Consider the following 64,655-nt stretch of genomic DNA (forward strand, 5'->3'; position numbering starts at 1 on the left):
CATTTTTTCTACAACTCTGAGCTTCTATCAATATTTTATCAGGTGCTCATATGAGCTTGATATACCATGCTATCGTGAAATTTTATATTCATCAATGTTTAACTTCTTGTTTTCCGAATACTTATGTACGGAAGCGTATTATGAACATAGAAAAAAATAAAATTGGCAGTGAACTTTATTTTCAAAGTCGAAATTTTGACATTTCAAATCTCGAAATTTTGACTACAACTTGAAATTTTGACTTTTCAAATCCCGAAATTTTGACTTCAACTGAAATTTTGACTTTCTAAAATCTTGAAATTTCGACCTTTTTTAAAGTCGAAATTTTGACTTTTTTAAAACTCGAAATTTTGACTTCATAAAAAGTCAAAATTTCAACTTTAAACTCAAAATTTCTACTTTTTTTAAACTCGAAATTCCATCTTTAAAATCTCGAAATTTTTATTTCAAAGTTAACATTTTGACTTTTGAAATCTCGAAATTTTGACTTTTTCTAATTACTTTGAAAACTTTGTTGTTAGTATTCAAACACAGTCATTATAATTTTAGAAGGAGTAGACATTGACGCAAATTATTAAAGCGTCATCCACACATTTTTGCAATTTATATTCAGAAATTGGTTTTGTTCTTTAATTAAGATCAGTTAGTATTTAATATTGAAGAGTTTCTTTCGGAAAGAACCTGCATTTTTAAAGAACAATTTTTTTCTCCATATTCCAGGCATGTTTTAGTTTCCACGTCACTGTCATAGGATCGACAATCTGATGATATTTAGCATCACAGTTTCAAAGGCCTGTTTAGATTCCCAATAGCAAGTCACTGACTTTGCCTTGTTTAAACAATTGTAAATAAAGTAGCAAAAAATGCCATGCATATTCAGAACAACCAATGAGCTGCTCAGTTTTCTAGTTTGGAAATTTTTAATTGTTGGTTCTTTTTTCTGGAACATTGATTAAACCGTACCAGTTGCCATTCTTATGACACAACTTTTAACCCTAGTCTTTATATATTAGACTGTTGAATAAAAGTATGTCGTAATAAAGGTGTGTCGGAATAACGAGGTTGTCTTGATACACATATATCATGTATATGAAGTCCAGACTTGAAATATGTATTTGAACGAGAAACATATTTTATTTATTCTTCGGCAAAAAAAAGATTTTCTATCTAAAATAACCTCTTTAAAATGGATTAGTTTATTAAAATATGCTTGTCAAATTTATGATGTATATGGCTCTCCGCTTGTTGATATAAATGACTGTGAATGTGATAGACGCAAACGTTCAAATACTGAGGAAAATTGAAATTTTGAGTTTTAAAAAAGTCGAAATCTCGACTTTAAAATAAGTCGAAATTTCGAGTTTAAAATAAGTCGAAATTTTGAGTTTAAAATACGTTGAAATTTCGAGTTGAAAATAAGTCGAAATTTCGAGTTTAAAACAAGTCGAAATTTTGAGTTTAAAATACCTTGAAATTTCGAGTTTAGATAAGTCGAAATTTCGAGTTTAAAAAAGTCGAAATTTTTAGTTTAAAGTTGAAATTTTGACCTTTTATAAAGTCAAAATTTCAAGTTCAAGTCAAAATTTCGGGATTTGAAAAGTCAAAAATTTCAAGTTGTAGTCAAATTTTCGAGATTTGAAATGTCAAAATTTCGACTTAGAAAAAAAAGTTCACTGCCAATTTTATTTTTTCTATGTCCCTAATACGCTTCCGTACTTATGTATTGTAACCCATAATAGATTTGTATAACATTTTCAGCCCATTTTCCTAAGACTACAAATACGAGCCATTCGAATTTTTATATCAGGATTCAAGCAAGCAATGTTTATTGTGTGATTCGTTTTCAGATTCAACAATCATCATCTCCAATTCAACAACAATATGTTTTAATATTTTGTATCCATCTTAAATAAAAATTATATATAACAAACACATCTCTTGCAGAGCCGAACGGCCTCCTATCAGAGTAGTTGCAACGGCATTGCTTTCCGAAATATTTTTGAAATGCCTCCACACAATTGATAGTTCCAAATCAATGGTTGAATCAACACTGTGCATTGCATGAAGGTTGAAATGATATATGTATCCTACATCAGAATGTGACATGTTTCGCCTTTATTTACCGCAATAGTTCTTATTTTTTACCACATCATACACCATATGTAGGTTCTACATTTCATAAAGTATTTGTCGCAACTCAATTTTTTTTGCAAGCAAATATAAAGGGTTAAATCGCTGATAGAAATTATAGTAAAAGAAAACCTTTATTTCTTTTAGTAGTTAACAATTTTTCTTTCAACAATCCTTTTTTCTTTTAAAAACAAGTACATCGGAAGATACTAAGACCTTCTTGATGAATATTCGTATTTTCAACTTCACATGTGCTACACGGTCGTCTTGAAGTACAGATTTTCGGTACTGATGTTGTTTATCGCTTAATTCTTTGCTATAGTACTAGTATTCTTTTTATTTATTTGTAAATTATTGCTTTCACAGATTAGTCTGTTTTGTAATATCCATTCGAAGTGGCTCGGTACTTAAACATTCCATCATTCTGTTATTGTGCTATTGCAAATTTTTGTATTCTTGTGTTTCGTTTTGCTGATGTGCTGTGTCTATATGTCTATTTTAAGATTATAACACAATGTTTAGTGCTAAATCCCTATTCGGACACTGTTACATATTGTGACCGATAGTTTTGTTCACATATTGTCAATATAAAGGCATTATATTCACCTATCATATAATTGAGAAGTTTCCATATAAAACAAGGATTAGTTCACTACTTCTACACAAGACAATGCATGTACCAAGTCAGGAATATGAAAGTTGTTATCCATTCGTTTGCTGTGATTGATCTTTTGATTTTGCCATTTGAATATCGATTTCCCGTTTTTCCAGAATTTTACTCGTTGCTTGGTATTTTGTTATATGACTTTTAAGCTCATCTGACCTGAAAGGTCAAGTGAGGTTTTTTTTTCATCACTTGGCGTCCGTCGTCCGTAAACTTTTTCAAAAATCTTCTCCTCTGAAACTACTGGACCAAATTTAACCAAACTTATTCACAATCATCATTGGGGTATCTAGTTTTAAAAATATGTGGTGTGACCCTGCTAACCGACTAAGATGGCCGTCATTAAAAATAGAATAAAGAGGTAACATGTAGATTTTGGCTTATAACTCTGAAACCAAAGCATTTAGAGCAAATCTGACCGGGATAAAATTGTCTTTTAGGTCTAGATCTATCTGCCCTGAAATTTTCAGACAAATCGGCTAACCTGTTGTTGGGTTGCTGCCCCCAAATTAGTAATTTTTAGGAAATTTTGCAGTTGAAGAGTTGTTGCCCTTTATAGTCAATTTTTAACCATTTTGCTAAAATTTTAGTATTCTTTAAAAAAAATCTTTTCCTCTGAAACTACTGGGCCAAATTTAACCAAACTTGGCCACACTCATTATTGGGATATCAAATTTTAAAAATGTGTTTGATGACCTGGCCAACCATCCAAGTTGGCCGCCATGGCTAAAATAGTACATAGAGGTGAAATGTAGATTTTGGCTTATATCTCCGAAACTAAAGCATTTAGAGGAAATCTGACAGGGGTTACAGTTCATCAGGACAAAATGTATTTGCCCTGAAATTTCCAGACAAATCGGACAATCTGTTGTTGGATTGCTGCCCCCGAATTAGTAATTTTAAGGAAAGATTTTGGTTATTACCTTGACTATTATTATAAATAGAGATAAACTGTAAACAGCGATACTGTTCAGCAAAAATAAGATCCACCAATAAGTCAACATGTCCAAAACTGTCAATTGACCCCTGAAGGAGTTATTGGCCTTTTTTGTAAATTTTTGTAAATTTTTAGAAAAATATTTTCCACAGTAATTGCTGGGCCAAGTTCATTATAGGTACAGATAATTGTAGCAAAAAAGAATGTTCAGTAAAGTAAGATCTACAAACACATCACGATCACCAAAGCACAATTTTGTCATGAATGTATCTGTGTCCATTGTTTAATATGCACATAAACCAAGGTGAACAACACAGGCTCTTAAGAGCCTCTTATTTCTAGTTATTTTGATATAAATACCTATAAAAAAAAGTAAAATAACCAAAATACCAAACTACCAGGAAAATTCAAAAAGAAATATCCGTAACTTGAATAAAATGGAAAAATCAAAACCTCAAACATCATGCCTTGTTTATGCATCTGTATCTACCTTTGCTATGCCGAATAAGATTGTATCAGTTCTCTTTTTTAAGCTCACTTTCTTTGTGTATCTTTTTAACACTCACTCAACTAAACAAATTCAAAAAGAAAAGAAAGACTTTTATAGTATAAGCAAAAAATATAAACATGATTGTAAAAAAAGTGAAAAACATATACATGATATAGCTGTAAAATGTGTTAAAATAGATTTTTGAAGAACAATTAGTCAATCATTCCACAATCTCTACACATATTTCAAACAGCCTAAAACTATGATAACATCATACAATCATAACACTGGCGAAATTAAATGGATTCTTCTCTGTGTCTTTTTAAAGATTTATAGTCTTTATTTTTTACGATTTCTTTTGCAATGAAAATTGAAATGATGACAATAATCAGTTTCATTAAAACTTTGTAGGCTTTATTTGTACTACTTTACTTTTTTTTAACCATACATTATACATATGTACTCTAAGCGTTCGGAAAATTGTGATGACCACAATATCCCTTATATGAAACTGTAATGCAGGGTTTTTCGTCCTGTTTGTCTCTCGGTGGCTGAAATTTCCAATTTCGCCATTCCGAACTTGAATTCAATGTCAACATATCGTCTTTCCCCAGAAGGATTCGGGATTGGAACAGAAAATTCAACAAGTTTTACGCAGCCTTCATCATCAACGTAGTCTGTTTTGTCTTTATTTGTACAGTAAATAGCAATTGACACAGATTTTTGGTTACTCTCGACAGTGTGATAAACCAGTGTCACAACTTCATCTAATGGCACTTTTTTATTTATTTTCATAAAAGTTTCAAATACATCCCTACATCGATCTCCGTCTTCTCCTTTAACTCGTTTCTTTGGATTGTGCTTCAACTCGTCAAATAGCGGCCTGATACGCCTACCATATGTATGTCTTGTAAAACGCGATGTTATGAAATCTGGTTTATGACCAAATAAAACTGCTCCCTTCAGAACTGCTAAGACAGGATCTTCTGGGGAAATGATGTGCATATCGGGAAAATTCTGCCGAATGATCTCTTGAATTAATGGGGATTCTGAAAATCCACCAACTAGTAAAATTGTATTCAGATTAGTTCTTTCTAAATTTTGTAAAACATTAGAAATTTCCTTGACAATAGTCTCGCCAGCCGTTTTAAAAAATGATTTCATGATGACTGGATCAACTCTCATCTTGTGTCCTTTCAATAATATCTGCCTCTTTGGTATCTCTCCGCCATTTGCATTGTTACTTAATTCAGATTCCTGATTTATAATTCCCTCATTGTTTTTCTTTTCTCCGTCCTTCTCTAAAAAATCATGAATTGCAGTTTCAAAGTCTTTTTCCAAAAATCGCTGACAAAGTGAATTTAATTGGGACAATGGTATAATAAAGTTTATCATTTTACCATGATCTGATGTACCAGTTAGTTTTCGTTTAATAGTTTCAAAATCTCTCATTAAGTCCATGTAATCAGTAGTGTGTTCCTCTCGTAAATGTTTCATTACTTTCTTCCCAACAATACACTCAAACAAATTCAGGAATTCTTTGTCTACCATAGTACCCCCACAAGCTCCTCCTGATGCTCGAGAAAGTTCTTCCAGATAGTCGATATTGATTTTGTGATGCGCGGTTATATCAACTGTTCCACCTGAATGAAATTATCTCATAAAGTTCAAAGAATCGGAATGTTTGAATTTATTGAAAAAAATAATTCCACCTTTCGGTAAAAATATAAAATGAACAAATAAAATAATTCAATGACTAATTTTCAGTATACCTTTAAACCAAGTTTCACCTAGCAAAAAGTTATGACACGAACTATATATAAGTTCAAGTAGTTGATAATATCTTACTATGAGTGCATTTCTTTCTAACCTAAATTTTGTAAATGTTGCGTGAAGTTCGTTTTCGTTTTCGTTAAAATTAGAAACATATACATCGGAAGTTTTATCAGTGTTTGCTCACCCTGTATGAACTTAGATAATGCATTCACATGTTGTTGGTAAACGGAACTATTACACGGTTATTATCAAGTGTGGTTTCTTCAACCAACATACGTAATACATTTCAAGATTTTACACCGTTTGTTTTTGTATGAAAGTTACGATTATTACAAACAGTGTTTCGTGATATTATGCTGATACGGTTAAAGCATCCCAACTATTGCCTTGACTCAGCAAGTTATTCTTGTATATTGTTGTTATGTTTATGCGCTATGATAAGTACTAGGCTGAAGATTTCACTGCATTGTTAGTCATTTTTGTAGATTGTTCCAATGTTTTCTAATGATTTAACTAAAATTGAAGGGTGAAATTAGAAACAAATGTAGCGTTTTCCTCGGAGTTCAGTATTTTTGTGATTTTTTTTTGTACTAACAAACGATGAACAACAAACTGTAGACGCATTCTTAACGAGTGCATGATTTGTCAAAATATATGTAAACTTTGCGAACGTATTTTCAAAATATATGATCAAAACATGTGAGCTTAGCCGTTTGCATCGTTTGGGTAAGAAAGAAGTGCACTCGATATTATACTGTTTTTATCAAACGTTTGCAGGTATAGAGAAGTGTATCATACCTCCTAAATCAACCAATAAGTAATTGGTTCCATCAGCTACAAAAAATCCTTCAGGTGCCCCTGTCATTTTATCTGGTGGGAGGTGCTGACAATATATAGATGCAACCTCTGGTTCCAATGCAATGACAAGGCGGTCTTCTCTGATACCAGCCTAGGATACACATATTTTAGCAATGTTTCAGTTTTATCATTTATTAAACTTTGTTACACCTGTCTAAGTAAGAAATGTGGATTCTTTTATGGAGTACTTTTACTTTAGCAGATCCCAAAATAAGTACGGGAAACTATAGCAAAGACTAATATATAGGGATTGGTCGCGTCAAAAAGTTAAAACGAAAATAGCCCCAAAATCATCAAAATCAAGTGAAGTTTTGTTTATAAAAATTGTTGTTTTAAACAGTTTTTTAAATAAGAATTACAAAATCTAGCAGAGCTACGGATTTGTAAGTGTACAATATGTCAACGTCTTCGTTACTCAGGTAGGTATATCACGTGATAACAAATCAATTATCTGTGACCTCTTCGTCATGAATATTCATCTAATAAGGGACGTCATAGTCAACCGTAACGTAAAATCAGCTGTGTTTACAAACATTACAATGTAAATACGGAAATGCCGATCAAGTTAAAAGATTTGTTTAATATTTATTTTTTGAGAAAATGATTCAGTGGTGTTTTTCTATAGGATTGATTGTAGATTTATCTGGAGAGTTATGTAAAATGTGAAGCCATGGACATTTTGGTTTAAGAAAAAACAGTCCTTTTTCAAACGATATTTTTTTATTGGAAGTGCAGCATCAAAAATTGCAATAAAAAGGTTTCCATTAGAAACGGAGCCTGTTTACAAGGATATAATTTAAGTTTGGACAAACTATCAATTATCACTTTTCTGTATTTTCAAAATGGACCTAGAATTTGTAAAACTGTTACATGAACTTTCTATTTGTAACCAAACAATCGTAGATTGGTACACTTATTGCCGTGAGGTTTGCACAGAAATTTTGGAAATAGACAGAGACAGTGAAAATAGTAGGAGATAAAGTTATTGTTGAAATTGAGGAAAGTAAATTTGGAAAAATAAAATACCATAAAGGTTGTCGAGTAGAAGGTCAGTGGGTGTTTGGAGGTAGCGAAAGAGACAGCAAAAAAAATTGGTTGCCACGGTAGAAAATCGGACAAAAGAAACATTGCTTAAATCAATTAATTACAACATAAAATCAGAAACAACAATCATCAGCGTCTGTTGGAAGGCATATGATTGTCTAGGTTCAGAGGGATTTGAACATTTAAAAGTCAACCATTCTGTACATTTTGAAAGGTGTTTTATCAAAGAAAAACAAAGAATTGATTACGACAAAAAAAATCACTATCAGTGAACAGCGATTAAAAAACCCACAGTACTACACGAAATGACAAACGCATTAAATTCTAGTCTGGATGATTTTCAAGCTTAAATGGATAAGTGCATTATATTTATTGTTCAGTTACAATGTTAACATTCCTATTGATTTATGGTACCACAACGAAATAGTCGGGGCTGTACAGTTTCACCCCCAATGTCATGTCGTCATTCAGACATTCTGCAACGAATATATATCCGGACTTTTTGTTTTGAAATCCATGGTATATTGAACTGGGTTTTAGTCTATGAGCCTACTATTATGAGTAAATATAAAGGTTACGTTTTGGTTTGCTCTTCTTCTTATATATTTTTTTTTAATTTTGAAACCTTTAAGAGTATTTTTCTAGATGCTTCCATATATTGAGTTGACTACTATTATGAATAACAGATCGAGATTATGTTTTTTTTCCTGCACTACTATTTTTTTTTGTCGAAACAACAGGCTTAAATCAATTTGTAAAAATAACAGTTATACGGACGTTTTCCCCCAAATATTTTCACATATTGAGGTGACTTCTATGATGAGTTACTGAACCAGATGATGCTTGGATATTTATTCTCAAATTTCCCCTCTTTTAATTTCTTCAGGTGTTTAAGTCAACGGGCCTTTCGTTCCTTTCGGAAACATCTACTAGTAGTTTCATCTACTATTATATTAGACGATGTTTTGGCTTTTTTTTAGAAAAAGATTATATCTCATATCAATTGTATTTTAGATATTCTGATTCCTGGATGTTTGTTCAATAACTGTTCTGAAGTAATGCAAGGTTTCCAGCGTGTTCTCCGTTATATCATTGCAGATAAAAATTAATAAATCTGCAAAAACAATTTCAACCAAAAATTTAACGGCAAAGCCATTTAATTACTCTGATACATTTGATTAACACCAAAGATCACAAAAAGGCTTCCAATTTGTTTCGAATATAAGAATATATTTAAAATATTTCTACTTCGAATATTTTATTATTTATGTGTGAGATTATCTCATATGAACCATAAAATCAACATTTGTTACCGACATTGAAATTATTGTGATTAATTTTTATAATCTTAAGAAATACAGTCAAATAGTGGTATGGCCATCTTCGAACTTATTGGCTGCATTCATGGCAACCGTAATTTTTTCATTACTTTAATGAAATTTGGAAGTCTTTTAGAAAGATTATCACGAAAATAAACAATTTGAAACAATATATTATGTGCATTATACCCTTATATATTAATTATTGTTTTGAAAGTTTCATGGGTACTTTAAAGGCCTAACTAAAGTAATGAACTTTAATTGCATTTTAACATTTGAAGTACCTTTATCGCGCTTATTCTCATAAACTCTTTTGCATTGTCATTCCATATTGCTGGTACAGTCAAAACCCATTTGATTTCATTTGACTTGATCTTGATGTCCTGCTTGAAACACTTTTCCATCACACTTTGCTTTAACGCCTGAATAGCTAGTGCAAACACTTCAATAGCTGGGAAAGTGTTACCTCTGACATCAGTTATTTCCATGTCTTTGGATATTGTCTTCAAAACACAGAAACTGTTATTTAAAAATCCATACTCAACACAAAAAATGCGAAAATTTTCAGCCTAATTCATAACAATACAATTTACAAAAAACAAACATGTCATACTACAATCACTGAATAAAATTACTTTGGACAAGTTATATAATATTTGTGGTGCGATTAAATATGTTTGTCAATGGACAACATCTCCTCAGATGGATGAGGGGTGTAACAGCTCAATATAAAAACTAGATGTAAGAATCAGTAAATGATTAAACACAATAGATATGTAGAAAGCACATAAACAAAACCAACAAAAAAAATATAGTTAGCCCAGATTTAATCGTATTCGCACTTACTGAAAGCCAAATCAAAGCTAATAACTTCCCGTAATCAGTCTGACAAACATGTGACCTTGCACAATTTAGAAATTCCAAAGATGCAAATGATCATGATCTCGTGATAATAACCGTACTTAAAATCTGTAAAAAAAAGTCTTCTTTGGTTAACTAAGATTTAAATTTAGTCTAGACAAACATCGAATATATCCATCTTTTAATGAGAGGCATCTTTAGATATTAATAAATTTAATACATACCTCGTTGTTGTAAAGCACCATTTTGAATCTGTTAAAGAAGTAATACTTATCCGCTTCGTTTCCTAAGATTGAATCTTCATATGCATTTTCTGCATCAAAACCAAATGAATCAAATTCCTTAGTATCCTTATTGATAAGAATACATGTTGAAGTTTTTAATGACAACAGACATTTCGGACCCGCGTTCCAAACCTGATTTGCTTGAATATTCAGTTTGTCTTTTTCATATTTGGCTTTAAAAGAATATGCATATCCGGAATATGTGGTTCCAATATCAATTGCTACCACCATTAAAATGTTACAACCATCTTCGCATGTATTCATTTTTATGAATTTGTTATTCAGTACTGAAATTATAATGATTGTCATAGTATTAAATATAAATTGGATGTATTATACAGGGGATTTTTATTGTGAGTATCATAAACAATAATGGCACATAATACTAAAAGGCAATGACTTTAGATGTCAACGAAAAAATAAAGTTTTATTGACGTCGTTGCCAGCAACAATATCTCACTGTAAACTTCAATGAAGAGCAAAACTCATGCCGTATAGTTGACTATCGAAAGTTTCCAACAAATAAATTGAAATATAAATATTAAAGACACCAAGACGCGACAACCAAAAAATTACAAGCACCGGACAAGGGTAAGGTATATACAAAATTTGGCGGGATTTAACATATTTGTGAACGGACCACACTACAGTAACATAGAAATAGCCAATTTGGCATCGTGCACAATTTCCCTTCAAATTCGTTGTTTTACATAAAATGTTTCTTTCTTGAGCATGAATTAGAAAAACAAATGTACTTACCAAATAATAATTCAAATTGTTTCCTCAATCGGGTTTGTTCTAATCAAAATAACTGTTGTCCTTTTTTTTACACTTCTGGATAATGATAATGAGGTATAAACATCGTATGAATACAAATAATTGTGTGGCCAAAATATCTATCACAACCTTAGTTATACATTTTAGGCATACTTACGGAAATTGTTTATTGTTTACTTGGACTTTGTACACTTTAAAAGATAACATTTGTTATTGTTATTTAATCAGATTTTATGTTACAAATTTCAATCAGCTGATAACTATTTAGATTTGTCGACCTCTGTCATACTTATATAACAGTAGTTTTAAGGGCATACGATACAGTTTTGATCACGTATTTACATTTTGATGAAAATGTCCATATAGACTATTTTTTACCGCATCAAATCAAATATGTAACAGAAAATATCCCTTCATGTGCTACTTTTTGAGTAAAATGAGGTAGAAATTTTGTATATTCGCTCAAACCTCGGATTTGTGGCCGTATTTCCCTTTCGAAAAAGGACATAACTTTTGTTTTTAAAGATAAACACAAATTGGTTCTTGTTAGATAATTAGTAATTTCTGTATTCTAAATATTTATACATTTTTAATTCAGAAATAACTCATATTTACTAAATGTCCATGAATGCAGAAAAATAACCTAATTTTTTAGTTGTATATTTATTAAATTTAAAACAATTGCACTACTTACGTTTTCATGCAAATTGGCACAAATAATCTTCTCGTAATCAAACTAAAAGTCATTTTAAAAGAGAGGGGTCCATGAACTCGTTTTCAAATTAAATAAGTTTGAATGATAAAAATCAGCCGAAAACTGCATCTTTTCCAGATAAGTCATAGTTTTGAAGACGCGAAAATAACGATTTACGCTAGCAAAGTCATTACCTCCCCTGTAACTGTACCGTACGCCGTTAATAAAATGGTTATTGACCGACTCTTTGATAGAATTGAAAATGGAAACAGGGAGTGTGTCAAAGAGGTAGATACGAAAACTTGACCGTACCCAGAGGCTGTCCCTAAACATGAGGAAATGCATGTTTCAAAGTCCAGAATATGACATTTGTTTCCTGTCGTTTGATGTGTTTATCGTTTTTAATTTTGAAATTTTATTAGAGACTTTTTAAAGGGTTTTTAATTAATTGGCAGTTCTGTATATTTGTTATTTTACTTTTATCCCACTAGCTAATGTAGAACAAATAAAGGTACATCAATAAGAACAGTAAAACTCAGTTTAACAGAATTCCGAGTATGATGTTGTAATAGGTGACAGAAGACTTTTAGCAAAATGACAATAATTAACATAAATTAAAGACTACTTATAGTTACTGACATTCCTGGTCCAAAAATCAATTAAACGATCAAAGATTATGTCATCTTCATATTAATAAATCAGGCACCGTCCGTCCGTCTTTATTTGTTTTCGATGTCAAAGACAGTACTTGAAAGAAACAAAACGCGCTAGGTTTATAAATAAAATTGATCTAAAAATAGAAATTCTAAACAGAGTTTGAGCTAAGACCTCATGATCTTGTTCCCAGAATGGAATTCGCTTAGGAATATCTTACAATTTGACTTTGGAAGTGCGTCAACCAAATATAAGGCAACGATGTATAAATGTGAGTTTGACAAGATCAAAACCACGTCAACAGCATTCGAAGATATGAAAATTATAATCTTCTATTGAAAACATAAAAAAAGATTAAACGTCATTTCAAAATAAATCTTAACAACATTCGGCCATCAAATTATAATTTCATTTTGCCTTTATTAACAGTCAGCTCTATATTTCTTGTGTAAGTAGCAACATTACCAAAGAGATCGTAAAAGGAAAACCTAAGCCTTTCCTACGTCTTATTAACTAGTGATATGTGATCAATATGCTTGTGCAAAATAGAATCTGTAATTCAAAAACGTGAAAACCGGGGTTTGGTTTGATAGAAGCACTGACGCCTGTTTCATGATGGATAAATGATTTAGAGCAGACCTGCTTAATCTGAAGAAGTTTTGTTCCGGACAAACCACAATCATTGAATTTTGAATAATTTGAATTAACAAGAATAATCTTAATAGCGAGATTTAAAAAAGTTTTAAGTACAACTTTCTGTTTAAATTGAAACAAAAATAACTATTCATAAATTTCATGTGTCTTGAGTATTCGTTTTTGGAAGATTTTCCGTCATCGGGAACTGTCAAAGGCAAACAATTGTAGGCTAAGGTTATTTAGGTTGTTGAAGGTGAATACCTGAATATGTAACGAACGTTATGACCACAAGAAACATATCTAAATTAATTAAAGCTTATTTTACATGAGAAAGTCGGAACCTAAGGTTCTGAAAGATAATTGGTTTGACATCATATAAAGAGAAAAAATAACACACAAATACAGACTTAAAGGGAAATTCACAAGTGAAAGTCCCTGATCAAATAACAAACTCAAAAGGTAAACACATCAAACGAATATATAGCAACTTTCAGATTCCCGACTTGGTACAGGGGGTAAGAAGAATTTGTAATTAAACATGTCACTAACAAAATGCATTTCAGCTACACGTATAATTACTCTCTACATCTATACAGTAATAGAACTCAAGAAACCCCCGTTTCGATTTTAATAAATGGTAGCTGTAGTTTAAAAAGTCATGTCATTGTTTATCATTTAGTTTCTATGACAAAAACTTTTATTACAGATAGATAATGAGTGGTGCAGGTCGTTTCGTAACCTGGTCGTTTCGTAACTAGTCGATTCGTATATACTTACTAGGTCGTTTCGTAACTGAGAAGGTTTGTAACCTTATATCAATATCTGATAATGATATGAGTCGCATGTTACTTATAAAATAATGAAAAGATATATTGATGTAAAATATATCCCTATTTATTTACTAAATAATAAAAACCACGGTCTAATCTATACAGAAAACGAGAAACACGTACAATTTACATAAACAAACGACAACAACTGTACATCACCTTCCTGACTTAGGACAGGTGCAAACATTTGCAGCGGAATTAAACGTTTTAATGGTACCAAACCTTCTCCCTATATCCGGAAATAAAAGTCTAAGATCACAACATAGAAAAAACACTATGATGACCTGTATACTAGAGTCTAGATCCATGTAAGAAGAAGCATAGAGAATATTTCAAAGGTTCTGCCAGGGTAAGATAAGGACAATTTACAAAATGCAAATGTACATATATTACAATAAGTAAGTCTCCATTAAATGTAAAATGTTTTTATTGATCAAAACGCAAAATAACAAAAATAACAAACTCTGGGTAAATTCAAAGCGGAAAGTCCCTATTGCAATGACGAAATCAAAAACTTAAACACATTAAATGAATATATAACAACTGTCATATTCCTGATTTGGTATTGGCATTTGTATATGAAGGTACTGTTGGATTAAACCAAATTAAGCAAATAAAAGTTATTTACTTCAAATTGATTTCAGATAATGTCATAATCCGTTCTCTTTTGCTAAATGAAGAATTCGACACCAGTGAAAAAACGGGTTTTTTCAGTGCATATAAAAAAAACTTATGATAACATGATATTTTTCTCTTGATGTGCAATTTTTTTTACAAACAAACCACTAGAGACCATTTCATCTTTTATGACTTTTCTGCCCATTACTTTCGTTTTAGAATTATTAAACACAAAACACTCATCCTCTTAGAAACGATTGCAAGCTCCACATATTGATAGTAAGTTAGGTTTGAGACTCTTTAAGTGTGAATGTTTATCTGAACAATAAAAATTGACCTTCTAAATTTACACATAATGGATTGCTACGGATAAAAATTCCGACATTTATTGCTGTGGAAAAAAATCGTTCAAACTGTAAAGCTACCATTGCTTCCTCTTGTCCTTAATTGTGACATAACTTCTCGCCGAATTTGTATTCACACAAACAAAACGACAGCTGCGCGTCTTGAACCGAATTGCTTACGATCCATTTACAACACCCGATGTTATGTTGGATTATGTTGCACAGTTAGTTTTTATAACGTTTTTATTAACTGTTTTTTTTCTAAGTTTTTGTTTTGTTTGTAATGGAATTTTTAATTTATACTACTATGATTTTTGCCAGACCTTTTGGGTTTTCTGTCCATTTTTCATGAAGTGAATGAGATACATCGGTAAGATTCCGTAATTTTGATTTAATTGAAAACATTATTTTTTACACAAACAAAATGTTAACAAATGATGCCTCAATCTTATTGTTAGTTAACTTTAGAATTACGTATTGTTCAACAGTAATTCATCTTTTATATAAGCGTTGGATTTCATATATTTTGGCCACGAGCATCACTGAAGAGACATGTATTGTCACAATATATAACAATTACTCCGTCCTCGTTTCAAGATGGAGTTGTATCCCTTTCACCTTGTACACAGACATACTATAGGAATAAGAATATTCAAAACACAAAGTATCTACGTGGCATGCATTTAAAAAAATATAATGCAATGGATTCGTCCAGTCATTTATGTTCTTTTCTAAAACTCGTTAATGTTTCGACATCAATTGACGTGTCTTAACCTTGACTTTTTGTGTACTGTCGTTTTTGAAAACGTCAGTTATAACATGTAACATGGAAAGAACCATGGTATGGTAAATTATCTGTTTCTTTAAACAATATATCTCAAATCATCAATAAACAATTGAACGCTTTAACACTTAATAAGTTATTAAGAAAATCTGATAATTTATCTACGGAATAAACAAAATGCCTTTAGCTCAATTAAATGATTGACTTCATCGTTTCATAAAACATTGTATTTTCTTCAATACTGATACAGATAATACTGCCTTGTTTGAAATCATGCACTATATTAATTTCACAATGACACATATGACACATATGGATGACATGAACATCAAACTATAATCTATAACAAACGTGATGATTTTAACTATACAATTGGCATTTATATATCGAGCATCTCTGATGAGTCTGTTCAAGACGGACCTCGCGTTGGGCGTAAGAAAACTAATCCTAGCATCTTTGATAAGTTTGTATGATTCATTTGCATGTGGATAGTTTGAACAATTGGGCGACTCTCTACTTTGAATTTATCAATCCCCAGTTCCATGTAAAAGTTCAGATGGAACACCACTTATAAGTTTTATATTTATTTCTCAGGAGAAAATGTTTATCGTTTTCCTTTATCTTGTGTTTATGATGCGTATTAATAGAGACAACCAAACATTTGCAAGTAACAACATTTTTTTAGAAATCAAGCAATTTTAAATTCTTTTGAATTAACCTTTGTGTTACATGCAAATAATATTTTGTTAACTAAACACGAAATTTTAATAATATAACGGATCATGAGCAACTGTACTCCCAGGAGTGTTTTCCTGAACTGGGATTTGTTTGTTTATTTTTAAGATATACAATCTATTCCATATTGTTGTAGGATAAAATATAGATTTCGTTGTAGGTTCTACTGTGATTGCATGTATTGATTATATTAAATGATTTCTTCCATATTCTCATTTTATTATAAAAAAAATGACATCTGAAATCAATATAAAAAGCAATGTTCAACCTGTAAACATTGTATGTAATTTTAATATGACGTGCTTCTTTCGCTTTGTGAAAATACCCATCCTCTATAACCAATAAAATGTGTTTGCTCATGCGCATATTGACTACTGCCGAATAATAAAAAAAATTATCCAATTGGCATGCATTTAATATATTTCATTAACTGAAACCACTTCAACATTCTTAAATGATGGACATGTTGTTACTAATTCAATTATCATGATTGTAATTAGTTGCAATTCGAAATTCGACAAAACCGTTCATGATGGCTGTTCAAAAATCCTCCTTCTGAAAAATCACGGCTGTTCAAAACTCCTCCCTCTGAAAAATGACGTTGCCAGTTTTTTGCTTCTTTAGACTTGAAATAAAAAAGGGGGTCAATGGAAGAGACTCAAAACACTCAATACGTATACACATCGGACATTGAAATGACCTTAATTGTCCTAATCAAAACCAAATAATTGATGCAACCTATACTTAATTGTAGTTTTAACATGGTAAGGCATTATATTCGAGTTATTCAAGTCCTGATTTCGCTCGGGCAAAAACAATTACGAATATAATGTCTACCAATGTTAAAACTACAATTAAGTATAGGTTGCAACAATTATTTCTTAAATTTGATAGGAAATTTTCAAAGGATAAAAGTTATCTATAAACTTTTTTAATCCATTTACTTATACTGTTTTACAGATGTCTATCTTAATAAAAATGCTTGAGCAAATTATGATACTAACAAAGCAGGCAAACCAAACCTTAAACTTGCTAGCATTATGGTAACAGCTGTTAACTATTTAAATGGCATGATAACAGTGTTTCAGTAGACTCCATACATTATAATGATAGAGCTCCACTTACAACAAAATAAGAATTTAGAATAACAAAGTACTAGATTTTAAGGTTCACTTTGAATATTCAATTTCAATATAAACTGGCTAGTTTTCAAATCTCTTTGAATGAACCTATTGCGAACAATTGGCAATTAATGGCCATCACTTGGTGTAAGCTGATTATATCTCTTCTGTTATGCAATTGGTTCTAGAAAATCATGTATTCATTTTCAACAAAAGGAGCATACAAACAACAACCTATTTATTTTATTCTTTAAATGGTAATAACATGTTTTAGTAATAAACAGAATTCCATTTTCAAATTATATAGCATTTAAAAAAGTTGTTTGCCTGTGAAACATTAAAGGAATCTTTTATTTAGATCTTTACTTTTTTTAAATAATTAGACTTAATTTCATATTTATTAATAAAGAGTCGAAACGTTGTTCAACTCTAATTGTAGTATGGTGTGTTATATACTGTGACTTTGCTTATTTCTTGAGGTTGTAGTGATGGACATCCCATCAAAGGATAGCCTTGTGAAATTGTTTTTTTAATATAATAAAACCTTTTCTGGATCTGTTTTGTGATTGCCCTGCTTTGCGCTTGAATCAACATTTTTGACCGATTCTACTCAAATAATTAAATGTATTGAACTTATTTCAATTTTCACAAAATTTGTTTTAATGGCAGCCATGCATTTTTATACCTGTTTCTTGTTAGAATAGTAATAGCGATGTGCAAATAAGCTGCGTCATCTTAAAAAGATTTCATTTCCCTGTTCTTAATTATACCCCCACTTTGAAAAAGGTGGGTATACTGTTTTACCTCTTTCTGTCCTTCCTTCTATCCTTCCGTCAGTCCGTCCGTCCCATGAATATTTTTCGTCACATTTTTCTCAGGAACTGCAATACAATTATTTCTGAAAATTGGTTTCAAGGTCTCTATAAGTCAGCTTTACCATGTGATGCGATTTAGGAGTCATCACTCGATAACTTCCTGTTTACCGAACACTTGCATATTTTATACTATTTATATTATCCACTTGCGGTAAGGGTATCATCAGTGAGCAGTAGCTCGCAGTTTCACTTGTTTTTTTAACTTATTGTTTTAAATGTTTAAAAGGTACGAATGCGATTTACTATCTTTTTGAAATATTGATTGATCTACAGATTGTTGCAATTACATTTTTACTGATCTGATGTGTTTTTTATAACGGTTATTTATAAAGACACCACACCATCAGTAGAAATGCCATTCTTACTGTGGACTAATTTGTTTTCATGGATATCATTTTTTGTGATATGAAACCCAAACAATGTTTGCTGCGAATAATAATGTATCCACAGTATAAATGTATTTTTCTTACTTTTGGATTGTCTCATCATGAAGGAAATCGCTTGAATCAGACATGGAAAAAGTATCGACAACTCTATTTACATCTGACTTATGCTAAATGGTTGTAGCTGAAAGCACCTTATTTATACATTTAATTCCAGTTTTGTTTATACGAACAAAACAGCATCAGTATAAACTGTAATAACCCTTATACCTTACATCTTGAATTCTTTCTGCTGTAAACATTCATCACGAAAGGGAAAAAAGCGCATCGGATGCAAAAATTAATCAAGTGCTATTTTGGATAACACTAGTTCCGCTCTATATCTTTTAAACAAAAGACAAAAGGGCTAACTATCATACTGAAATAAAGTTTATAAATATTTTACCTTCATTGAAGCTGTTTATTTACATGAAAAGACATTTCACCCCAAACAATCGGTCCAAAAATCATTATAGAACAAAAAATTATTTTGATCAAAACACAATAAGAATAAACTAATATACAAGAGACGCATTCCCAATTTCCATTCTCAATTTAAACACATACATATTCAGATGATCCTTTAATCTAAGGACATCAACAACAGGGTTAAACTCTGGGATGATAAAGAAGAGAAACGAAGACAAATTAATAATACTGCATTTAGATTGAGAATAAAAATGAGGAAGGTGTCAAAGAGACAACAACACGACCATAAAGCAGACAACAGCATAAGGCCACCAACGGATCTTCAATGCAGAGAGAAATTCCCGCACCCGGATGAGTTCTTCAGCTGGACCCTTAACAAATATGTATACTAGTTCAGTGAAAATGGACGTCATACTAAACTCAGAATTATACACAAGAAACTAATTGTATGCAATGGGCAATGAGTGAATCATGTCAGTACTAGAAGAAATATTTGTTATAGCAATTTTGCTTCTTTCCGAATCCTAGATATTTAATTTAAGTGACGAGATCGTTAGATGTTAATTTATATTTATAAAAAAATAAAAAGTTTAAAATGATATAACTGAAATCATCATCTCTTTTCTCGTTTAGTTAAGATATTTACCTTCTCTCATTGCCGAAATATAGATGTTTTTCGATGTTTTTTATAGTCCACTTGTATTGTTGTATATCTGAGTTAATCCTTTTCAACTGATTTTTATAGTTCGTTCATATGTTGTACTGTTATACCACCACTGTCCCAGGTTAGGGGAGGGTTGGGATTCCGCTAACATGTTTAACCCGCAACATTAGATATGCATGTGCCCTGTTCAAAATCAGGAGCCTGTTATTCAGTGGTTGTCGTTTTTTTATGTGTTACATATTTGTTTTTCGTTCATTTTTTTATATAAATAAGGCCGTCAGTTTTCTTGTTTGAATTGTTGTACATTTTTATTTCGGGGTCTTTTATAGCTGACTATGTGGTATGGGCTCTGCTCATTATTGAAGGCCGTACGATGACCTATAGTTGTTAATTTCTGTGTCATTTTGGTCTCTTGTGGAGAGTTGTTTAATTGGCAATCTTACCACATCTGCTTTTTTCATATTATATTAACAAAATATTGGTAATATTTTCATAAACAAACTAATTACTTAACTGATTAATTTATAGAGCTTGGAATTTAAGTGGTAAATCTGAGTAAGATATTATAAAACAACATTGATATTTTTTAAAAGCTTCCGGATTCTTGAGATGAAAAGGATACGGTACTAGGGATATTTTTTTTTTTACTTTTGTAGTTTACTTTGTTCATGTTTTACCCTTGAACGTGCATTTTGATTTCCGTATATGATTAAACGTTATGATTTTAAGCAACCAAGTAGAAACATCTAACGGGATTAAGAATCCTTTTCTAGAAAAACTTGCCTAACGCTAAATCTGAGAATCTGAAAGTAATGGATAAAATAAGAATGGTTCAACCAATGTTGTCAGTAGGATCATCTGATGAATATCATACTTAAAAGATTATTGTATAATTAAAAGTAAAAGGTACATAAACATATGAAATAAATAAATCGAAAGTGTAGTTAGGCGAAAATAATGACACCAAAGTCGAGGATGTGGAAGACCAGCTGCCATGGATAACACTATAATAAGATATTCTACTTCTTAGCAAAACGCGACTAAAATAAATTAGTGGATCTGTACTTATTCATCCCGATATTGTGTTATTGAGCTTATGTAATTTTTAGTATAATAATCGAGATTCTGATACGATGTTGACTGCTGTACTCCTATTTTTGACATTATTACCTATTATGCCTGTTTGTTTTGTTCACACAACGTTGTCAATATAATGGAATTTGATGCGACTGTCATACAAGTGAGAAATTTAGCCAGCTATACAACCAGATTTAATTCATCATACTAATATACATGAAAATCCTGTACCAAATCAGGAATATGACAGCAGTAGTTGTTTGATGTGTTTGACCGTTTGATTTTACCATTTGATAATGGACTATCCGTTTTCAATATTCTTCGAAGTTCATTATTTTTGTGATTTTCCTTTTGGTTATAATTAAGAATTTACTGTTTTTAAATCTTTTTTTAAATATTTTGAAATGCTAAGCATTTTCTATCACGAATATATCGAGCGTGATTGATGATCAGTTGAAGGCTTAACAGGCTTCTAGCGTTCAAAATTTATCCATGTATATTTGATGAGTTTGAACGATAAACTCGAATGTGGACAGTTTTAGCAATGGGAAAATTCTCTAATTTAAATTTTCGATCCCAATTTCTATCACACAAAGTTCCGATGTGACACCAGTTATCAGTCTTATTGAGCATGAACCGTTTGTTCATCCAATTTTTCGATCAAGTTTACAAAAAAACAATTAGATTTAACACAAAAATATTTCAAAAGAATGGACAGACAAAAGTAAGGACTCTTAGGTAAAAGATGTAGCGGATCATGGTCAATTTTACTTTATAAAGTGTAAACCCGAATTTGAATCTGTTTGTCGAATTACAGATTTTATATTTTATATATAATCCTGGTGATTGTAAGGTAATTTATAGAATTTATTGGAGGTTCGTCTATGTGCTTAGCATTGATCGATTATATAAAAGGTTTTTTTCTCAACTTTTTATTTTTCAAATCCTCAAGGCTCTTTTCATGTTTAGAATGCACTTGTACTATATAAATGTAATGCAAATAGTGATCTATAAATTCTGTCTATTATAAACTGATTGATCTCTTGCTACCAACAAAAAAAGAATTTATAATATCAAAGAAACTAAACTTCAAGGTTTATTTTTAATATTCAATTTCAATACAGAAAATTTCTTTAAATGAATCTATTTGGAAACAATCAGCAGTTAACAGTCATCACTAAGTGCATGTTAAACAAACTTTACATGACAGGATATCTTTGTAAATTGATCTTTTTAAATTTTGCATAAAATTCACTATCCGGACCTATTCTGTGATTGCCTTGTATTGCTCTCGAATATGCTATTTTGACCAATACCATACAATTATTTACTGCTTTTGATTTATTTCGATTTCCTAGCTATTTGTTCCTAGACTGTTCCTGCGTTTATTTCTTTTTTTTCTAGTTATAATGACAAAAGTGTTGCACAAATACGCTTCGTCATCTTAAAAAGTGTTCATGTTGTTGAATATTGCAGAATTGTTTTTGTATTGAAAGGTATTGAATGTAATTTCTGTCTTTTGTTTTAAACTAGATTGATAAACTGAATGACTTTTCTGGTTGTACAAAATGTTTTCGCTATTGCATATTTACTAATTTTGTGCGTTTGTAAAAGCGGTTTATTAGAACGACTTGATACCACTAATAGAATATTCAGTACCTGAAAGAGTGTCCTTACAATTTGATAATCTCATATCACTTAAGTTAGAGCCTGCGACCGTGTAGAAATCTGATTGCGAACACCGTGGATACTAGTATATTTAAATTCCGATATGTGAAAAGGATCATAAAACCACATCCGAATAAACTGCAAAACGTATAAATGGAGTTAACAACTCAAATCTGCCCTTTTTAATCTGTCATTTTGCCATGATAATATACTTTTAATAAAAATTGTATCCTGCTTTCAATAATTAGGTCAGTTGGTTTTTATCATTTTACTTGTGTATATGTGTATATGTCTGTCATATACGTTGCAGAAGATATCGTCTGTCTGTTCTGTTTATACTTCGACTGAACTCAAATATCTGGTTTGTAGAAGTCTGCGTTTAATGTTGATCATACCTAAATCTTGTTGAAATCTAGGTAATTTTGACAAATTTCACTAAAATAACGAAACAAATATAATGTGTATTTCACCTGCTCTTTGTTAAAATGTACGTGCAGTTTAAATTATATTAGCACATCTAGTGAGAATGTTAAACATGTCATGTATTCTCATTAATTGTTATCATTTTATAAAAATTACCAGGAATATGTTTTTTGTCACCAACCACTAACATAAAACCTTTTGTAGATTTAACATAAAACCTTTGGTAGATTTAACATAAAATCTTAGTCGATTTTATAGAAAAACCAGTATGCGGAAATGTTTACTAACTTAAAAATGTCAAACCGATATTTTTTTCCTCATTTATATCATTGCTTGGGCTTTTCCCTTCATTTATATCTAGATTTAATTACTGTAAAAAGTAAAACCACGAAAATACTGAACTCCGAGGAAAATTCAAAACGGAAAGTCCCTAACCAAATGGCAAAATTAAAGGATAAAACACTTTTAACGAATGTATAACAACTGTCATATTCCTGACTTGGTAGAGGCATTTTCAAATGTAAGCCCGTGGGTATATCATCCGAATAAAAGTAGATTTTGAATGATTCGTCACTTACTGTTCTAGAAATTCATTTTTTACAATGATGTGAATTCTTTAAAAATAAAAAGCTATGCAATGATTAATTAAATTCCAAGTGAGCCTATATGTTTTCAGTATTAACCAAGTGAAAGGTATATTTGTACAACATTATTCCGTCGTCCTAGATTTTCCCGTTTCTATTTCTACAGTGTATATAAGACCAGTTTGGAAAAAAACTATTTTATATTAGTCGTTGGGTGTAACGAATATCCTGAGTGTCTTTTTTGTGAGGGGTTCTGTAAATACTTATAAGGACGATACATAAAATGTATCGATGTAGTAACAGTTTCTTCTGAGTACAACACACATTGTTTTAGTGCAAAGATAGATTTGTGTTTGACTAAAAAGATAATTGATATTTAGTAATCGTTAATAAATTATCATCGCAAGGAAAATGATAATACTGTTAAAACAATCTTCCGGTCTTAATGGCTCGACTATCAATTAGTGACGTAACTAGAATTAAAACATGTTTTTTGAATTGAGAAAAAAATCAAAATGTAAAATTAACAGAAAGATAGCATTTCCAAAGCTAGTTTCAGATTTTAACAAATCAAAAGTCTAACTAATTGCATTAACATGGTTACACAATTATCTGATTATAAAATGAGATAACTGACATAATCCTTATTACTGATACGTTAACCATTTAAATTAAGTCAAACTCATAGTATGTTGCAAAATTTTGGGGTTTAACACATAGCATTGATATCAAGACGGCTATCAAATTTTTGAAAGAAAGCATTTCTCTTTCTGTATCATATAACTGGTTAAAAACAGAAGTTCCAAATAATGATGCCAATCTCTCATTTAAAGGTAAAGACAATGTTTGCAATCAATTTTATTTTAAAAATCAAGCAGTTTCTTCGATTATTTGTAAATCAAATTTCGGTCTTACAAGAAATCGTTAAATTGTATACATTATCATTGATTTACCATACGTACGTACATTACGTGAAAAGTGAAATTCAAAAAACGGTTACAATCTTTAAACTAATCCGAAAGGTTCCTCATTTACAGTGTGTTGTTTTCATATCTAAAGCATTGATTGGCGACGAAAACAATTGATTTTTTTTAGCATTTTTTGAGATTTCAAAAAGTTTAGAAAAACTATATTTCAACCCATAACATGCATAAGTTACAACATGAGCATCACTTGATTAGCATATTAAATATTTTTAGACAAATTTGAAAATTCATTTAGTACTTTTTATTTTTTATCCAACTTTCCGCAAAAACAATGTTTACACGAAATTTAGTCACTTTCCGACAGGTTTACATATACATTATCAGATATGCATAAATTGCAAATGAAAGCTTTTTAAAATAGTGTATTTCATTTTGTTTTATATTAAATACTTGTTGATAAATTTTATTCCAAAGTCGTGTATCGTTTCTTTTGTTGACTAGTATATTAAGAAACTCGCGTAATTGATTTCAAATAAATAATCAACATAATTAGTTACAAAATTAAACATCAGATGTAAAGTACAACCAGAAGACTTCGATTATGTTTCAAAAATTACTTTTTTTTTAATCAAGTCTACTGCACTATAAACTGTTAACAAAACATTTATTACAGGGGTTTGACAAAGCATCCTTATAGGTTGCATTTTCTAAATATGGCTGTTTCTCAAACCACGCTTCTTTTGGGGAGATAAAGAATATTCATAGATAATCAATTTTGTTAACATACTGGTTCCCAATTATGATCTCTATGTTGCATCTCATAGAGACATTTCTTGGGAATGTAACTAGTAAATATACATGTGTATATTGTTTAGCCGTAAAAGGAGTTCATATGGGAAAATTGCGTTGCCAATTTTTACAGGAATGCAACCTTTAGGTTAGTTTGCTCGATTTGGTATTATTTTGTTGTTGTGTTGAACTGGTGATGGCCAGATTGATGATCGCTGATCACGCCATTTTGTCAAAATTAAATTTTCTTTTTTTTTTTTAAATATTTCAATGTTTAATGTTCGATATAAATTTATTTGTTCTAGAAGATATTTGCACATTAGTCTTTGATTATTCATAATGTGTCAATATATCATTAACAACCACTAGACGATTTGAACGTGTCTATTTTAGACTATGTAAATCAAAGTACTATGGTTTGTTTTAAAATGAATAGAACTAGTATTGCTGATATAATCATCTTCCAATATTCCGGTATTCAAACCTGGACTTTAAAAACTATTGACACGGAAGTGGAGTGTAGAATAGACTTTTTTTTGTAAAAATGATGCATGAAAAGCATATTTTTATATCGATTTCCGATCCAACGAACAATAGTTCTTGAGTAACCTCATCAAATAGACTCGAGGCCACGTACACATTTTCTGAACTAGATAAGTACAAACAAATGTCTCCTAGTCAGTACCGGATCTTTCATGCTGAGTGGTGATTTTTTTTTTCAGGAAACCATTTTTGTTTATTTTGTTTTTACTTTTTTCATACCGGACGGTAAAGAAATGCTTCAATACAATTACTTTGAAGAATTAATTCAGAATCAGTCTTATTTTCGTAGTTTATATGTTTTTGATCAAAACATTCAACAACATAACAAGAATGTGTCCATGGTACACGGATGCCATACTCGCACTTTAATTTTACATGTTTAGTGGACCGTGAAATTGGAGTCAAAACTTTAATTTGGAAATAAAGTTAGAAAGATCATATCATAGGGAATAAGTGTACTAAGCTTTAACTTCATCAAAAACTACCTTGACCAAAAACTTTAACCTGATGCGGGACGAACGGACTGACGAACTGACGAACGAATGGACGGACAGCCGAACGGACCCACTGTCGTAGGTGGGGCATTAAAAGCATCATTTTAGAGATTACCTTTTCGTCAATATTATTGTTACTTTGAGAAATATAATTCCACAAAATTTTCATTTTTTCTCTGGTTTTTCTTTATTTAAGTTGTAGATAATCTAACGGACAAACAATTTTGTTAAAGTCAATCAGTTATTTGTAATGGAAATATTTTACTGTTAGAATATATTTCATGTGGTCAATCTGAAAAAAAGCTTATGAAAAGACTATTAGTTATCTGAACTGACCAATTTGGATATCTCAAGTAATTTGTTTGTAAGCATACATTATTCATGAAGTAAAACTATTTTGGTAAAGTTATTGTAAACTTTATTCATTTCACTTACATCATACAAGGATACGGTGGTAGATATTCAATTTAAATATCTATATTGAAAAACTTTTACTGTTACTTCTATCAGATACATTATTCACAGCGTCAGAGTCTAGTGCATTCTGGCTGTTATGTGCAACAATACAATTTGATTGATTACGAACTTTCAATAAACTACAGTTAATAAGACTTATTTATTCCGTAGTATGCAACCTTGTTTAATTTTTGTTACAACAACAATGAAAACGAAATCACGATGTGCTAAGCTTCTATCGTCTTCATCATGCGATGTTTGTCTGTCAAAATAAAGAAAAATGAATTGCTTCTTTATATTAAAAGATTCCATTGTTAAAGGTCGCTTACATTTAAAAAAACGGAAAATGTAAATCTTTAACCTGAATCTTTTAGAAAGTCGATTGCATAAAAAAATCAATGTATGTAAAATAAATTCAATTTTTACCAAAGTAATCTTATCCCGAGGGGCTCCAAAATCAATTGTCAGAGACAAATCAGTCTCTATAAAACAAATCAAATTGGTCGTCTTGTTGGGTCAAATGTATAAATAGAATAATTCATCCGGACTCTATTCAAAGTAATCTAATTTAAACGGAATGGAGTATGCTTTATGAAGGTACAAAGTAGTTCCTCTTCATTATAATTTTGTGTTCTTCAACGAAAAATCATGTGTGGATTTATTTTCGTTTACCTGCGTGTGTTGTGACAAGTATAAGATCTTGTATGATTGCAAACGAAATGACAATGTTTTTTTTTCATTTTCAAACTATTGTTTCACACCTCATCGAATTACTAAATAGTGATTTTATTTATTTAATAGCCATCAATAAAAATTTCTAAAGATAAATTTGATTTAATATTTTCAGAAACATTCAGATGTGTAATATCCGTTTTATTATAAATCAGTATTAAGTTGTACTGTATTCCTGTCATGTAATGTTGTCATTTTAGTGTCATATTTTACATTGCCATTAAAGTGCGATATATAGCTAGCCGCAAAATGAGGTTCAAATGCCTGTACCAAGTCAGGAATATGACAGTTCTTGTCCATTCGTTTTTGATGCGTTTAGTTATTTGGTTTTGCCATGTGATTATGAACTTTCCGAATTGATTTTTCTCTGGGTTCGGTGTTTTTGTGATTCTCCTTTCAACCCACCATTTTGTCTTTAAATGTCCTGTACTAAGTCAAGAAACTTGAAGTTGTTTTCTTATATTTCGTTTCTGTGTGTGTTGCATTGTCGTTTTGGTCCTGTTGTATCGTTGGTTTCTATTTATATTTGATGTGTTTACCTCAGTTTTAGTTTGTAACCCGGATTTGTTTTCTCTCAACCGATTTATGACTTTCGAACATTGGTGTACTACTGTTGCCTTTATTTAATACATTCCTGATAAGACTTTACAAACGATTCCTGTATGTATAATAAGAGTATGTTCAACAATCAAATGTTCTTTGATATCTAGAAAGGCAATGTTAATACGTGTATTTCAAATAAACTAAGTTTTAAAAAAATACCAATCAAAGATAGAAAATAAACAATAGAAACGGGAAAATTGTCGTAATCCTGGCCATATATACGAGGATTATTGAGAAATTCTTTTAACAATCACTTTTCAAGTTGAAATTTCCAAAGTCTGAGAAAAAAATGTTTTAATACGCTATTATTGGTATTGAACTAACTGTCAGTAACTTTGAAAACTCTCAGATATCTTCTTTGTGTCTTTTGTGTTATGATGGATGTATAAATCTCCTGCAATGTCCGGTCTGTTTTTTGTAAGTTGATCTGATGAGTGAAGCACTTTTCAACTGATATTGCATTTTATTAGTATAGGAGAGGATTAAAGACTTTAATAAAAATGAAAATGAAGATGGAGAATGTGTCAAAGAGTCAACAACCCGACCCGAACAGTTGGAGGTCACTTATAGCATATTTGCCCTGTCATATTATGCAAGTGGTTCATGTATGTAATGGTGTATTTTGGTAACTTTTTTGTTATGAATTGGGACGTAATGGCCAACTATACGGTATATTTTTTCCTCATTTTTAAAGGACACGGTTACATCACAACAGACATGGCTGTGGGTTTTTTTCAAAATGATGAAAACTAAACCTTTCAAAGGTAGTGTTTGCTAACCGGTTCATTGAAATGACCTACATCAAGATCAGTTTGGTAAGCATGGGTGCATAAGCTACTGTTACAATTAATTAGCTTTATGACTGAAAAAGGTCCTTATAAATTAGCCGAATCCATCTGAAGTCTACTTCGATTCATGGAAAAATTAAAACCTTATTTCACAAGAATTTATAAATTTATAAACGGAAAGTAAAAGAGACTGAATTAATCAAACTATGTCAGTACTGAAGTATTCACAATTGAGTTGACGATTCCAAATGGAATTTATTGTCAATCACCATTGGAATCGACCCCGTGTATCATATATCAAACTAGGTATCATACTAAGAGTAAAAGTGACTATGCAAATCTGTTATTAATTACATACGGGACTCATCCTTCAGGCAATCATCTAATGATAATCACTTATACGGTGTATTTCTTAGGCATAGGATCGTGTGGCAGAGATACAGTATATTTCAGCACTCAACCAACCCTTACAAATAGAACTACAAAGATGGTACATTTTAAGATCAGATTTTAATTTCATGGAAAGGCAAATTATTTCAATGTATGAGATCAAACAGTTAGAAATCCTTTGTAAAAGTTTTATTCTGTGCATCTGATGTAGACAATTGATACCGTTAACATTATGTCTTCCACTATGTCGATACCTTTACTGATTGACTGTAAGTCCCTGATGGGTTCATCAGACCAGTAACTAGTGGTTTTTCTTGTTTGCATGGTTTTACACTATCTTTTATAGCGTGCTGAGGCATCGTGTAAAAGACCGTACTTTGACATATGAAAAAAAAATGGTTTATTTGTTGCAAATAACGACTTGGATAGAGTGTTGTCTCATTGGCACTCACACAACAGCTTCTAGAATCTAATAAATACGGACTTTGTGCCATTAGAATTTGCTTTAACAAAACATGAGAAATTTATGAATATATATGTATCCCTCAAACACAGATATGTTTTTTTTCTGGATTTTTTTCCACTTTTCTGTCAGTTTTGGTAAAAAGGTCTTCATCTTTTAAATACAGTTTGGATTTTCAAAATAGTCTAAAGAGACATTTATTGCGTAGCGGGTGAAAAACAAATAAGTAACATTAATCTTATTACAGTGACCCAGTATTTGCATAATTTGTTTATTTGTGACTAAAAAAATTAATAGTATCTCTAAGAACATTTCTGTCCTTGATCAGTTTCGGAAATGAAGATTTGCATGTCAATGTTTGTTGTAGAAATTCTATTTGAAAATTTGCTTTGCTTTGCTGAATCAATTGACTACTCTAAAGAATCATTGAAATTTGCATTTATTCACAACACAATCTATGTGCTATTCAAGTACAGACAATTGTACGACAGAAGAACAACTCGTATGTTTTTTACCTACAAGGATTTTAATTACAAATACAGATATGGCTATGAATGTGATCCCAAATCCTTCGTATTATGCTTTGTCTAAATTTTATGTAGTGAAAATGATAGATCGCCTTATAAAGCTGATTGTAATACATAATATAAGAAACTTGCATATTTATGTTGGCTTATTTTGAGAATTAAAAATGAAATATAATAACAATATTTGTCAATCGTAAGTTTTTAGTAAAGTATTTGAGCATTGAAAATTAAATACAATAACCATGTCAGTCCATCTTAAGTTTTTAGAAAAACTTTTTTTCTTTGGTGTTTTTATGTTAACACCGTTTTTATTTTGGCTATAGTGTTGATTTATGTTTTATTGATAGCTTGTGATTGCCTATCTTGGTATTTTCAGTCCTCTTCTACAACATAATGGTATCAATAGATACGAACTTGTCATTTCGAATATCTGTATGATTGAAATATATATAACATGTATAGCCTAACAAAGTGACAGCAAAGAAGAGTTATCGTTATAATAACTTTGTATAAAACCACCATTATAATTTAAATGCTGATAAATATACATGTAAATTTGTACAGTTACTATAAACTTGAAAATGATGCATAAAATAAACAAAGAAACATCTAGATAAACTCCGTTGTCACTGGACCAGGTGTAGACTTAACGAGCGCCTGGCGTACAAATGAGTTAATCCTGGTATAAATGATGAATTTATTTACAACCACTCGGTGGATGCTAATGCCAATAAAGGTTTCCTCTAGGATGGTATCACAAGCCCAGTAGTCTGCACTTTTGTGTTGGCATAATCATTAAGAAAAATTCAAAACGTAGAGTCCGTTATCGAATGACAAAATCAAAAGCTCCAACATATCATACGATTGGACAGCAAAACATATATTGGAATAAATGCGTTATTTGCATGACTGAATGAGATTTATTTTAAACATATTGAAAACATTCTCTTTTTTGTTGTATTTTAACTTCTCCCCGCTAGTCTTGTAAATAAAATTGTATTGTATTTGTTGTATTTCAAATAGCAAAACTAAGGTATGTAGTATTTTGCATCGCCTCCGGTCTAAAACATAGATATTAATAAAGAATATTAAGTCATTATTATTCAAGACATTGTAAATTCAAGGAAGCATACTGAACGTACAATACATCTGTTCCTAGTTAACAGAATGTATAAAATGGAGTTTGCAGCTAATTTTATCATTGGGCCATGCAATATCTAACAAAAGTATATCAGAAATCATATCTGATATTCTTCCTCAGTCATTATAACCTTCAATCAATACCGAACTGAATAAAGAAATAACATGACGGGTGCCGTAAACGGCGTAGGAAATGCTTACCCTTCCGGAGCACCTTATTTTACTCCCGGTTTTTATTGGAGTTCGTGTTGTTTCTTATTTCTTATTTATAATATAATATAATAATAATGAAATTTTATAGAGCGCCCTATATAAAAAATAAAAATTACTCTAAGGCGCTGTACATTCAGCATGGTAATAAAAACAAATCAAAGACAAAAACATAAAACATATACTGTGTTAGATTCAAGTACTAACATAAAAAATAAAATAAAAATGCCTACCATAATATAAAAGGTCCATTCAAAAAAACCATTGTAAAACAACAAATTAAAAAATAAATAGCAAAAATCACAAATAAAATGCATTAAAAGTTTATACAAAACTTCATTAACTAGTAAAAACCCATAAAAGAGAAAGGAAATAGTCAGATCAAAAAGCAACGCGTTGATGTAAATGTCCTTTGGTTTTGTGAGTCTTTGTTTACTCCTTGGTTTTGATTGTTGTTGTCTTATAAGATACCGCACTGATTCCGATAACTAATTCACTAAGGTTGATATTATCAACATGTTTGACATTTTAAAAGACATTATAATTGAGTTTGGGAGATTGATAATTCAACGAACAGTCTAATTTATAAAAAGTGTGAATCCTTACAGCCTCAAACTTCTTTAATTTCATCATCAGATAATTTGATGATGCCCTGTTACTTTATAACCCACGTTCAGAAAAAACAAGGACAGTTTTTTCCTATCGAAGGTCGGTGGCTTTTGCCAAGCACTCCGGTTACCTCCCCTAATAACCGCCACGAAATATCCTGAATGTGGTGCTTGAAAGTGGCACTGACCGTGCGAGGGATGTAAAGCCATTTAATGTCGTTTAACACTTCCATCATTAAAAAAATGTCGTTAAAACACCCAAAAACTAATTAAATCTAGTCATAACGACAACAAGATTAATGGTACTTCCGAATTTTAAATGTTTGCTTCATATCTTGATCTAATTCTCGATATTGGCGACTACTGAGAATCTATGACAAACGTGACGAATCCAGGTTTCCAATCGTCACTACCAATTTATCAGCATAATGGCATTAAGGTTTTACTCAGGTGAGGTTTTGAAAATTATGTCAGATAATCGGACTCTTTGGTTATTTTCCATACGATACAAGTAAAATATTGTTTCGCCCCATAACACCAATTTATCTTTTCATATTAGACTTAATAGCTCATAAAATGTCATTTTCGAAATTTAACCAGATTCTTGATTTTCTTTCTTTTGATTTGAGACCCAAATAATACCATTGCAAATATAAGGTAAAAGTACGAGACAGCTTTTCCCGCCAGATTTTACAAATCAAATATTTCGCAGTGGCGGATCCAGAACTAGACCTAAAGGGGTCCCGCTGACTGACCTAAGGGGGGGGGCGCTCCAATCATGCTTCAGTGATTCCCTATATAGTCAATCATTTTTTCCCACGAAAGGGGGGCCCTGGAACTGCTTATGTCTCGAAAAGGAGCTCAATTACTTATCAATATTTTTAGCTTGATCTTTAACTTCCAGCTTTATAGTATCAATTTTGAATTCTTGATTTATTTGATTCACCAAAGATCACCTAAGTACATCTGTAATATAGATCAATTGATAAGTTATGCTCGTGCATGTTAAAATAGACGCGTATGCCGCAAGTATGTAGAACATGAACAACCGTTTAACAAAAACTTAACCTTAAGAAGCTGCTTCTTGAGTTTTAGCATATTAGATAATTTCATGGGCTTAAAATGTTCAAACAAATGCATTTTTAAAATCACGAATTAAAAGACGAATTAAGTGTAGAAATGTTAAAATCTATATTTTATTTGAATACAACTGTGTCGGTACTGCTGATGTACTATAAGTCTCCGAATCTTACCTCGATTCGGTAGTCGGTGTTTTACTATTGGGACGGTATAAATTGTCTGTGCAGTTTCCAGTTAAAGAATTATGTAATGTTAAAATTCATCAGTACTGGTTGAAGTTTAATTAATTGTTCATTCAAACGTGTCAATCGATGTTGGACATTCTTAAAATATAACATCTTTTATCACGTTTCTCTCCTACTTCCGTCTCGAAAGTTTCAAAAGTGCAGATTTGAATATGTATAAATATTGAGAAATATTACACGACAATCTATGGTCGATTTATCTGAATTTAAATGGAATCTTTTGAAATGCACGATCCGTTGAAGACACTTTCGATTTGTTATTTTATAAATTGCAAATAATCTAACGTTCTTAATGTGAAATGTATTATTACAACATCCTCGAACGACTTGTTATTTTCGTATAGATTTCTATCATATCATTCTGTATTTCATTTGCGTAATGTATGCCTTCAATTTGATAACGCGCAGGGAATCTGATGCAACCTGCAGCAATTTCATAAAACATTAGGTTTTTTTTATAAATTGATACAACGTTAGATATAAATAAGTATCCATGAACATCTCTACATTAATGTGCGACCTTATCCAAATGAAACTAATAATTAAAGGATCACTTTGACTTCGATGTTAGCTTAAGAAACTTTGACAGAGAAGGTATATCTCAGAAACGTTGACCGAATAAGTTAGTTTGAGGAACTTTGACTGAAGAAGTTAGTCTTAGGATCTTTGACTGAAGAAATTAGACTATGGAACTCTGACTGAAGAAGTTAATCTATGTTTAAATGGTCAGTTTGTAGATTTATAAACTCAACAGAAACTAAGGTTTCCACTCCCTTATCCAAAGGTGATCTTATATGGATTTCGCTATAAATTTTATGTTCTTTTCGGTTATATAGCTCTTCAAATGTTTCAGTTCTTATGCATCTTTGGCTTTCAAATATTCGATTTAAGCCTTAAAATTCAGAGGTGTGATTCCGACGCATGCACGTATAAAGCGTTGTTTTCAGTTATTAGTTATGATACATTATTAACGCGAAATGAATTTCTTGTAATCAATGCAAGTGCTTTTACCAATTCGACTGAATCATTTCAAGAAATGTAATATGAAGTCATTTTTTTTTAAATATTATCATTAAAACAATTTGAATAGAACCGTAGGATTTAGGACATTTTTTTGTTTAAAATATTTTAATTATTGCTTTTTAAACAAATTACAAATTACAAAATGAAAACTTTTTTTTGTACTGACTTAAAATGAAAATAGCTCTTTTTAAAATTATTTGCTATCAAAACGCTTTTCCGTATTCGCCAATAGCTGGAATGTTCAAACCAAAATTAAAGCCAGAAAACAAAGTATTTATAAGGACTTGAATTAATAAAGAGCCAAATGAGCAAGAGAGGCTTTACAAAAATATCCAAACCATGGTTTCTTTTCATACAGGGAGATGGACCGTAAGATTGTTTTAATCAATTATTATCCAAAATTATTATCTCAGAACTAGCAGTCCGCCAAAAGCGGTATAAACCTATTGCTAGTAAATTTTAAAAAAAAATGCACTTTAAAGATTAAGCTTGACCAACGCACTATCGCCTTCTTCATTATTAATCCTCAAACAGTAAAGTTATACAAATAAACATAGACTTATAAGTACTTGATACTTGAGAAGATGTGAGATCAAAACGGCCAAATAAATAGCCAAAATCATTTAAGGTGAACTATGTTTCTTGTTTTTTGCTTGATGTTTTGAAAATCAAATATAAGAGAGATTAGAAAAGAGATGTGTGATGATATTAAATCAGTACCAAAGTGATGAATACTGACTGAATGATACATTTGATGATTTGTCATAGAATACGGCAATATATCGAATATGCTCAATAAAGGCAACAGTAGTATATAAACGCATCATAGATACCAGGATTGAAATTTTGTATTTGCACCCGATGCGAATTTCTTCTGCAAAAGACTAATCAGTTATGCTCGTACCAAAAACGTTTAAAAGGCCAAATAATGAACGAAGTTGAAGAGAATTGAGGACTAGTATACCTTTTTGTTTTATTAAAGACGACTAAGGTCATCTATTCCTCTGTTCAAAAGTCATAAATCGATTAAGAGGAAACTAATCTGGGTTACAAACTAAACCAAAGAATTGCTGTAAAATATTATTTACGAAATCAATCATATCCATCAAAGATAAACGTTTTTGTTTGAGTAAGTAGTCATAAAGTTATATTAAAACTGGTCTTATCCGGACATAATCATTTTATATAAATAGATGAAATGATATATAAGCTATAAAAGGAGACTTATAGTCTAAATATTGTTAAGAAAAAGTAACACTTTAACGGAACATATTTTTTTATAATAATACTTTCATATCTTTTTGTTTTGTTTACATAAACCATCAAAGGTTTTTATCGTTATATTCAAAAATTGACAGCAGTGTTTTATTATAAAGGTCGTCAATAACCTCCGTTATCATTATAAAAGATGCTTCTTATTCTTTTGTGGTGTTATTTTTGTTAAGAGCTTGTAAAAACGTATGAATTTTAAATAAAATACAATTCTTCTGAAATGCACAATCCATTAAAGACACTTTCAATTTGTTCGTTTATAAACTGAAAATAACACAACGTGTCTAATGTGAAAGCCATTGTTACAATAGCCTCAAACGACTTTAAATTTCGGTCATATATTTATTTTTATTTCTTTAACGTATCATTTACGTGTAAATTCATAACGATCAGGAAATCTGACGAAACCTATAGCAGTTTTATACTAGTTGTTTTTGAAATATTGATACAATGTAAAATATGAATAAGTATTAATTATCATCTCAACTCCGAAGTGCGGCCATAACCAAATGAAAATAATAATCAAAGGATAACTTTAGTTTCAAATAAAATTGAGAATGGAAATGGGGAATGTGTCATTGAGACAAACAACCCGACCATAGAAATAACAACAGCAGAAGGTCACCAACTGGTCTTCAATGTAGAAATTCCCGCTCCCATGGGCGTCCTCTCGCTGGCCCCTAAACAAATATATATACTAGTTCAGTGATCAAAGTTTAGTCTACGATACTTTGCTTGAGGAAGTTTGTCTATCTTTAAATGGTCAGTTTATAGATTTATAAATTCTACAGAAACAAAGGTTTCAACTGCCTTAGGAAAAGTTGATCTGGCTATCAATTTTATAACTCGTCAACTGTTTCAGTTCTCATAAATCTTTGGCTTTCAAATTTCGGTTTTAAACATTCCTGATGAAGATTAATCTAGATTAATTTTAGAACAGATAATATAATTTAGAAAATGATTTGGACGCATGAGTTTTATAAAGCGTTGTTTTCATTTATTAGTCGGGATACCATTATTTATGAGAAATTAATTTCGTGTAATCAATGCAAGTGTCCTTGCCAATTAGAATGAATTATTTAAAGAAATGTTATATAAAGTAATTTTAAACAAAAAGACATGTGATCATATACACAATTTGAATAAAACAGTAAAGTTTATGGTGTTTTGTCAAATATTTTTTTTAAATCTTGCTTTTTCAAATTACAAAATTCAATTTTTTTTATACTAACATTAAATGAGAAACTTTAAATTTTGATGCTTCCAATACGCTTTTCTGCATTCAGTAGCTTGAACGCTTGAAGAAAAATTTATGCCAGAAAATAAAGTATGTATAATGACTTGAATGAGTAAAGAGCCAAATGAATAAGAGATGCCTTATACAAATATTCAAACCCATGCATGGCTCCGTTTTATCCAGGGAGATGGACCCTAAGATTTTATTTTATAAATTATCATCTTAAAACTGGAAGTTCACCAGAAGCGGTATCAACCCACTGCTAGTAAATAAAAAATACTCTTTATGAATTTAGTTCGACCAACACCCTTTTCTGAATAAACCTTCATCATCATTCCTCAAACCGTTAAAATTTAAATTAAAAGAGACTTATAAGTACTTGTAGACTTTAGAAGATGCATGATCAAAACGGCGACATAAATAGTCAATTTTTTTCAGGGTAAACTTAGTACATGTTTTGGGATCTAAGTTGCGTGATGGTTTGCAAATCTACCAAAGGAGAACTGAAGAGAGATATATATGTGATAATATAATGTCAGCACCAAAGCACTAACTACTGAGTGAATTATACATTGGTTGATTTGTCATAGAAAGACAGCTATATGTTAAATACGCTCAACAGAAGATTATAAAAGCATCATAGATACCAGGATTGAAATTTTGTATTAGAACAGACGCGTGATCTACAAATGAATGGTCAGGCACGCTCAAATAAAAAAAGTTATAAAAAAACAAAATTGAAGAAAATATAGGACCAAGATACCTTACAGTTTTGCCAATACAGCTAAAGTTATCTATTCTTCTGTTCAAAAGTCATAAATCGATTGAGGAAAAACATATCGGGGTTACAAACTCAACCAAAGAATAGCTATCCAACATTATTTACTAAATCAATCATTTCCATTAAAGATAAACCTTTTAGATCTAGTAGGAAGTTATTTAATAATATCAAAACGGGCCTTATACGGATATAAACATTTAATATAAATAGATGAAACAATGTATTTGCAATAAACGAGACGACCAGTATAAATATTGTTACAAAAAGTAGTCATTTACCGGCATTCCTTTTTTCGTACTTATACTAGTACTTCTCAGTCGGAAACCCGGTTGAAATAGAACAAAACAGTCGTAGCTCTTTGTTATAGAAGGCGATAAATGCTTACTGTAATGTTTACTATAGTAACAAAAATTTTAAAAGTTAATAGAAACAAATAAAATGACAATTTTCTTCTCAATTACGAAGTGTTTCATTTCAAAAACACCATTTGCATTAGTTTTCAATTTATTTAAAACATAGTCAAGCAGAACAATTAGATATCAAGTCGATGATATGGGTATCTTTCAAGTTGGATGTAGAAAATGCGTAACCTCCGGGTTTGGTTTTTTTTTACCACAGACGAAAAGCATATCAATTTATTAGTTCAGTAATTTTCGTGTCTGCCCTTCCATTATGTGACTCAAGAAAAAATTCCAAAAAAAGATAACAATTGTATCGAAAAGGGAACATCGAATGCACCTTTTTATGTTGTGGCGTGTTTGAGTTAAATATTTTGTCTTGATATCGTACAAAGCAAGAATATTTCATACATCGTCTCGCTTCAGATTCTATCATTTTGATATAAAAAAGCTACAGGTTGACTTAATATCATAAAACAATCACAGTGCTAAAAGAATAAATCACAAAAACAGAGTAGATGTGTTCGAATAGCTATTTTGTTACTAAAAGAATTGACAACAGTCTTTCAAGTTGGATAATGAAAATGCATACCTTAAAAAAAATTGTGTGTGATAACTAGGGTTTATAGCCTCAACCATTAAAAAAACCTAGTTTGCCCTTCAACGAAGTATTTAATAAGAATTTTTTTAAATGTTTATGCATTTTCAAAATTCCTCCTGACAATCGATCAGACAATAGTTTTAAGTTGAATCAATGCCGACAAGATCGTTAAGTAATGCTCATTTACTAATTGATACATTTGTCTTTTAAAATACAACTGGCATATAAGGATCGTAATGGCGCAATGTGGATAAATCTATCCAAGAGCAAAATTGGCAGCGCGTCATCCCTACAATGGCTTCCATTTCTACGATTGTGAAAATGAACTGGCGTAATGGGGGAGATAATTTTGACGAAGTAGAATCCTGACTGTTCTCTTTCATTTTGTTTTTTCATAAACCAACAAAAAGTTTTATATCGGTAAATATAAGAAATCAGCAGCAGTCTTCTATTTTATTGACGGTTTCTTACATAATAAGTAACCAATTTGATAAAAAAAAAAATGTTGTTGAAATATGCTAAAGCAGTGGCATCGAGATCGTTTCGCAGGGTAGTTAATCTAAGATTTTAATTATATTGTACAAAACGAACATATTTGGATACTACATACTCAAAATTGTGGTGAAATGCATGTTAAATGAAGATTTGAAATCAAATTTTACAAAAAATATGAGAAATAAACATTGATGCAAAATGAATTAAGTAATTTTAGGACCTTTCATAACTTGTTGTCTCGTTGGATCCAAGGCTCCTTGTCAAACCGTACTTTGACTAATAATGGTTTATTTTTACAAATGTTTACTTGGATAGAGATTTGTCTCGTCTCATTGACACTCAATCCATATCTTTCTTAGACATGTATCTATTATAAAATTATAAGTTGATTTCAGACGTTATTCGAAAAATTATTACACCCAATTTACTGATGCTGTTTACTACTTTATATACAAGTAAACAACAATAAACAAAGCAGTTTAACCCTCTTGTACTAAATTAATTGCATTATATGTAACTCTTAATACTTATACGAAACATGAACTTTCTTAAATGTTCTTTTTAATAATATCCGTTTCTATATAGATATTATAAGAATACGGTTAATTCTAGTTTAATAATATTCTAATAAGTGCTGGTGTTGTTATAATGTGAACTATTAATTATCACCAATCCTGTTTTATATCGTTATCCATATAAACGTACTCTCCACCACTAAAAGTGGAGAATTCATTGTTCCTTAATTGTGAAAAAGGACTGGAAAACATGTTTTCATTAAGAGATTATTTTATTGTTTATTAACACTTTAAAATAAAGAATTTTTCTAAATGAGTAACAACTTCCCTTGGCATAAAGCACATTAATTAGCAGCTTAAACCAATTCAATACGATTTGAACTTTGAATGCATTAAACCTTTCCAAAACACTTATCAAATCTCAGAATACTGCGTTTGAGTTTGGTAAGAATATTCATTTAAAATAATCCAATACAATTAAACCATGCAGTTATTATATTATATACGCAACAATATCACTGATCTATGTAAATGAGGTCATGGTCTGAAAGATATTGTCGGAGGGCTAGGTTCAAATTATTTTAATGCCCTACACCTAAAAAAAAAAACTAATTAACTACTTTCTTTTAGTATAGGCGAAACAGTCCTATCCACATAAACGAAACGTTCAATAATAAAAATAAGATCAATTACGAAAACTCTGCTGAAAGAACATTTACACTATACAATCATTCAATACATCAAAAAACCGTTGACCTTTCGCTCACAACATTAAACATTTACCATTGAATCGTTAAAATGAGTTTATATGAACACTACCAGACAGACAGACATACCATACACTCATTCTATTAAACAAATATAGTTGACTTACTGCTTACGGTATATGAGAAAATGAAAAAACCACAAACACACAGCCGTTAGTAATAGACTATAAAAATAAGATTAAAGAAAGACGTCACCTGCCAGACGGACTTTAAAATCATACACAACACTAAACAAATTGAATGATGTGTAAAGTACCTTAGAAACAGACAAAATCATGGAAACTTAATCTTGATCTTAAATCTATGATATACATTAAGATTCAGGTCTAGGTTATGGAAATATAAAATCCTGAACAATGATAGGACTTCTTCGTGTACTAGGATATAAGTATGTTTAAAAAGAATAAAGAAACAAATAATTAAGATACATTAATGATCAAATGTGTTAAAATTAAATATCAAGCATACATGCGTACAAACGGACGGACGAACAAACGGACATTAGTTACAAATAATGTCTCCTCTGCCACAACAGGGGCATATAAAATGAAATTGAAGATAAACCAAGCAAATCTTTAATTAGTGATCACAGGTACCAGGATTATAATTTAATACGCCAAACACGTGTTTCGTCTACATAAGACTCGTCAGTGACGCTCAAATCAAAATAGTTGTAAACCCAAACAATTTCAAAGTTGAAAACAAATGAGGACCAAAAATTAAGATGCATGAGTCGAGAAAACTGACAACGCTAGATTAACTAACGAGAAAGTAAGAGAAGAAGGACACGTCTACAAAACACGACAGATGTACGAAAACAACCTCACCCAAATAACTGGCTTGATAATTAGTAAATGTCTCATTGGATATCAATAAGCAAGATAAAACAAACAAAATGACAACAGGTCATTAATTATAAAGTTGAGTATTTCAAAAACTGTATCTTGTCTCTTATTCTTTTATCGAGAAAATGTGGAGATTGTTCCATGTCATTTTTAAAGATTAAAATTGTTTTGAATAATGATAACATATCTTCATGACCAAATATAAAGCTTTTTTCTATATACTTTTGTCCAGCATAGTCGTAGAACTAATACAGTATCTACAATTATTACTTATTGGCAACAACAAACCTTTCGATTAAATTGTTTACAGGAACCGTTACTATGCTTCCGTTGTCATTATTTGAATATAACTACCAAAAACATTGGTTGGTTCATGTAAAGGAAATGAAGGGAAAGTATGATTACAAAAAGAATATGCCGGTTTATGTCCGGATAAGACCGGTTTTTGGTATCACTTTTTGACTTCTTACTCAACAAAAAGGTTTATCTTTGATGGAAATGATTGATTTTTGCATATATAATTTATAGTTAACAAAATGGGATGAAAGTATTATTACAAACAAGATACTCCGTTTAATTGTTACTTTTTGTAATAGTATTTATACTGGTCGTCTCTTTTATTATTTATACTTCTTTTCATCTATTCATAGCAAATGGTTATGTCCGGATAAGGCCAGTGTTAGTACTACTTAGTGACTACTTACTCAAACAAAAAAGTTTTAATGGAAATGATTGATTTAGTAAATTTGTTTTATTGAACATGTTGAACTCCTTTGGCCCGTTTTAATTTTGTAGCATATTCGATATATTGCCGTCTTCCTGTTACAGATCAACGGTTATATCATTCACTCAGTAGTGAGTGCTGCGGAACTGATACGATTTCATCACATTTCTCTGCTCAATTCTTCCTGTATAGATTTTCAAATCATCAAGCAAATTAGGTTACAAAAACACAGTTTATTTTAAACGGAATTTGCTATTTAATTGTTTTGATCATACACCTTATCAATTTTTCAAGATGGAAGTACTTATAAGTCCCTGTTTATTTATTTTTTAAACAGTTTGAGGGTTGATGATGAAGGTAAATTTATAAAATTGCATTGGCTATACAAAATTTATAAAGTGTATTTTTATCTATACTAGCACTACGTCGATTCCGCTTCTGGTGGAATACCAGTTTTGAGATTACAATTTTCTCTGAGATAAGTGCTTGACTGTACCAAGTCAGGAATATGACAGCTTATATCTATTCGTTTGATGTGTTTGAGTTTTGATCTTGCCAATTGATAAGGAATTTCAGTATTTTTGAGATTTTACTCTCCTTTTTTAATACAAATAATTACCTTTCTTAAATTTTCTGTAGAGAAATTTTGAATTAAAAAAATCTGAGATTCCATTTCCCTTAACCAAAAGATACCATAGTTGGGTTTGGCTATTATTATTAGGCATTGATTGTAGCGTCCTAGTTACATGTAAATACCGAAAAGAATTTTGGACGAAACAAAATATAAAATAGTGGTATTTCAATTTAAAATCATTACAAAAAACTGTTAAAATAAGGTCCTTTGAAAATTGTTCAAAAAGCAAGAATTTGGTCTTTTTTTACAAAACACCCTACAGCATACTGTTGTATTTAAATCTGTGTTATCTAATTTCTTGGAGCTGTTTTCAAAGTATCTTGAAAACAAAATGGTTAAAGATAGCTCATCAAAGATGTCACGATGATTTGTACACCTCACGCTTGTTTGCAAAAGACTCAACAGTGATGCTCAAAGAAGAATGAGTTTATTATCCAAGTAACGTACGAAATTGAAGAGGACTTGAATTGTACTGCCTATTCAATAGTTTGTTTGGTCTATAGGTACTGATCATTGACAAAGAAATACGGAAAAAAAAAATTCGAAAAAAAGAATTATCATCAGACTAATATCAATATTATTGATCCTTATAAAATAATGTTGTCTTGATACATTTAAACTACCCAGACATTTACACTGTTTCTTTGAAGTGATTTTTATAGAAACAAAGAATTACACAAATGATCCCATAATGTGTGCACGATAATGCTTATGAAAATTAATGTCCGTTTTCGGGCAAAAGCAACATCTATTCCATACGAATACGACAACAAAATTGACAGTGTAGGTATTTTGAGTTATATATAAAAAGGTTTACTATTTGAAAACTTCTGTTTGACATGCATAAAAGAAGTCATGATTATATGCAGCATCTGCGGTTCTATTGGTGTACTGTTATCCTCTGTATTACAAAGGTTATACATCCATTTGGAAATCAAGAAAAAAATAATACACTATAAACAGAGAAAGAAAAGAAACACAAAAAAAATACTTCTTATTATAGGATAAAGATTTGAAACTGTCTTATATCAAGTTTCTTTTTAAACCGAATGTATACACTAATAATTACATTAGATGTATGTTTCATAATAAGACTTTATTCTGATAAGCTAACTGCACATCACGTATTATTCCTTAAGCAATAACATTACACAATAAAATGTTTCATTCATGATAACACGTGGTCCCACAATAAAGTGCACAGGTGAATTAAATAAAACAATTATAAAATTCGTGTTTTCATTATCATAGCTAAATTATGTAATTATAAGTATTGAATGCATCTTTTTGTAATTTCATAGGGTTGAAAAAGCGTTGACCGTGCGCACATTTTTAAAAATGAAGCGCTTCCGCGCTTCATACAAAATGTACTTCGGTCAACGCTTTCACATCCCAAAAGAGTTACCAAAAGGAGCATTCAATTCTTAAATGCATTTTATTTACAAATGTTAACACGCGTCATCATGTCAATTAATCTAATCAGCATTATTTTTTTTTAATTTCAATTTTATTAAGGTGCTGTAGATATTTATGTTATGGGATACAATGTCATTGACAAGGTTATTTACCCATACTTTTTTTTTCTTTTCACACGTACTCGTCTTCAATTTTACAAATAGTTGAGAAGATATGCATAATATACACCCAAGGCTTTTTCTTATTTGCTTGGTTGCTTTTCCCCTTTACATGATTCAAATGATCTGTTGGAAATGAATGATTCACTGTTTCAATTAGTAACAAATCAGAGATATAAATGAAAACCTGAGTGCTCCGATGATTGCAACAATTTATAATTGGAAAAATAATTACAGAAAATAACCAAATCAGTGATATTTCATTTCAGCACAGGAACTCTGAAATCTTGAGTGGTGACAGTCTAGTTGACAAAAAGGACGTCTTCACAATCATTTAAGAAGTTTAATACATTTGGCATGGAGATCAAATGCATAGCAGTGTAAATGTTACGAATGATGTTAAATATTGGAACTGGCATTGTACTACAAATGAGTTAATGGTTGAAGAGGACTTACAAAATACTAATCAAAAGTAAATGAAATTAGTGGAATATGCTTTGAATAGCTACATTTCGATTTTAGCAAATGCATTGGTGTCAATTTACTTCCAGATGTTTTTCATAAATTTCTAAGTGCACTTTTATTAAAAAAAAAATAATTAAAAAAAACTACTTCACAAAACGTTCGTAAATAGACTCATGCATAGGAATGTGATTAAAGAGATGTGATATTTTACTCATAAAATATCTACAATATGCAGCAAGTAACTTTCGATTTGTTTAATTTAAATAAAAACTTCACTGTAACAATTCTATTGACTTTATTAAATGATGTGCTGTCCTGGTTGTTAATTGACTGGTTTAGTAAAATGATATAACTTTGCGCATATACATTTCATTCTACCTTGACTACCGGTGGATTAAAGTAGCATGTTTCTTAGAATTATTTTGTATGGCGTTGTAATATATCCAATATGCCATGGAATAGCGCAAATAAAGAAGGAAAAATTATTTTCTACCGAAGCGGGAAAAAGAATTGTTTCAAGCCTTTCAACAATTACAACAACAACTGCTTCTTCAACAGCGTGTGCAAGTTTGTGTACCAGCGATAAGGATTGCATGACAGCAAGTTATTATAATATTACAAAACAGTGTAAATTGGATTCAGACTGTAACCCAACGACAGAAAATTGGCAAAATGGAATATTTATTCGATTAAGTGAGTACATTTTACTAATCTTTCATTTGCTAACGTACTGATTTTTAAAAATGTAATTTTGTTTTAATTGAATATGTAAATGTTTCGTCAAATTGTATTACTATTCAAATCAGTCATATTCTTTACTAGACATAATTTTAATTATATCCAAGGCTTTCTTTTTGCAATTTTTTTTGGGGGGAATTAGATTGTATGTTGACTTGAGGCTTCTGAGCTTTAAAGGGGTTAGGGGCAGACAAAAAAATCTGAGATTTTCAACAAAAGGTGGCTCTATTTTTCTGTAACATCTTATTAATTTTATTTGAGACTAAATAAATACGTTTGGATTTTACCACTCTGTGGTGTTAAAATGGAGAAACTAGATTTTTAGTAATAGAAGTCATAATCGATATACTGTGATATTAATATTTCTTTTTTTAATTTTAGAGACTATTCCGTCTGATTGCTCTGAATTTCCGGATGGGACTATCGACGGGGTTTACACTATTTCCGTAAACAACGACTGTATAAATGTTTACTGTGATATGGTGGACAAATGGACGGTGTGTGTTTCTTAATGTTTTGTTTAAGTATGAGTTTCCAATTTTCGGACGATGATTGCATATCTTTGGAAAATACTTATAGATAAAATTTAGTTCACAATAAAAAAAAATACAAATACCTTAATTTTCTATTCACACATAGAATAACCAAAACAAATAAAACTTCAAAGAGACAGAATGAAGTCAATTTTAATCGGATTTATTAACAAGATAATTTTTTTCATTAAATAACTATTTTACAGGTGATACAGAGACGACACGATGGTTCTACAGATTTCTATAGAGACTGGTCGGAATATAAAAATGGGTTTGGTGATCTATCAGGAGAATATTGGCTCGGTAAATTAATGTATTCTTAAGTCCTATCTTTATTAAATTCAATAAGTGCAAGTACTCTTAATTCGGTACATTTTTTTAATTTAAGTGGTACTTGTGCTTCTCAAAGATATTTTCTTATAAACCAATTGCAACCTATATTTATAGTTCGTTCTTACATTATGTTCTTAAACCACTATTTCCGGTTAGGAAAAGGGTTGAGCGTTGACAAACATATTTAATCCAGCGACATTATATATATGTCTATCCATAGTCAAAAGCCTGTACTACAGTGATTGACGCTGGTTTGTGTTTTTCATAATAGTTTCTAGTAATTTGTAGTTCTATGATAAATTATGCCATTAGATTTCACATTTTTGCACGTCGGGAAATTTTAGAGCCGACTATACGGATTTGGTTTTTTATTGTTAAAGGTGATTCGGTGGTCAGTTATTTCTTATTCCAACCTATTCGTTTAACTCTGACTGATAGTTGTCTCATTGTCAGTCATACCACATCAGTATTTTAAGTTCAAATGTGATAGAGTCTATAAACTCTCAGGATTTAATTCCAAAACTTCAATAGACAGACTTAAAATCAGAATTGTACACACTGCCATTGTTATCGATTTCCGTATTGATGTTGGCTTTGATATGTTATTGGGTTGCTGTCCAATTGATATACTTACAAAATCTCTTCGTATTTGATCAATAATAAATATCAAACAATATTCCAATAAATCTAAGACAGTGATTAGTAAAAAAATGTAACTAAGAACCAAAAGAGGCCGATAAAACTATATTTTTAAATGAAGGGCAAAAAACACATCAACGCTTCATTTATACACTCGTTTGACAAAATGTGTACCCAGCTAAATCGGATATAAAGCTAAAAGCCTATCAAAACAACTTTTAAATAGTCGCAATGTGATATTAGAATTATAAACAGGTGAACATTTCGTGACTGACAATCGAACATGTCGATAGTGATTGGTTACACTCTTATTCAACTTCATGTATATGCGCGTCTGCCGTATTAAATTATAATCCTGGTACCTTTGATAACTAATTCTACCAGTTAATGACGTCCGTTAAAATTTAGAGTAGATGAATTCAATTAAAAAATATATAACATTTGGTCATATATTCTTTATAAGCAACAACTTTTTTAAAAAGATATCATAGATAGTGATTTGAAGCTTTGAAATATCAAACAGCGGATATTTATTTCATAAATATGTGTTGCTGGAATGATGAGTCATCAATATTCATAAAGATATTCTACCATTAGATAAAAACCCATATTGCTATATTTATAATAATAAAGCAGATCGAAAGAAAACTTTGGTATCCCCTTTCCCTTCCAAGTTAATAAATTTTAGAGTAGAAAAGTTTTTATACAAATTGTTATTTTCAAAACAATATATACATTTTACTTGTACCTACCTTTTTTATATGCAACAAATATTAACTAATTTATCGAAGCTGTATGTAAAAATCTAATTTAAGATGAACATTATATCTTATTTGACATCTTCAGGTAACGACAACATTTTCAATATATTAAATGGAAAAACGTACAGTTTAAGGTTTGACTTACAAGACTGGTCTGGAGAGCGGCGCTATGCTCAGTATGAGACGTTTAGTATAGCAGATGAGTCTGCGGAGTACCAATTGACATTGGCAGGGTATAGTGGGGATGCTGGTAAGTTAACAGTTACTATCAGTACGATATGTTTAGTAAAGTGGATGAGTCTGTAGATTACAAATTGACATTGGCAGGGTATAGCGGATATGCTAGTAAGTTATAGTTACTATCAGTATGATATGTTTAGTATAGCAGATGAGTCTGCAGATTACCAACTAACACTGGCAGGGTATAGTGGTGATGGTGGTAAGTTAACAGTTACTATCAATACGATGTGTTTAGTATATCAAACGAGTCGATTGAATGCTATAATGTTGGCAGGGTATAGCGATGCTGATAAATTTACAAATTGGTTAACCGTTATGGAATATCGGTTTCACAGATAACGACGGGTATGTTACATAATAAGATTTTTACCCAATTTCACGGTCCACCGAATATGCAAATGATTATGCGAGTGGGGCATCCGTGTACTCTGGACACATTCTTGTTTTGTTAATATTTTATTTTGTTTCTATTTTATCATATTCTTCAATGTTATGTATTTTACAAATTTGTAATGAAAAGTAATGTACAGTTATGGAGGCATTACATTGATTTTTAATTAAAGTAATGATTACATTACATGTAATTGTAATGCAGAAAATGTGCATTACAAATTACTTTGCATTACATCAAAAAAATGTTATATTACAATGCATTACAATTACAAGTTACAATTACCCCAGGCCTGGTTACATTTGGTGTACCCACATTCAGTTTAAAATAAATTTCTACTATAAATTGGCTTATATAAAGTAGCGAATTTACAAAGAACCGTGCATGATAATGGTATCAAGGTATAACACACAATTGTATAGCTAAGTTTTATTCGTGAACTTTTAAACATCAACTCAGATGTGGTTTTATTTGAAAGTTGTGTTCTTTCTATGTGTACAAAACAAATAGAGGGTATACCTGTGAAATAAATGCGATTTGTTTTTATTCTGTTATACTTTACAATTGACCATGTTTTCTCGTGGTAACAATCTGCTTTAAAATCCTCTCAACTAGGTGTTATCTATATAGTTAAAATGAAGGAGGTCTGCAACTGCAAGACATCGTTTTGTTGGTATCAACTTAAAATTAAAATATAAATTCGGCAGATGACAAAGTTTGTTCCATATGTCTTATATTGATTAATAAATTTTATTAAGATAGTTCAATTCATTTGTCAGTGGTTATTTAATGTATTTGAGACATTCTTATAAATGCAATAATACGCGAGAATTAATATGAAAGGCACCTAAAGAGTTCAGATCAATGCATTTAAGAAAACTTTGACTGAGGGAGTTGAAACTAGTTCTAAATTCTAAATTTATCAACTGACTATTAAAGAAAACATGTTGACCATCATTTCATTGCTGTATTCGATTCAAGAGTTAGTATACAATTTTCAAGCATGAAGGTGGATATTCAAACCTGACATTTTTCGTACTATTATAACCTGACGATATGTTTTGCAAGACATAGTAACTGTTTAACAAAATTGTGAGAACGTTTTGTAATTAAGTCAGTAATATTTCTCCCTTAAAAAAATTATGCATGATGTAAATCATTCTAGAAATATGAGGAATTACTAATAAAAGACAACTTCTAAGATGAACAAATAATATAGATTGTCTGTGTTCAATTCAGGTGATTCCATGTTGGATAGTGATCCGCCATTAAATTTAAATGGACAACGATTTTCCACGAAAGATCGCGACAATGATGATGATAATACAGGTGGGCAGTGTGCTTTGACACAGAAAGGTGGGTGGTGGTACAAATGGTGTACCTATGCAAATCCGAATGGACTTTACTTTCTTGGAACTGAATCTGACTACTCCGGGATATATTGGTACAAATGGAATGCCTCAATACCCTTCTATCGCATGAAATCTGTTACAATGAAGATCAAACGTCTACCTTGAGGAAAAGGTTCTGGTGCAGCTAATTTGGCGCCATAATGTGTTTAATAATGAAATTTACAAAGTGTACCTTGACCTAAACTTATCAATTAATTCATTTGTGTAATTAGGATTTTTTATTTAGTTTTTGTTCTAAATTTATTTCTTAAGAAGTCTTTTTTTATTTGTATACCAAAGATGTGTCTTAACTTTTTGTTGTCGTAGAATCTTAATAATAAAATCTTTATTTTCCTATCGAAACCAATTTTAAAAGCTGTAATTTGAAAAAAAAGATGAAAGACATAAAGGGGAATTTCAACACTTATAAGGCCAGGGGGGAGTGTACAAAGTCGAAAAGAAAAACATGTCATCCAATCGTACAAATTCAGTTGCGTGGTTTTTTTTTCTGTGACCTCACAATGGAAGAGGAGGATGCATGTGGTTACATCAAACACATATCCCAAACAACTCGTGATGATGTCACTTTAACTTTCATAAAAAAAACTTCGGCTTTAAAGATTGGAACCCTTGGTTCAATAGTTTCCATATTAGCAGCAACCGTCTTCTTAGGAAATTATGATAGAAAACGCTAGGGATGGAATATTGTGTCAACATAATTAAATAAGGTCAATATGCAGATACTGCTACATAGAAATGGATAGCTAACATTTAAAAAGCTGTGTTCAATCGAAATCATTATCAAAATGTCTTGATACAAGTCAAGATACTAGGAAGATCAAGTTCGTTTTGTTAGATACATTCAGCTTTGTCACCAAACTTGAAATCATTTAGTAAGTTGACATCATCTATATAACAATTGAGAAGTTACTTGGTTATGCTAGTTTCTTTTCATTCTTCCTGGTGAGCTCCATTATAAGTCTACCTCATATAAATAACGTGAAAAGAAAAGAAAATGAAAACAAAATGTACATACAACGATACAAAAGAATTTTCTCGAAGAGAATAAATGAATCACCAAGCTTAGGTTCAAACAACGCGTTATAATGTGGTAAGCAGTGTTGAAACAAAAACACTGTTAATTGCATGCACCCAAAAAGCTTTTCTGTATTTACCTTCAAGAACGCTTGAAACCAAACATTTGCATTCTAATGAGGTATAAATACTTAAAATGTGAGATGATCTGTCATCATGGTTAAAAGGTATATAAAAAAGTAGGTCACATCAGGTCAACTTTGTCAGAAGAAATTGGAGAATTTAAGACTGGACATAGTTTTACTTAGTATATTATTTAGAAGCAACAGAAGATTACATGTTCAAATCTATATAGTAAATTCATTTAAAATATATACACATCAAGATAAAGCTAACATCTGAGGGATTCGAAAATGACAGCGGGTTAGTCGAAAAATATACTGCTTTATATGGATTTTCCGTCATATAAATACACACTAGGCTAAATATCTAAATAGTGAATGTGGCACCATAGGTTAATAAAAATTCAGACGTCTTTTCTGGTAGTTTAGCATCTTAGAATGCCAGCATAGATTTCTTCTTAGCTTAGACATAGATATATTAAAATGGTCATGCGCGACAGTGACCGTTAATATGCTGATTCAAGTTTTTTTCCCATCTCTGCAGAGGCAGTATTTGCATAAAATTCATTATCCTGTTAATGTGCCGTCTTCTGTAAACATGCACGCATCACGGGTTTAAATTAATTGCCATACGATACAGATAATGTTACTGAGATAAGAAACGTTGATAATGCGACAGCTGAGCTGAGATCTCATATCCTAGTCTTTAAGTAAACGCATTAGATATGAAGCTGACCTGTTAGTTTCAGCAGTGTCCTTTATTTCAAGCTCATTGTGATATAAGAGATACAAGCACCCACTAAAATAAGGTAAACTGAGTGACTGGAATTTATCAAAATGTATCTAAGAATAAGATCAAAAGTACCTGTTTTGGGGTTTGGGTTTGTTAGGTGTTTTTTTTTTGATTTTTTTTAATTTTTTTGTCTTTGGGGAGGTTTTGTATGTAATCTGTTACATATGATTACACAAAAGTTAAATGGCAATTAGAATTCGAACAAAATCAAAATACATAGTGTCGATTAAAACGTTCATCATTTTGATGTCAATATAATGGACTTTTTGGCGATACGAGTCAGAGGTTGAGCTAGCTATGACATGTTTTACTATTGATGTGTTGTGTTGAGCTTTAAACACGAAATAAAACTAAAAAAGCTTAAAAGCAAATTTTATACGGTATGACAAAATCAAAGGCTAAAACTCATCAAACAAGTAGAAAACAAGTCATATTTCTGGCTTGGAACAGCCATTTCCTTATGTAGAAAATAAACTATATGAAATCGAACTTTCCGTTTAAAATTTTCATTGGAGTTCAGTATTTTTGTTATTGTACTTTTTTTCCGATATTATCTTCGGTGTATTATTTTGTTGAATCGTTATGGTTCTGCATAATACGGGTTTTGCGACCTATGGTAACATAGATTTTCGTTGTAACATGAGAAATATATAAATAATTCAACTAAGCATAATAAAAATTCATATGTCGTGTAAAAAAATAATCATACGTTTTGATAATATTGCAATATTGAAATGATTGCAATCGAAAATAAATTAAGTAGTTCTTTAGATTTTTTAGAAATTAGAAAACTTCAAACAATAGGGCAGAAATTGATTATTCAGCTCTCAAACCTTCAGAAATATGAAGTAATAAACGGAAAGCGATTGTCGCAGCTATCTTTATTATTTCTTTGGTTTCGGTCTGTTATCTTTAATTTAATTTATATTGTTCAAAGGCCACTGAAAAAATATATTCATTTTATTATCGAGCAACAAACAATATAACAAAATATTTACACCTATCCAAATTTCTTAGGTATTATGTCCATATGAATACACCAAGTTAATGGCCAGAACTAATTGTGTAGGGACTTTCTATTGTTCATCTCATTTCGAATGCAAATTTCTAAGATATTGTTTTAAGATATTCTTTTTTGTTTGTTTGAACAGTTATTCTATCATTCGGAATATGAATCATGCATTATTGTAATTGATTATAAAACAGACAAAATATAAGTTTGATTACTCAATGATTTCTGAAAGATCTAAAGTTACGACATGAAAAAACAGATGTTATTTTATCGAAATAAAATATGTTGATAATAACTTTCAAGACCGTCTTACAGAAGTATTTCCCCAAAGCATATCTCTAGAACTTTCTCCGAGTAACAATTATGATCAGTTTTCGTGATGTTTGTTATAGTGGTCGGACTTTCAAAAATTCTGGCCACACGCATCATTGAAGGGTGAATAATTGTTCAAAAGTAAACTGATGCTGTGAAATTAAAACTCTTAATTTAATAATAAATTACTGGCAACTTTTGTGGTGAAAACAAAAGAATTGTTACATATTTTATATTGTTTAAAAAAATATATATATGTTTTTAACGGGAAAAAACATGCATCCTGGTATCCAAATACAAAAACAACACTATCACAATTCCTTTTTCAGAAATCAGAAAGAAAAAAACCAACAAGAGGCGAAGATTCCAAAGGGATATTCAAACAACCTATAATTCGAAAATAATCCGACAACATAATGGCAAAAAGGAATAGGGCTAAATGAGAAAAAAACTTTAAAATTGGAAAATTTTAAAGTAGTCCAAATAGTTATACAATTTCCTTAATATACCATCATTGCCATAAAAATTGTTTGGAAGAATATTAAGAAAATCATTATATAAAATTCGAGATTGTATGCTAGTTAAGTAAGCGCATCACTGTTTTTGATATCCTGTGGTGTTTGTCGTTGATGGAATGTGTGTTGATGTACTGCGGTTTGCATGTTTTGAAGGCTATTATATTATTTGTTAGTGCGTTTCTCTGTTGTGAATGTTTTTGTCTGTGTTTGTTCTGTATTTCTGTCACGTAGTGTTTTGGCAATTTTAACATTGTCCTACAGCGGGAGGTTCGCCATGCCATTAAACCCGGTTCAAATCTCATTTTGTTTTAAAAAAATTGTCGTGTACCCAGTCAGTTGTTATCAAAGGGGGACGAAAGATAACAAAGGGACAGTCAAACTCATAAATCTAAAGCAAACTGACAATGCCATAGCTAAAAATGAAAAAGACAAACAGACAAACAATAGTACACATGACACAACATAGAAAACTAAAGAATCTACATGAACCCCGCCAAAACCTAGGGGTGATCTCAGGTGCTCCGGAAGAGTAAGCAGATCCTGCTCCACATGTTGCACCCGTGATGTTGTTTATGTGATAACAAATCCGGTAAATAGTCTAATTCGGTAAGTCACATTCATGAAACGGGATGGGATTGTAGTTACGACGTAAGGAACATATCCGATATCATTTGTGAAACGGTTATTCTATAACGGTCAACCAACGCGTGATGGCGTCCGTAAAATTTAGAAAGGGATGATTTCAACTTCACCATTTGGAACTCTTGGTTTAATAGCTTCCTTGTGCGTAGCAACCCTCTATCAAGAAAATCACGATATGAAATGCAAGCACGGAAATATCGTATCAATTGGGAGATATATACCCCGTACCCTGGTGCTGCGCGAATGTTGCTTCTTAAAAATGGCAAGTTCACAATTGAAAAGCTGATATCATCTCTTTTGTCGTAAAGTTTTGTTTTCAACCGACCCTAATTGTCAATTTCTAGATGTTAGTCAAGATATAAAGCCGACTTAACTGTATCTGTAGTATCCTTTATCTCTAGTAACCTTGCAATGGGATAGATGCGTTCCACAAAGTCACCAAATTTTGAATTATTTAGTGAAATAACATCATCTATATAGCGGAAAGTAGATTTAAAGGTTATTGCTTACTTCTTATCTTTCTTTCTAAGAAGTTCCTGCATGAAGTCAGCCTCATGATGATAAAAACAAAAGGCTCTCAAGAGCTTGAATCGCTCACCTTAATTTGTTTGGTTAAATCTCTCATCAATGATTATTTTGGCTTTTCAATTTATTTAAATGTTCTTTGAATCTTCCTATTTTCTTCAAAAGGAAAAAAAAAACACATTTTCTCCTATGTTCTATTTTAGCCAAAGGAGCTATGCTTCTTGACATACAAGGAAATAAAATATAAAATTTATACTGGATACTCTGAAACTCATTTAGCCTAAGTATCTATAATAATATTCAAGATAATAACCAAAAACTTCAAAATTTCTTTAAAAGCATCAATTCAGGGGCATTATACCTGAAAACCCAGTTACCCAATTCGGCTGAACATTTCAGGACAGGTAGACCTTGACCTAATAAATACTTTAACTTCTGGTCGTATTTGCTCTAAATGCTGGAGTTTTTTTAGATATAAGCCAAAAACTGCATGTTACCCTGTGTTCTATTTTTAGCCATGACGGTCATGTTTTTGACGAAATAGAAAATATAACACAAACTTTATTTTATACTCCCTACTGATCATTCAGTTGAAGTTTGGTTGATTTTTTAAAGTTAGCAAATATGATGAACAAATTGTGAAAAATTGTCATTAAAGGACAATAACCCCTTAAGGCGTCAATTGACAATTTTGGTCATATTAACTTATTTGTAGATCTTACTTTGCTGATCATTTTTGCTGTTTACAGTTTATTTTTATCTATAATAATATTCAAGATAATGACCAAAAACTGCAAAATTTCCTTAAAATTACCAAAAAAGTGGCAGCAACCCAACAATGGGTTGTTTGATTCATCTGAAAATTTCAGGGCTGATAGATCCTGACTTTTTACCCCTTGTCAGATTTGCTCTAAATGCTTTCGTTTTTAAGATATAAGCCAAAAACTGCATTTGACCCCTATGTTCTACTTTTAGCAATGGCGACCATGTTTGTCGATAGATCAAATCTTCGGATACAATTTATAAACAAGATACCCTAAGGAACATTCAGTTAAAGTTTGGAAGTATTTGGCCTAGAAGTTTCAGAGAAGATTCTTTAAATAGTTTTCGACGACAGACGACGGACGCCAAGTGATGGCATAAACTCACTTGGACCTTCGGGCCAGGTGAGCTAAAAACAAGTCAACAAGTAGAGGGGCAGTTTGTTCCCATTGGAATGCCGACAGTCTGTTGAAAAACACGTCCTCTGAACGTAACAAATATGTTGTCAATCAAAACATCAAGCATCTTGATAATATCAGTTTCAGAGAATTTTTTGTTTGAATCAGAGTGATCTTTACAAAGTAGGATGTATCCCTCCATAATTAGTTCCTATGTGGGTTGGCGTTTGTTTTTGTCGCACTTTGGTGTTCCAGTTTTTTCTCTTATATAACTTGATGGGTTTCCCGCAGTATGGGTTGGTTACCCGAATTTGTTTTCTCTCAATCGATTTATGACTTTTTGAACACTGGTATTCTAGTATTGCCTGTATGAATCAAGTGCAGTGAGATTGTTATTTAAATTTCTTTCTATCAGACATGATAAAACGAACAACGTGTAGTTTAAACAAAACCGTTGTAGCACGTCACCAAATTTCTAAAGCACTGTGCAAATTATCGTAATGAGAACAACACGCATTCGTTTCAAATAGTTGCAGCAACACATTCATAGTGATGCAGAAATAATTTAAGGTCTTTGAAATATTCATCTCCTTGTCGTTTTATGCTGGGAATGATGTTTGGGTATGTACCATGTGCTGCTTTTCTTTGTCCGATAAATTTTTCAACTGCAATGTTATGTTGCATGTTTCCGAAATGCCCATTTATCAACCAGTCTTATATTCAGACGAATTCAATCATCACTAGAAACATTTGCATTTCCATGTGATAACGTGGAATCTATTAGAAAATCTAATTCATGTTTACAATAAAATCAAAGCCTGAAAGGCTGTAAAAGCAATTGCTGCCATGTTTATGTTTTGGGGATTTTTTTTTCATCCACATATATTTAAGAATTAAACATGACAGGAGTGTTTTCTAGTGAGAATTAAGAAGGTTTTAACTTTATATCAATTAAAGACTTTAGCAGAAAGTCATTTTTAATGTTTTATTTTTCACAAGGAGACCTTTACCAGGCTAAAGTTGGGGTCAAATATACATGTGCTGAAACATATAACTCCAAGAGAAATTATTATGGATTATCCCCTAGTAGTGTTTGTAACTGGACAATAATTTCCTTTATTGATTTAATTTTCATAATTAATTTAAATTTAACACTTCAGTTAAAACATTTCAACTTTCCAGACGCAAATGTTGAAAAACGGGAAAGAAACAAAATATTTTACAAGGCATAAACATGTAAAAAATAAATATATATTTCAGCTGACTAAAAATATTTTCATAATGTTACTTTGTCATCATTTCTTAAAAACTAAGTCCCAAACATTATTGCTCAGTTGATATGTGTCATCTCATGGGGTACGAGATAACTATAATTATCGTGCAATCCCGAAAAGAGGGGCCATCACAGACAAACATGACATTAAATCGTCATTATACGAACAAGAACAAACAGCTCTAAGTTGCTTTGATATTTATCCAATTTTCAGGAAACATTGTGAAAATGATCTTCAATATTTCGAATTCATGTGAAATAAAATTGCAAACACGGTGGACCGTAGAGGGTCGTCAACAAACGTAGTAGACTCGTTCATTGGAAAGACTAGGATAATGGTTTCATCATTTGTCATGCATACCCAGTTTTGAATATGATATCCAAAAAGGATGTACTTTTTTTAATCTATGAAACTAGAAAATTCCAAATTGTAAATATCTCTTCATCTGGACTTGGCATCTATCACGTTTGGACGGGTCCATTTCATTAGTAAGGTGATCGATAAATCTTACGGAGTTATGGCAAAAAAGGAAAACAAACTTATTGTTGTGTGTTTTTAACAAGGGTTTCGTTCCTCTAAATTATTTGCGCAAACAAATCAACAAAATAGGTCAGTTAACTGTCTATTTTTAGATTACAGGTAATCATTTGACACTACGTATAACCTGATAACCTGTGTAGTGATTTTAATTTTACGATAAATTTATGAATGAACGACAATTTTATGAATGAACAAGAGCACCTGACCTCTTTCTTAAAAGAACACCAATCAAACATATAAAACCGTATATTATAAAAGATAATTCAGTCAAATTTTCAATACTAAATCAACAACTGAAATGATTCCATATTTTGTTGAAACATCGTACGAACGGAAAACGGAATCGCAAGTATAAAAATGCATTTTTTTCACTCGGACGTCTATGTTTATTGATAGTCAAACGGTTGTCCCCCTAAATACAAAAATACATCTACAAGAACGTATGCTGAAACTTCTTAAATCCACTAACGTTTTTCAAAGTTTCAAGCTATGTATTGCATTAGAAAACATACACAGGTGTTTAAGAATGACAGACCAGGAGCCTGTTTAACAAAATACTATGGCTTGATCTGGGCGGAGTCTCTGATCTGGGTCACAAAGATGGCCATACGCGACGGCATGAAAGCAATTGCTTTAAAAATAAAATGAAAATACAGGAGTCTTTTGCGAAATTTGTTTGCTGTTAGCAGTGATAACTAAACGATATCTTTGAATATTCATATTGTTTGAAATGTTGATAATTGTTTAAAGCTTTTTCTAGGGCTTAAATTGTCAATGATAAATTTGTGGTAGATTGTCATTTTTCAATTAAAATCCGAAAGATTATTTTGGATATATTTAATTTCTCGATTGTATGCAGACTGGATATCCAAGCCGCTACATGTAAAACATAGCTGACTGGATTAGCAAGCTATGCTAGTGATTACTTCAATGGTCATTGGAATTACATAAGCCGACAAATAATTCTGTTGTGTACTGATGTTGTTCAAATTTAAAATTTTAAGTGAAAATTCAATATCAAAACAAAATCAGTTTGTTATTTGTTATTGTTAAATACGAATCAAGCTATCATTAGCGTAAGTTTTTTTAATTTCGATATTTGGTTAAAATACATCTAATGAATTACCTTCATCTAATTATATATTCAGTGTGCTTAATTGCATGCATTTGTCCCAATATTTGATTTCCTTCCCAATATATTTTTCCTTTAAATAAATAATGAAAATGTTTTTGAAATTATAAGATAATTTCTCATTACACTTTACATGGATACAATATATATTCTAATGGGATATTCGATTTTAATGCAACACTTTGGGTCATATAAAAGATTCTAATGAGTTTTAAATATATTTTCATTATATCACATTCATTCCTATTTAACAAGTGCACATGCTGAAATGTCTGGACTGATTTACCGACCATTGATTTGGTAAACGATAAAGGTTTAAACTACAAAGAGTCACATAAACATCATATTTTTAAAATTTCATGACAATGTGATCATGGTCAATTAAATACTATCAGACAGACATGTACATATCAATTAATCTATACATCAAATATAGTTAACATAGTCTTTATAAAGGTTGTGATAAAACCTGGAAAATATATATTGACAATCAGATTCATTTTTTGTTAAATGTACTGTTTCCAGGGTATAAATAAACTAAAGGGTATAAAAGACCAACATACAAGAACTCTACATTGACCAATGAACCATGAAAATGGGGTTAAGGACAATAAACGTTTTATAAACTTTCAGAATTCATCATGCAGGACATTTGTAACCCCGAAGATGTTCTCCAATTTAGTTTGTCCTCATTATAAAGAAATTAAGCAGGAAAAAAAGATGGAATTAAAAGAAAAAGTAGAGATTTCTTTCACAGGCACTTGTTTCTGTCAATGTGGGTTTACTATCCATACCAGTACACAAAAAAACACAAGGTAGCTAACGGAAATTTTCAATCTGTTCGCTTCAACCAATATTTTTTTAATTTCCCTTGACTTGTTCACGAATAAAAGTACACCAGTCTTTCGGTAATTGACTTATCTTTACAATGAAACAACTGTCACGTACCTTGAGAATACCCCTCAAACAGAATAACACACTTGAGATGAGAATTATTGACCTTTTTCCAGACCATTGAATTTGTAAGGACTAAACTTCCGGTTAACTTAGGAAGTGAATATAACTGTGCAATCTCATTGGTTTAATTCATCTGGTTACCTGTTTATTTATACTAGTTACCAGTAACCAGAAAAATGTGACCAATGGGATTGTACAGTTATATTCTGTGTTGTATTAAAAGTGTTTGGACTTTTGATTTTGCCTTTCGATTTTTGATTTTCCTTTTTGAATTTTCCTCAGAGTTCGGTATTTTTGTGTTTTTACTTTTCACTTCCTAAGTTAACCGGAAGTAAAGTCCTTACAAATTCAATCATCACAACTCATATTATATAAATAATTATGGAACTGTAAATGAGAGTCATAGTGATTCAGAAAGTAGATGTGATTATGAAAATCAATGGTTTCAAGATACGTCTCCGGACAATACTCAAACTGTTACTCATTCGAATCTTATTGATGTATTAGCGTCAGACAACCAAGTAAGGACAAATTGTGATTCACAAAGTAATCAACCTAGGGACTATTTGGGACAAAATTTATATTTCCAAAGTAATAACATTGCCAAAACTTTACATGGAAATAATTTTTTATGGAAAACAAGCCTCAGTGTCCAACCGACATAATGGAACAATTAAATCATGAAAGTAGAGAGGATGATAAAAAGAAAGAACTTAATATTTTAACTTTTAATTGTAAAAATATACAAACATGCGGTATGTTTTTTGATGAACTTTTTAAATCAACAGATATATTTTTAATTCAAGAACATTGGCTGTTTAATTTTCAACTGAATTTACTTAATGAACTTCATCAAAATATTTGTGGAATTGGAAAAGCGGTCGATGATAAAGATCCAATAAATCCAACCAATTTACCTCGTGGTTATGGGGGAACAGGAATTTTATGGAGAAAAGACCTTGACAATTTTATTAATCTGTTAGATATTGGAAACGATAGAATTTGCTGTGTTGAACTTTTAGGATCTTCAAAGCTACTCCTAGTATCTGTTTATTTACCATGTAAAGGAACACCATCTGACTCATTAGAATTTTATAACTGTATAGACCAACTACATGAAATCGTTCAAAGTTATAGCGACTCTCACTCTATTATAATTGGTGGCGATTTTAACGAAAATATTTTAAGTAAAATAGATACGAGAAGAAACAAATATTTAGTAGACTTTTTGAATGAAAATAGTTTATATACTGAAGAAAATGGTATTACTTTTGTAAATTGTAGTGGTAAAGGAACTTCAACTATTGACTTTTTACTTTTTAAACAAGATTTTAAAGAGAATGTGATCAGTATGGAAACAATGGACAATGTAGCTACTAACGTGTCTGATCATTTTCCTGTTAAAGCAAAATTGAAATATATCATCAATGCTAAAGAAAAACTGAAATGTTCAAATTCAAATATTCTACCCTCTGGAAAAACTCCATGGAAAAAAATAGATAAAGACGCATATAAAACTTTAGTTGAAAATGGATTAGATAATTTTTCATCATCTTTAGAAAATAAATATGAAGTGGATATTGCTTTTCAAAATATGAACAGTTTACTCTTCAATTCAGCAAAAAGTTGTTGTCCAACTCCTCGAAAAAGATATAGAAAACCAAAATTAAAAGTAATGAATGAAGATATTTCTGGCGCAATTGCAATGAAAAAAAAGGCTTTTTATCAATGGAAGATTAATGGGAGGTCGGAAGATCCAAGGAATGAACTTTATATTCAGAAAAAAGAGACAACTTATAATTTACGTAAACACTGTCGCAAGGCAGTTGCGATGAATAGAATCGATGAAAGAGAAAAAATAATGGAAGCAAATATCAAAAACAAAAATTCATTTTATAGACTTATTAAAAAACAGAGGGGAAGATTAAGTAATCATATAGATGAACTATCTGTAGGAGACACAGTGTATAGTACAGAAAACAACATTTTAAGTGGATGGAAACATCATTTTGAAAATTTAACAAAAAATTCTATTCATGAACATTTTGATAACAAATATCAACAAAAGATCGAACAAGAATATATTGATATAATTGACATTTGTAGAGCTATGTTTCAGCACCAAAGTATTACTGAAAATGAAATAGTAGAAGCTTTGAAGTTATTAAATTTAAATAAATCACCAGATATATTTGGAGTTTCAACTGAAAACTTATTATATGGAGGACAATCTCTTATTTATCACCTTAAAGAACTCTTGGATAGTACTTTTAGACTTTGTTATATACCAGACGAACAGAAATTAGGGATAGTAATTCCGCTCTTTAAGAATAAAGGAAGTTGTAAAGACAGTAAAAATTATCGTGGAATAACAATTACTCCAACATTATCCAAACTCATTGAGGCTGTTTTAAAGATCAGAATTAATCCTGACATTATAAAATATCAAAATCCATTACAACGTGGCTTTACTAAAAGAACAGCACCATCAAACTGCTCTTTTATTATAGAAGAATATCACAAGGAATGTATCGAGTTAAATGATCAAATAATAATAACTATGCTTGATGCAAAATCTGCATTCGATGCTGTTAAACATGCTGGGCTTATCAGAAGATTATATCAAATGAAAATTCCGGAACAATCAATTTTAATTATTGATAATCTATATAAAAATGCTGTTTCTTGTGTTAAATGGAATAATCAAATATCGGACACTTTTAGAATAGAACAAGGCGTAAGACAAGGAGGGACTCTTAGTGCAGACTTGTACAAAATCTATATAAATACACTTTTAGACATTTTAGCTGATTCAGGATATGGAGGCAAAATTGGATCTATTTCTTGATGTGCTCCTACTTGCGCAGATGATTTAGCCATTCTTAGTAACTGTCCGTATGAAACGCAAATTTTAATTGATATGGCCTTTGATTTTAGTAAACGTGAGGCATACTTACTACAACCAGCAAAAAGTTGTGTTATACAGTCTAAATCACGTCACCATGAGAAAGTAAATGAAAATTTTTGGAGTTTAGGCAATTCTGTTCTTCCAACTTCTAATAAAGCAACACATATAGGAATATGTCGTACAGACGATGATTCATGTAAAGCAACAATAGATGAGAATTTAAAGAAAGCAAGAAGGACACTATATAGTTTAATGGGGGTTGGACTTTATGGCGAAAATGGACTAGATCCACAAACTTCAATGTCAATAATGAATACTTATATTATACCGATAATGTTTTATGGATTGGAAATAGTAATCCCTAGAGGAAGATGTTTAGAAACTTTAAATATCCAATTTAAGAAGTTCTTGAAACAATTGTTATCTTTACCAAAAACAGTAGCAGATCCTGCTATATATATGATTTCTGGGATGTTACCTGTAGAAGCTCAAATAGATGTAAAAATTTTAACTTTTTATGGAAATATTACTAGACAAGGAAAAAATTCTATTGAATGGCAACTAGCGGAAAGGCAATTAAATGTTAAATCTATTAATAGTAATAGTTGGTTTAGTTTACTGAGGAAAATATTTTTGAAATATGAACTTAATGATCCTGCACAATACTTAGTTAATCCAATTAGTAAATACCAATGGAAAAGGGAAATAACTTCCAAAGTTCAAAAATTCTGGATTGAGAAGATACTGAATCAAGCAAAACTTTATACCAGTTTAAGATACTTATCGTTGATATATAAACCAGGACAATGTCATCCTATTGCAAATACAAATACTATGAATTCAAGGGAAATTATTAGAATTCCTACAAAATTGAAAATAGCTACTGGGAGTTACATTCTGCAAACAGTTAGAGCCAAGTTTAAAAGTAATACAGAACTGTCTATATGCAAACTGTGTAATGAAACAGAAGAAACTTTACTACATTTCTTATTAACGTGTAAAAGTTTAGAAGATATCAGAAAACCAATTTTGGAAGATTTAATTAATTCCTGTAGTGAAGAACTAGCTGCTTTTAATATGAAAGGTGAACATTTTGACATTTTACAACTGATCATAGATCCCTTTAATTACATGACAATGTTAAGAAATGAAAAAGTTTTTAAAGTGATACAGAACATTATAGATCCAAAATGTAGGCGATTATGTTACAATCTCCATTGTGAAAGATATAGACTGTTGCAATTAGATGATATAAAGAAAAAGAAAAGAAAGTAACATTTTATGAATCCTAAGTGTCAATTGGTTGTCTACTCTTAAACAGTGATATCTTTAGATAAATATTTTTAGATTTTAAAATATTTAATGATTTGATGATATTGACATTAAGTCCAATTTTATCGTCAAGAATATGATGAACAATGTAAATAGTGTATAGTGATATTGGTGGAAGATATTTTTATTCATGATGTGAAAAACCAATACTCGGAAGAGGTGTGCCTACATTGGCAGAATATATATTACAGATTACAGATTACAGAATGGTCTGGAAAAAGGTCAATAATTCTCATCTCAAGTGTGTTATTCTGTTTGAGGGGTATTCTCAAGGTACGTGACAGTTGTTTCATTGTAAAGATAAGTCAATTACCGAAAGACTGGTGTACTTTTATTTGTAAACA

General features: G+C 30.9%; 2 protein-coding genes across 2 annotated transcripts; one reads left to right on the plus strand and one right to left on the minus strand.

Annotated features, from left to right (window-relative positions):
• Positions 1 to 4,517: 4,517 nt before the first annotated feature.
• On the minus strand, positions 4,518 to 9,709 carry LOC134723776 (heat shock 70 kDa protein 12A-like). The gene is made up of 3 exons (XM_063587325.1): positions 9,503 to 9,709; positions 6,796 to 6,946; positions 4,518 to 5,864 (listed from the first exon to the last, which is right to left on the minus strand). Exons 1-3 carry the CDS (start codon positions 9,704 to 9,706, stop codon positions 4,723 to 4,725), a joined length of 1,497 nt encoding a protein of 498 aa, XP_063443395.1. The 5' UTR covers positions 9,707 to 9,709; the 3' UTR covers positions 4,518 to 4,722.
• A 35,647-nt stretch (positions 9,710 to 45,356) lies between these two features.
• LOC134723777 (fibrinogen-like protein 1) lies at positions 45,357 to 50,247 on the plus strand. Its single transcript, XM_063587326.1, has 5 exons — positions 45,357 to 45,716; positions 46,143 to 46,258; positions 46,501 to 46,597; positions 48,113 to 48,277; positions 49,898 to 50,247. The coding sequence occupies exons 1-5, from the start codon at positions 45,428 to 45,430 to the stop codon at positions 50,173 to 50,175; spliced, it is 945 nt and encodes a 314-aa protein (XP_063443396.1). The 5' UTR covers positions 45,357 to 45,427; the 3' UTR covers positions 50,176 to 50,247.
• Positions 50,248 to 64,655: the final 14,408 nt, after the last annotated feature.

Source organism: Mytilus trossulus, chromosome 6 (assembly GCF_036588685.1).
Source record: "Mytilus trossulus isolate FHL-02 chromosome 6, PNRI_Mtr1.1.1.hap1, whole genome shotgun sequence".
Lineage (NCBI taxonomy): Eukaryota > Metazoa > Mollusca > Bivalvia > Mytilida > Mytilidae > Mytilus > Mytilus trossulus.

Excerpts from the sequence above, each read along its gene's own strand:
- LOC134723776 (XM_063587325.1), bottom strand. The coding sequence starts at position 9,706 with ATGGAAATAACTGATGTCAGAGGTAACACTTTCCCAGCTATTGAAGTG. Across the intron at positions 6,947-9,502 it reads TGAGAATAAGCGCGATAAAG|GCTGGTATCAGAGAAGACCG; the intron begins GTACTTCAAATG and ends TGTGTATCCTAG. Across the intron at positions 5,865-6,795 it reads CTTATTGGTTGATTTAGGAG|GTGGAACAGTTGATATAACC; the intron begins GTATGATACACT and ends AATTTCATTCAG.
- LOC134723777 (XM_063587326.1), top strand. The coding sequence starts at position 45,428 with ATGTTTCTTAGAATTATTTTGTATGGCGTTGTAATATATCCAATATGC. Across the intron at positions 45,717-46,142 it reads TGGAATATTTATTCGATTAA|AGACTATTCCGTCTGATTGC; the intron begins GTGAGTACATTT and ends TTTTAATTTTAG. Across the intron at positions 46,598-48,112 it reads ATCAGGAGAATATTGGCTCG|GTAACGACAACATTTTCAAT; the intron begins GTAAATTAATGT and ends TGACATCTTCAG.